The following is a 70,623-nucleotide window of genomic DNA, read 5'->3' on the forward strand; positions in this document are numbered from 1 at the left end:
TGAAATTTCCCTCTAAAAAAGATATTATATGTATTATATATATATAATTGAAGGTCCAAAACTTATTTTCAAAGTGGTCTTCTTGGGCAACTTTTCTCATTTTATTACGAGCCAATTTTATTTAGTAGGTCTTTTGATGTTCTATTCTCATCACACAACTTTAATTTTTGTGTATTTAATTTTAGGTAAATCCTGATAGAATGAAATTAAATGGTATTTTTAAAAACAAAATATCATTTGGGCCCAAAAATCCTTCAATCGGATCTGGCCCATTAAAATCCGAACCCACCCTACAGAACTCGGTGCACCTGACCCGAAACATGTATGAACCCAAAAATTGAGAAACCAGGTTTGGTTAGGCATTTTAAACACCCGACACCCGAAAACCCGAACCCAGCCACCCGAAAACCTAAAAATCCGACCCATGTGCAGCCTTAACCACAAGAGGAGCCAAATCCTTAATTGAAACAAAACTGTGTAAACGCCCATTTACATAGCTTATGAGCAAGCAAGTTACGAGAGCGAGGAATCCAAACTAAATCCACGTCAGATAGAGAATCAAGCACCTCCATGGACCTCCAAAACAAGCCTGTCATGAACCAATCAGGGGCCTTCCGAGCTTGAACACCAAGCACCAATGCTTGATAGTCCGAAGCAATCAACACCTGAATCCAGCCACGAGAACGACAAAGATTCACCGCATGGAATAGGGCACAAGTCTCTGCTTCCAACAACTGACTCGAATCAAAACTCACAGCCAACACCTCAATCACAATACTTTCCAACTTAGTCACCGCGATCTCAACAGAGGCACACAAATCCTTACAAGCTGCATCCACTAAAATAACCATTCTTCCAGCATAAAGCTCCACGTTATCGACATGCAACAAGGAAGTGCTATTCAGGGACTCCCACACATCAGCAAGGCAAGAAGCAACTGTTTTGACTCTTGCAAGGACTCCACTACATGTGGGGCTAATTTGGTTATAAAAAGCACGATTCCTTGCAGACTACAACTCGTCACACAGACATATACCAAATCGATTAAACTCACCAAGATCATCCACAATAGCTCATCTCGAGAACTCTGGGACTAAGAGCCATTCAATTATATCCCTAAGAGTGTTGAAAATTAGAGACTCACTTCTACTCGACCAACGACTAGTAAACCACACAGCCTTGCCCAGAGCACAATTGTAGAACAGATGATGTAAATTATCGAGAACACTATTTTTTTTTTGTCAAATTTCAAACAATTGTGCAACGTAATATATACAGGGACAATAAACAAACATTTTTGTTAATTTAAACATATATATATATTTTTTATTAAAATGTATTTAAATTAACAACTCTAAACATTTATATTCTTTAAGAAAATATAGTTTCATAGTATGAATAACCATAAAAAATTCAATTTAAATCAGCTCATCTCAAAAATAAAAGATTTAATAAGCACAACTCATGTCCAAATCAAATCAAACAACAAAGACATTACAAAATATTAAATCAACACACATACATATCGTTCACAAAATTTTATCTGGGGAAAAAAATACAAAGGAAGAACAAAAAATCCTTTGATGAACCACCTCAACAACCCATTCATCAAACCTAAAGCCCCAGACAACCTTTCAAGTTCACAATCCTTTGATGAACCCACCTGCATTTGAAAGTGTTAAATCCAAAAGTCTTTCACGACGAAGCCATACACTTTTGAAGTGATGAACCCAAGAAGAATCCTGCTATTCATCCTGAGTATCTCGACCACCCCGATCCATGTGGCAAATACGGATTGGTTGACAGGTCTGCATTTAGACTTGCTGACCAACCGCACCCCCCATGTGGATGGGGTAGTCAGGATACTCGAGATGAACAACTTTATTGACCCAAAACATCACTAATGAACGTACATAAACCTTCTACTTGCATCTTCACATATTTGGACAACAATGAGTAATTTTAACAGTTTACATCATTCAAGGGAAAGAAATATTTTTGTCATAATATTTAATAAAGTCGTACGTTATAAAAAGAAATTTATTGAGTTTTGAAATTAATTTAATTTATTCATATCGTGGAGACAAAATTAATTAATTTCCATGTATGTATATTTCGCGCGATTATTTGTTACCATTACAGTTACAAACCTACTTAACTAATTTTCAAATTAACGTACATAACTAAAATTCAAAATTCAAAATTCAAATTTTAAATTTTTTTAACGCTGAAGAAACACGCATCTAAAATAGCAATATTTACTCCTAAAACATAATTAAATTAAATTTTAGTTCTCAATGGTATTAAAAGATAATAGATTAGCTCTGTAAATTGTTCTATCCATCATTATATATATTTTAATTTTAATTTATATGATCTAATCTAAGGTTTTTTTTTAATTAAATCTTACCCTACCTTTACTACTTTTCTCCCCTATTGTTTACATTATTACCAATTTTATCTAGTAATAATATTTAACAAATTAATATAATAACATAGGAAAATCTCAACATACTTTCGATCAATTTATTTTTAACATGATCAAAATATACATTACAATTTAAATAATATTAAAAAATAATTAATTTGACCTGATATATATGACCATATTTATATATTACTAAACCTTTTAACAGGTGAAATTAATTTTAATTTTTTCTAAATAAATAAATAAAAAATTATGAAAAGAGTGTTAGGTGAATACCAATACTAATCTCTAATAAAATGTAAGGATCTTAGTTATAGGTAATAATCAAAGATTAAAAGACCTTAATTTTGGGTTTATATAAATATATAATAGCAATAAGAGTGAGAGATATTTACATTACAACACCATTTTTTTTTTGCCTTTTTTCTTACCCATTTTCATGCTCCCGCTTTTCCGATTCGGTCTCAGGGTTTCAGGCAGAACTACTGTGCTCATCATCAGATCCGCCCATCTCTGGTAAATTATCTATCTTTTCCCTCAAATTTCATTGCATCACTTCATGTTTAACTTTTACAGCTTCAGCTACATGGTGGTTTTACTCAGTAACGGTCCTTTGTTTCTCCCTTATTCCCCAAGATACCTTGATAATGATTCTAGAATTTGTATTGGTTTTGTTTAAATGTTTTCAGAAAAGGGTATTGTTTTGCTTTGCTTGTACGCCGATTACTCACATGTGGGTCTCTTTGTAATTTATCGTTTTGTGTCAATCGGTGTTGTGTTGTGCTTGCTCGTATCTGAGTTCATAATTCACATAATTTTGTTGCGAATTTTCAGCTGATATTTTTCTTGTTTAATATTAGCATTGTACTTTTTTTTTTTTGTGGGTTGAGGCGTTTGAATTGCCGGGGTTTTATAGAAAAGTGTACTGTAACATCATTAGTTTTCAAAGTTTGATTTTTTTTGGCTGATATTGCAAACTAAGCTTATATATCAAAGACATTAATAAGCTCTGGTGATTTTGATGTATTATTTTGTAAGAAGATTTATTTTAATAGGTATACCTATGGCCTGCCTATTATGAATCATTACTTCACTGTTCAAATTGAGTTTATAGATTTTCTTATGATTTATGGTTAATCCATTCAATGTCCCCCATACAGTACTTGGATCATAATTTGCTTGCTCTAATATATTTCTTTTTTCATTCTTCATATGATACAGAACATGAGTAGTTTGGTTGAGAGGCTTCGTGTTAGATCAGAGAGACGGCCTATATATAATCTTGATGATTCAGATGATGAGATTGATGTTGTGCGTGGGAAAGGTGGGACAGCTCAAGAGAAGTTTGAAAAGATAATTAGGAGTGACGCGGTTTGTTTCTACTCTTAGTTTTATTATGTTCTTATTCTTTGGCCTGAAAAATAGTGGATATTGTTTTATGCATAAGGGAAAACACTCTTTTTCATTTAGTTCAAATTCATTTTTGTTGGAATATTTGTGTACCTCTTATTAATTCTATAAAGTTGTGCTTTAACTTTTGTAAAATATTTGGTATTCAGTTTTGTGTATATGTTTATATGCTTATGTATCACCTCTGCCCTGCAAATAGAAAGAGGATTCATGCCAAGCTTGTGGAGAAAATGGGACTCTACTGGGATGTGAAACATGTAATTATGCGTATCATTCAAAGTGCTTGCTTCCGCCACTTAAAACTCCCGCTCCTGGAAACTGGAGATGCCCTGAATGTGTACAGTTTCTTATCTGAATCACTTTTTCCTTCCTTTCAAATGATTTTTGCAAGTGGCATGCTTTGGTGATAATAGAGATTTTAAATAATTATGTTTGCAGGTTAGCCCTCTTAATGATATTGATAAGATATTGGATTGTGAAATGCGCCCTACTGTTGCGGATGATAGTGATGCTTCGAAGCTTGGGTCAAAGCAAATTTTTGTGAAGCAATATCTTGTTAAGTGGAAGGGATTATCTTATTTACATTGCACATGGTAATTTTACCATCGATGTTCTGCAATTGTTTTATAGACAATTCTAGTTTTCTTGGGTATCAAAGTCAGTGGAAGCATAAGGACTTGTATTAAATACTCTTAACACTGTAAATATTTTCAGAAACTATAATTATTTATTTTTGTGAACTCTTTTTAAAATGTCTAAATCTTATTTTGTTATTATTAGATATTATTTATTGTTATCACTTCTTTATGTCTGAAACTTGTAATTTACATATGGATAACAATCTTTTGTACAGGGTGCCGGAGAAAGAGTTCCTCAAAGCTTTTAAGACACATCCTCGTCTAAGAACTAAAGTAAGCCATTTCCATCGTCAAATGACTTTGAATAACAACTCTGAGGATGAATTTGTTGCAATAAGACCTGAGTGGACGACTGTTGATCGGGTTATCGCTTGCAGGTTTATATTTTGGAAAATTTTCTTTGTTGTTTTATTATCATTTACCCCCACTCTTGACATCTTTAATTTATACAAGCTGTGCTGCTTTCAAATTTAAGGATATTTAGTCTAGCGATATGTGAAGTCAAAGTTAGTTTTCTGTCAAATGGAAATTACTAGAAAGTGATCTATAATACTAGTTGGCTCAAAATGTACACACATACATTTGGAGCGTGGATTGGTCTAATGAAATAAACAGTTTCTTTTTTTTTTTTTGGGGGGGGGGGGGGGGGGGGGTTGAAAACTACTAACTAGGGTAACTTGCTGGCTGCTATGTAATTGAGAAGGTTGAAATGTTGTTAGGTTTGACTGGTAGTATGATATAAATGTTGCAGGGGAGATGACGATGAGAAAGAATATCTTGTAAAGTGGAAAGAACTTCCTTATGATGAATGCTATTGGGAATTTGAATCAGACATATCTGCATTTCAACCAGAGATTGAGAAATTCAATAGAATCCAGTCTAAGTATAAGCAGTCTTGTAATAAGAACAAAAACATTGTTAAAGATGCTGCTGAATTAAAAAAGAAGCAAAAAGAATTTCAACAGTTTGAACACAGTCCTGATTTCCTTACTGGAGGTAATAACTTTCTCTAGCATGTTCATATGGTTTCACATTTTTATATGTTGTTAGTCACTTTATTGTAAATTTCTAAGTGCATTTGTGTGTGATTAAAGGTACCCTACATCCTTATCAGCTCGAAGGGTTAAACTTCCTGCGTTTTTCTTGGTCCAAACAAACTCATGTTATACTTGCTGATGAGATGGGACTTGGTGAGTTTTCTTATATACATACATACATATATATATTTTGTTTCTTTCTTTCTCTTTAATAGATTGTATATTGGTTTGGACTTTGTCAATCTTTTGATCTTTGTTGTTTTCAGGCAAAACTATACAGAGTATTGCGTTTTTAGCGTCTCTTTTTGAAGATAACATTGGTCCACATTTGGTGGTTGCTCCACTATCGACATTGCGAAACTGGGAGCGTGAATTTGCAACATGGGCACCTCAAATGAATGTTGTATGTATATGGTGGGATTTTTCTATTAGCAACATGGTCGGTTTGTTAGTACCATCCTAAGTGGAAATTTATTTGCTGCAGGTTATGTATGTTGGGTCTGCCCAAGCACGTGCTGTGATACGTGAATATGAATTTTATTTTCCTAAAAATCATAAGAAGCTGAAGAAAAAGAAATTCAGTGCAGTTAGTGAAAACAAGCAAGACCGCATCAAATTTGATGTTCTCTTAACTTCATATGAGATGATCAACTTAGACACGACATCACTAAAACCAATTAAGTGGGAGTGCATGGTAACATCCTGTGGCTCCTTGTTTAGTTTCTAGCTTAAGGTCTGACTTCCTGTTTAACGTTGAGTTCATATGTAGATTGTTGATGAAGGTCACCGTCTGAAGAATAAGGACTCAAAATTGTTTTCATCAATGAAGCAATATTCAACTAATCATCGTACCCTTCTGACTGGAACTCCTCTTCAGGTCTATTGTTGAATTGTGCTATTTTTCACACACAACACACACACACACACATATCTATTTATGGATATTACTTAATTCATTACAGTTAATCAAATCAGATTAAGTTGTTAGAAGACTGCTATTCTTTTTAAGCAATAGTATGGTTATATACTTTTATTATCTCTACAAAATCTCAAATTTACTTATTTTCCATTGGTCTATTATGCTTTCAGAACAATCTCGATGAACTATTTATGCTCATGCACTTCCTTGATGCTGGGAAGGTTAGTATAAGAACATCCAAGTAACTGAATATATTCTGGTAAATTTTAAAGTGGTTTGAATTGATTTATAGAGCTCTTTTGTTTCGTTTTTCTTGTTTATTTAATTGCAGTTTGGAAGTCTGGAGGAGTTTCAGGAAGAATTTAAGGACATCAATCAAGAAGAACAGATCTCAAGGCTCCATAAAATGTTGGCACCCCATCTTCTCAGAAGTACCTATCTCAAACTTTTCTACTTATAAGAAATTATTGATAATTTTCATGTTAGGTAGTTTTCAAACAAGCATTAGGTGTCTGATGATTACACTGCATCTCATGATGAAACATTAGAGGTTAAATTTTGTTTTACATTTTAACTTGTGATGTTCAAGCATGTTTTCAAGAAAAATAGTTTTCATTACTCTCTTTATTACATAATGATTATAAGGATCCAACAATGATTAAGAATGGCATTGGTTTGTTATTATAAGTACTTGTGCACTCTTGTCTCATAGGTTAGTTTTTTGGGAGTGAGTTCTACCCAAGTGGTTGTACCATTATAATGCAAATAAGTGGGTATGGTTACATAAGCATTGGATCTTTAAGTACCATTCTTGCTGTTTATTCTTTAAATAATTTTATTTTATGTAATTCCCTTCCAATCGATTTCGGTATTTTTCTACGCTGCTGTAGCTGGGACAAATCTTTCATTATTTATGCATATGTATTCATAACATTTTGAGAATTATTTGCATACAAGCTGTTGAAAAATATGGTCGCCTGAAATCTGTTTACATTCATGTTTAAATGTCAATACTCTTTTCTAAAAATGTGTGAATTCCATTGATGTTCTCCAGGAGTGAAAAAAGATGTTATGAAAGAATTGCCTCCTAAAAAGGAACTTATTTTGCGCGTTGAGTTGAGCAGCAAGCAGAAAGAGTATTACAAAGCAATTCTCACCCGTAATTATCAAATACTAACCCGACGTGGTGGTGCACAGGTAAGGGGTGTCTATTGCTGGAACAAAGATTTTTTTCTTATTGCATTCTGATCTAACATATCATTGCGGTTCAACTCCAGATATCATTGATCAACGTGGTTATGGAACTACGCAAGCTCTGTTGTCATCCTTACATGTTAGAGGGAGTTGAGCCAGATATACAAGATTCAAATGAATCTTTCAAGTAATTTATGAGATTCTTTTTAAGTTTGTCTGTGATAAGTAATATATGTTATTTGAAGTGTTCTTGTATTATGAACTAGAGTTTTTATTTTTCTGTTGCTGTTTTGTTTTCTCTTACATGGGATAGACAACTAGTAGAGTCTTCTGGGAAATTACAATTATTGGACAAAATGATGGTGAAACTTAGAGAGCAAGGGCATCGAGTACTTATATATTCGCAATTTCAGCACATGTTGGACTTGCTAGAGGATTACTGTACATACAAGGTATACAAATTATTTTGTTCAAAGTTTGAGAATATTGTTGAATTTACTAGTGTTGATAGCTGATGTATCTTCATGCTATGGATGTGTGATTTTATTTTCAGAAATGGCAGTATGAAAGGATAGATGGGAAGGTTGGTGGAGCTGAAAGACAAATAAGAATTGATCGGTTTAATGCCAAAAACTCTTCTAGATTTTGCTTTTTGCTTTCTACCAGAGCTGGAGGATTGGGAATAAACCTTGCAACGGCTGATACAGTCATTATATACGATAGGTGAACTGTTGGCCGACAAGTATCCTTTTAGTTTCTTGATTCTGTTGGTGATCATATTTATTTGTGTTAAGGTGTTCTTACTTAATGTGTTCTGGCACTTTCATTATCGTAGTGACTGGAACCCTCATGCGGATCTACAAGCTATGGCTAGAGCCCACAGGCTTGGACAAACAAATAAGGTTGTCATTTTATCCACCATTCTCCACTCCCCAACACCAAAAAAAAGAAAAAAGCCACTGTAATTAGTGGAGGTTTCTAATGGTGGACTGTTGTTGTTGGGATGTAGGTTATGATTTTCAGGCTCATAACACGTGGATCCATTGAAGAAAGGATGATGCAAATGACTAAGAAGAAAATGGTTTTAGAGCATTTAGTTGTTGGAAGGTTGAAGGCTCAAAATATTAACCAGGTAACCATTTTTAGCCGTGGACTTCTGGATGTAGAGTGAATTTGAAAATGTTTCATATCCAATTAAATTGGCATGAAAATGTTAGAAAACCTCTTGATATTTGGTATTTAAATCTTAAAATGATTCCTGTTAACTTATATTTGTTCATGGAGTTCTTTGAATCTTCTACAGAGTATTTATTTTGTTAAATCTATAACCTTCTTGCTTTGCATTTTGCATGTGATGTGCTTTGAGGCAGTATCTAATTGGGTAATTTATAAGAAAACTTTATAAAATAAACACTAAATCTTAATGATTTCTGTTCGTTATAGGAAGAGTTGGACGACATCATAAGGTATGGCTCAAAGGAATTATTTGCAGATGAAAATGATGAAGCTGGAAAATCAAGACAAATTCATTATGATGATGCTGCAATAGATAGGTAAATGTTATGATACTTGAGCTTTATTTCACTATATTGATGGCGTTCAATATAATATTGATGACATTATTGAGTGTCTGTCTTCACTAGATTACTGGACCGAGAACAAGCTGGAGATGAAGAATCAACCGTGGATGACGAAGAAGAAGATGGATTTCTCAAGGCCTTCAAGGTTTATTTCTTCTCACTTGAATATTGTCATTAAGTGAATCACATCACATATGTCATATTTTTTTTTTTGAAATTTTGTTACATGAGCCAAGTTTTAATAGTTTCCCCTCCTATAGATTCATTGTATAGATCTGATTTTTTTTTTCAATGGTTAGATTTTGAAACATGTCAAAGACTTTTCTTTTTGGGTCATATACATTTATGATTTTTTTTTTGGTTAAATATGTCAAGTTGTGGTGCATTCTTAACCAGACTAGGAAAGATACTAAATGAGATTTTTTATTTTTTTCTTTTCATCACTTCACTGCAAAATTGCACCACTAATTTTCTTTTTTATCTTTTTTGGTGAATGTCCTGCAAGCCAGAGGAACAATTTTTATTTACTTGAACCACACTGGCACATAGCATATTATAGCATTGATTACATATTTTTTTTAAGATGGTCACCACTTAGACCTTTTGATCTTGAAAATGTAATGTAATTGTTTTGTTTTATTATTTTATTTTTAACTGCCTTGATAATTTACTTCTTATGGATTTCCCTAGTATCCCATTTACAAGAATTAACCAATCAGGTAGGAGGGGAAATCATGGGAAGTAATTTAGTTCTGTAGTATTAGTATACAAGTAAAGAAGAAAATCCTGTAATTACTTTTTTTTTTTTATAAAAACAAATCCTGTAATTAGTTACTTGCCTTAGATGGGAGGATTTTGGATATCTCAGTTAATAAACCTAAAATGTAATATTTTTGTAAGAATTTACGGTCTAAACATATGTTGGTAACCGAAAAGGGTATGTATTGTCTTTTCCTTGTTTTTGTTTTCAATTATTTATATTTTTCTATTAGGTTTTTATTTTAAATAATAACATCAGCGAATCGTATTGTAGGTAGCAAATTTTGAATATATTGAAGAAACAGAAGTGGTGGAAGAGGAAGCGCAAAAGCCTGCTATGGAAAATAAATCAGCAGTCAACAGCACAGAGAGGTCGACGTTCTGGGAGGAGTTGCTGAGAGACAAATACGAAGTTCACAAAGTTGAAGAGTTTAACGCGTTGGGCAAAGGAAAAAGAAGCCGAAAGCAGGTGTAGCTTTATTATCCTTTGTGTGTTTTTCTTGAGGAATGGTCTCCTGATACTAAGTATTTCTTATAGACGAGTTTTGGGAGCTCTTTCTCCTTGTGATAATTATTCTATTTACTCCATATTAGGTTTAAGTGTATGTTGCTGAGGATCCAGATCTTGCTTTTAGGTTCCAGATCTTGTTAAACTGAAGATTGATTTCATTTTTTTTTCTTAAATATCAAAGAAAATTATTTCTTCATAAATGAAAATATAATTAATCTGTGCCCTTGCCCCTTGGAATTTGTTTAGATGGTGTCGGTTGAAGAGGACGACCTTGCTGGTTTGGAAGATGTTAGCTCTGATAACGAGGATGACAACTATGAAGCAGACATGACCGATGGTGAAACAGCATCATCAGGAAATGCTTCTCTGAAGAAGACTAACAGAAAGAAAGCTCGTGGTATGTTTTACTTGTCATACAATTGCGATAATAAGCTTATGATTTTATCAAAGAAAATAATAAGCTAATGGTTGAATGAAGCGTAATCAATTATGTTCACAGACTCTTAACTTCAAAATAAATTCTTTTGCAGTGGATAGCTCAGATCCCATACCATTAATGGAGGGTGAAGGAAGATCATTCCGAGTACTGGGTTTCAATCAGAATCAAAGGGCTGCATTTGTGCAGATTTTGATGAGGTCTCCTAAACTTAGATTATTTTATTTTATTTTATTTTTAAATTATTCTGTTTCTCATTGGATACTCAATGCTTTGTATTTACCACTCACTTCTGTGTGTGTGTGTGATCAATTAATGAGTCTATGTTTACAATTTTATGAATATTTGGTTATGGATCTCTCTCTTTCTCCTTCTTCTTCCCCTTTTTTGTGGGAGAGTTGGTGTTTGTTTGAATTCCTAGACTTCTGTGTTTACTGGTCTTCTTACCCTGGAGAACAATGAACATTGCAGGTTTGGTGTTGGGGATTTTGACTGGAAGGATTTTTCATTTCGGATGAAGCAGAAGACTTATGAGGAAATAAGAGAGTAAGATATTTCTTTCATTCGATCCTCTGTGTGTGTGTGTGTATTTATAGGTCCTGCTGAATCCTGTAATTAAAATCTACTACTGGTTATTGTGTGTGTTTGTATTGCAACTCTTTAATGTATTTTACATCATGTTAATCTCTAGATAGAATAAGATGGCGTTTGTGCACTGCAGATGTTCTGGTGGCATCTGACTGAAAATATAATCTCATTAATGTCTTTATTTAATTAGACAGTGAATTGCAATAGTGATATTACTTTGATGTGAATGACACATCAAATACTACATAAGGTGCACAATCTATTAACCTTCGCATAAACTGCACATGGACATAAAAATGGTGTTTTTGCAACATTGATGAGGTTCTTGAACATTTTGAATGTTCCAGCCAAAATTTAAAAGGAGAAAAAAAAAATATTTGTATGACACATGCCTTTTCTTGTTTACTCAGTTATGGGACTCTTTTCTTGACTCACATCACTGAAGAAATTACCGATTCCCCTACCTTTGCAGGTGAAAATCCTCGAGTGCTGACCTTCTTACTTTTTCAAAATTATTTGTAATGCTTCCCTCTTCCATTTGCTTTAGTTCTAATATTCTATGCTATATAATTTTTGTCTGTAGATGGTGTTCCAAAAGATGGACTCAGGATACAGGATGTCCTTGTTAGGATTGCAGTTCTGATGCTTGTAAGAGAAAAAGTAAGTGTAATAGCAAAGCTTGATCTTTGTTCTTACCTGTCCTTGAGATAGAGACTTGGGAAACATTTGATTAACCCTTAGTTTAATGGGGATTTCTTTCTTTCTTTCAACTGTTAGTATAAATCTTATGAAGAATATCTTTTTATGATCTTTATTCCTCTTCGGTTGAATGTTAGGTGAAGTTTGCTTTAGAAAATCCTGGAGTTCCACTTTTTACCGATGACATTCACATGCGCTACCCAGGATTGAAGGGTGGAAAGTTTTGGAAGGAGGAGCATGATTCATTATTACTGCGTGCTGTTCTAAAGTATGTATCATCATGAGTAGCATAATAATGGTGACAGTTTTTTTAGCCTCACAAGTGACTGCGTTTGAAAAAAAAAATCAACTCTTTTATTATTATTGATGAAAAAGATACAAATGGGATAGAGTGAAAAATACTATAATATGTTGCATCTTTTGAAGTCAATTACATTCAGCTTCACACACATAACATACACAACAGGGCTATTTAAAGTAGGTTATAAATGATTAAACTTTTCATTAATTTCCTGGCCAATTTTTAATGAAGTTTTAGTTATACTATGCTTGGTAATTTAGAGTGCTAATGTTAGTTGCATGAAACTTTTGTTATACAGATTAGCACAAATTTGGTTGTAGTTGTAGGTGGAGCAGTTTTTCTTTTTTCTATGTATGGTTGCTGTTAGTTTATGTTGTATAACCTGTGTACGTGTACAGTTCCAGTGGTGAAGTGTGTAACATAGTCAGATGTGCTCTAATATGGTTTAGTTGAGTTTTCAGGTGATAGGCTTGTGTATGCCATCTTAATTGGAATATACTTGTAGCTGTAATTTCTTTTATTTGACGATTTAACCAATTTTATTTTGGCACTGCGGATATATGGCACTGCGGATATATGGCTGTTTCATCATATGCGTTGTTTGATATATGTGCTTGATGGGGCTTCAAGGGTCTCAAGGGATTTTACTATAGTATCAGTGTGAATCTTTTTGATGTGTGTGTGAGCTTGCTAGCATATAATGGCCATGTTAAAAATGACACATGTTCCTTATCATATACCTGTTTGAATGTTCAAGGCATGGATATGGAAGATGGCAAGCTATTGTTGATGACAAGGAGTTGAAGATCCAAGAAATTATCTGTCAAGAGTTGAATCTACCCTTTATCAATTTACCTGTCGCCAATCAAGCTGGTTCTCAAGCACAAGGTGTTGCTAATGTTGCTACTACAGTTGCACCTGCAAATCCTCCGAAGGAAAATGGTGGGGAGACTGTTGTGACAGCTGATGTTACGAAGGGAACTACAGATGCTGCAAATCATGCACATTTATACCAAGATGGCACCATATTGTATCATTTTAGAGATATGCAGCGAAGACAAGTTGAGTTTATCAAGAAAAGGGTGCTTCTCTTGGAAAAAGGGCTCAATGCGGAGTACCAGAAGGAATACTTTGTAAGTTGCTGCTTTATTTTACCTGTGAATAATATTCATTACCTTGATCACGTATCTGGCTTGTGCAGTTGTCTTCTATCTAATCTCTTTATATTTCTATGTTCTCAGGGTGGTGAAATGAAGTCAAATGAGGTTACAGGTGTTGAGCCAGATAATGAACCCAAGTTCACAAATATCCCAAATGTGCCAAGCTCTCTGTCTGTTGAGATTGATGCATCCGTGTCTGAACAGTTACCTCAAATGGAACCCATTGGTAGGTCTCTATTGTCGTTTTTAATGCTCTGCTGTTGAAGAAGCACAGGCATGGTTTCATATGTGTTCAGCTAAGTGGTTTTTTTTTTGGGAACCATCAGATTCTTCAACATTCTTTTTAGCTCTTTGTTGTCACCTTTCCTAGTACATTTTAGGGCCCTAGTTGTCGGGGAACGTCCCAGAAAATTATTTTTGATGTTCTCAAAATGGTGGACTTTTTCACTATTATTATTATCATTAGTAATCTACCTAATGAAGGCTAGCTATCAGGGTGCATATTCTTTACAAAATTTGTAGTGTGTCATAAAATTGAAGTTAGATGTTGAAGGGCCATTTGCCCATGATTTTGGTTTACAATTTAGACATATTACGCTACCCTGGAGATTTGCTTGCCTACTTATTGTGTGCTTTCGTATTACATAGTATCTCGATTGGCTTGAGGTGAGTAAGATTCTGGTCGTCTGTGCAGGTCCTGAAGTAACAGCTGCTGCTGCTTGTGATGATAATTCAGATCGCCTGCAACTGCCTCAGCTTTATAACGAGGTAACCCTTGTGATTATATTATATGCATAGATTCCAAAAGAACCCTAAAATGAATGAGAAAAGGCTTTGCTGTCTTCCTGATGTGTATTTTTGCCTGGAATAATAGAATATCATTTGACCTTCTTACTGGCAGATGTGCAAGGTTGTCGAGGAAACCACCACCGAATCAGTTCAGGGATCTTTGGCCAACAAACCGGCTGGTCTGAACTTGGAGAAGAACCTTGCTGCAATTGAAACCCTTTGTAATGATGTAAACCGGATTCTCTCTACTCAACAAAACCCAGATGCAAAGGTTGAGCCAAACGTCGTCAATGCAGTGCTCGCCAAATCATCTTCTGAAGATGACACCAAGCTGGTAACCAAATTTGAACCTGAAGAAGGAACTATACTGATGCCATGCGGATCACTGCTTCAGAAGGGACGCTCGAGCTCACCAGAAAACACTGGAAATGATGTGGTGACCAAAGCAGAGAAGAGTGACTGAGCTGGTTATGAAAGCAGAGAAGAGTGATGGAGGTGCTTCTAGTATTGAATAAATATTTAAAAGCCTAGGTAGAATATTTATGAGGCTAATTTTACATTGGACCTTTTGTTTAAACTTTTTGTTAAGTCACTGAAACTGAGTTCTTGTTATTTTAATCTTAGGATATATGAATTTGCTTATGGAAATTGTGCTCTCATGCATTTGGGGCGAATTGATTTAGAAAGACAACAAGATTATTTAAATTTTATTATAAGTATTTAAAAAATTATTGAACAAATAAATAAAAAGTTGAAAAAGTTTTAAATTTATATAAATAACTAGGCAATCTAGAGTGTATAATAACAAAAAAAAATTATTTATTACTATAATAAATAATAACTTAACCTTATAAAATAATAATAATAATAATAATGATTTAAATAAATTATTCTAATATATAATAATATTGTAATTACTTATTTTTGAATATTTTTTTCAAATTTTTTTAAATACGTATATAAAGATTTTTTTATTATTAATATTTTAATAATATAACTATAATAAATGAAGAGTTTGAATATAAATATTTTTTATTTAATTAATTAACATTTATAAGCTGAATATTTATTTATTTATTTATTTTTAAATAAGAAAATAAAAAAGGTAGATAAAAATACAATATTGACAAAACAAACAACACATTCAATATTCTTTTTGTATGAAAAATTAAGTTTAAAGATCACTAAATAAATATCTCTATATCATAGAGTTATTACACCCAAACTTAAAATATTACCCATCCTTGAGTAATAAAAGAAAGAAAGAAAAATTAAAATAGTGAAGATAATAGGCTTTCTATTTTGGAGGGTTTGAATTTGTACCCTAATGACCTAAAAAAGAAAGTGTACTAGCCACATAAGAAAGGGAGACATTAGTTGCTATCATTCTTGGAGAGAAAAAATAATTGCAGAAGAAAAAAGTACAGAAGGAGTAGCAAAAAGAAGAAATTCACATTAAAGAAGGCGAAGGACAAAATAAAGGGCTCCATTAATTTTTTTATCTTCTTCCTCTCATTTCTACTCTTTATCTTTCAACAACTTTTATAAAAACTAAACTAATAGTCATGGATTTACACACTTTATTTTGGATGATGGTTATTAAATTAATTATGGGCTAATCTTTTTGTGACTTGAATAGATATTACTCCTATGTCTTGCTATGTTAATTTTGAATGCAATTGATTTGTGAAATTGCCAGCAATAAAGAGGGAGAAGGACAAAAGATTGATTGTTATTGTTTGGCCAGCAATAACAATTTATAAAGCTAGATTTAGTACTTAAGGACTAAATCTAGTAGTTACAAGTTGGATGATGCAATAGAATAAATAGTTTTAGGTTATTCTTAGTAAGTAAAATAAGAATATGTTACTACTTTGCATAACTTTAAGAATTGATGCTTAAATTATGTTCTTGAATCCTATTTTAATATAGGAATATATTGGATTAGATAATAGAATTATTTCATAAGTTTTGGAAAAATCTCATGAGCTTGTAAGAAATTTTAATTAATAGCAATCTGGGCAGTTTAGACAGGATGTTATTCCATTGATATTTTTTCTTGCAGTTAATTTTCTAGTGTTTGCAATCGTATTTTAAACATATTTTAATTTCTTCCATTTTAATTTAGTTTCATTACTCAACCAATTAATTTTTTATTAAAAATTTCAAGTTGTTAAATAGTTGATTTTATATCAAATTTGGTTTGCAATCTTACTTATCATTGTATTACTTGTATGACTGCGTATACTTGCGTATAATAATTTTCACAACACCGACCAGATACGAAAGACTTACATAGGCCTTGCACCTCACCCTGCACCGAGCAACATTAACGATTTGAGATAGGCGATGGTCCGACCAGAGGACCTCACTAAAGGATATTTTGAGATATTTTCCTTAACTGCTTCCACAATTATAGTTCAATTAAATTCTTATTTCTGTGGGATTGGCTCGCCAGATTGAGAAATTCGTGAGATTTTATATTAGAATTCCTACGCCACTTTATTCCCTTTGATATCGAGATTCACATTTATTGTTGTCGATTATTTAGCAAACAATTTATTTTATTACTCATATAAATAGTGAGGCCATCTCACTATGAAAGACGCCTTCTTTTTGCATTACTCTGCAAAAATATTTGTACACTTTCCAAGAGCTATTGAGAAACTCACATTGGCAGACCTTGTGATCTTGATAGTTTTTCATAGTAATACAACTAAAATGAGAGTAGACTATTACCATTATAAGGGGTCGAACTTCTATAAATATTGTGTGTTGTTCATTATTCTTATTTCATCATTAATTTCTCTACAATTACTATCGCTTTGAATGACCTATTGTCGTTGGCCAAAAGTGAGGTCAACAATATAGATTTATTAGCTTTTGACTGAATTTGGATTTAAAACTTTAGTTTCAGTAAAATTGTGGTGTGATAATCAAGCTACTCTTCATATTACCTCAAATTTAGTGTTCCATAGGCATCATAAACATTTATGCTCAAACTCAAGGGAGTGTTTTAATATATATTATTAAGTTTTCAATTTCTTTAAAGTTTCCTATTTAATCTGCTTAATCTTGTATATAAATACTAACTATTCTATTGAATAATATACAACTAATTCACTATTTTGTACAAAGTACAAACAAAATTATTAAATCAGGTAGCTGCAGACTAATGCTGATAATCCCAAACTTAGAGATTATTATTGTAATTTTTTAAAATTAAGAACTTATCTACATTAAAGTAAATTTTTTTGAAGAAATGTCACAGTTTAGAATTAACATGTGGTATTTTTAAGAGTAACTATCGATCGGATCTATTAAAATTAAGACCAACTTACAAAATTCTCAAACGTATTATCCTAATTTTTTAAGATTAAATACCTATATGCATCAAAGTGAACTTATTATAATTTTGTCCAGCCTCATAATTAGATGTTGGGGTGGGGTTGGTGCGGTTGGAGAGTCCGTACGTACATATATACATATGTAAGTATAACTATACATATATTGTAAAGTGTACGAGTAGTACTTTTCATGTTTGTTTATTTTTGTTCGAATATATTGTGTGGGTCCAGTAGTAGTTGTAGTTGATATAATAATTCAGAATAACGTTACATGAGGTGTAATTTAATACTTTGTTTTATATTATTATAATTTCATCATATATATTAGTTTAGGAATTTTCTTTTAGTAGGAGCATGTATCTTCCAATGGACTCTCTCTTTTATTCTGCACATAATAATGTTAATTATAATAATTAGATGCATTTGGCCATAATTATAAAAAAAAATTAAGAATTTTGAGAAGAATAATGTTGTGTTCTAACTTAAAAATAGATATTTTTTTGTAATTTATCTCATTTTATCTTTTTCTTGATCACTGTCTCATATTATTTTTTTCTCGTCACTTTCTCTTTCTTTATTTTCTCTCTCACCACTTTCTATCTCATCGCTCCTTGCCTTCCATATCATTTTTTCAGGTCAATGTCTCAAGATTGGGTTAAAGTCTAGGCCCTTGGTTTGGGTTCGGATTCAAGTCTGGGGTCAGGGATGGGGTCCAAGTCCAGGGTTGTGGCTGGGGTTCAGGATTGGGTTCGAGGTTTGCATCTGAGCCCGGGGCCGAGGCCAAGGTAGGAGACGGGTCCGGAGTCTGGGTCCAGGTCCAAGATTCGAGGTTCGAGTTTGAGTCCGGATGGGGGGTCGAGGTTTGGGTCCGAGTCTGAGTTCGGAGTCTAGGGTCTGAGATCGGGTTTGGAGTCCGCACTTGAGGTTTGAGTCTTGGTTTAGGGTCGGATCAGTGTCGGGGTCGGGTTGAAGTTACTGGTTGGGGTCTGGTCGAGTTCGTGGGGTCTCAAAGTATTGAAGTTTTTCTTCTTTAAAAAAAAAATCTAAAACTAATTTTAAAAAATATTAACTAAACATGTTGTGTATTTTGAAAACTTTAAAAATTGTTCTTTTGTTCTCTTTTTTGAAAATACAATTTTTTTTTTTTTTTAAAAAAAACAATGCAAAATAACTCATATTGTTTTCTATTTTAATTGATTTTGAAATGAAGAAGAGTGGGAACAAATTAATAATATCTAACATGCTATAAATATTCTTAATGTAACTGAATGCGTTGGTTTGATATATTTTATTTTCTACAACTCTAGAAAAAGAAACAACTACATTGTCAATCATTTTAATTAAAAAATAATAGCAGTGACCAACATTTTAATATGTGGAAAACATATATATTATATTATTATAATTAAAAAAGAAATCGGTTATAAAAAAAAAAGAGAAAATTAGTTCCTAAAACATTGAAACATAAATTAAAAATAGAACTAGTTCCACAATAAAGTGAGTAAAAACAAATAACATATAATACCTCATAAACCGGCTATAATAAAAAAAAGTGGGAATCAATTTAAAAAAAAATGGAGACATAAATCTAAACAGAACTGGTTCCATAACAACATAAGTAAAACAAATAACGCATACTAACTCAAAATATAATATAAAGAAATCGATTATATTTCTCAACTAATTAATAATATGAGACAAAGAAATTTGTTGTGTAAAGCAACTAAGATAAAAACTCATACAAAAATCAATTAAATAAAATAAATAAATCAAAAAATCAATTTCTTAAATTAACTAAACCAAAAATCAGTTCCCGAAATATTAAATTAAAAATCAGTTCCTTGAATTAATTAAATCAAAAACCTATTTCTGAAATAAATAATTCAAGAACCGTTTTTTAAAATGACTAAATAAAAAACTAGCTGAGACATAAATTAAAATAGAACCGGTTTCACAACAAAATGACTAAAAACAAATAAGACACGATAACTTAGAAACATATTATAATTAAAAAAATAAAAATAAGAGGGAATCAATTTCAAAAACATTGATACATAAATTAAAACAGATAGTTTCATAACAAAATGAGTAAAAATAAATAACACACAAAAATTCGAAACCTATTTTAATTAAAAGAAAAAAAAAAGAATCAATTCCAAAAACACTAACACATAAGGAAATTGTTTTAAAAAACACCAAATATAACTCAATATGGATATTTGCAAATATTTGTATAATTTTAGGGGAATTTTTGCAACCAAAAAAGTAAATAAATAATGGACAAAACTCTATAATGGTCTTATGTTAGGGAAAAATTCCCATTTGTTATAAATTCTAATAATCATAATCATTAACCCGTAATTGAGTTTTGTGTTGTGATTAATTCTGGTTCTGAGATTAAAGGACCAAAGCAATGGAGTAAGGAAGAAAGCACAGGTGTGCTTGCAGTTTGCATCGCTGTGAACACTCAGAACAAAGTGACGCCACCACTGCGAGCGGCTGGCTTCAGTGGCAACGTATACACGCTTGCCTCGGTGGCATTGTCGGCACGAGAATTGGAAATGATTAGCCACAAAGCCATTGGTGAGAAGAGAAGAGAAAACAAAGACTAAGTCAAGAATGCCATTTGACAACATCCAATTCTTCCCCACCAAATAATTAGCTTATATTTCCCTCTTCTTTCCTCCATTTCAAGTAGAATCCCAAAGATGATCGCGCCATTGCCTCACCTGCCCAAAAATCTAGACGCCTTCTTCTCCTGCTTCCTCGCCTCAATCGACATTGCTCGGTGAAAATAGAAGCAAAGACCATTCAATTCAATATTGACTAGTACTTAATATTAAGAGAATCAAAGAGAGTGATCATTGTTGTTTTACTTTCTAAGGTTGAAAAAGATCTAAACTTGAATAATTTAGATGATCTGCTGACAATGATTTCTTGATCATTATGAGTTGTCTTTAGTTATAATATTATTGCTAGCTAGCTATGATCCACATGAGTTTTTTATCTTTGGTCAACCAGTGGCAAAAATTTAATGCCGTTAATGAATTAGTGGAGGGGTCCTACAGTGATTTCAATCTAATAATAATAATAATAATAATAATAATAATAATAGTACATACATTATGATAATGATATGAACAAAAGAAATGCAAAAACCTCAGAACATGTGTAATTACTCTCAACAACAGATCATTTAACCCCATAATGAGTTGCGGCTTTGGGCCCCACCCACCAACTATAGACAACCTTGTCATTCATTATTATTATTATTATCAATTATTAAACATATTTATAATATATATAGAGAAAAGCCTTTATTTAAGATATTCCTCAAAACAAATGGTGAAGAAAAAACTAACTAGTCCTTCTGCTGCTCTTTAACACTAAAGAAAAAACATAATTGAAAAGCTCTAAACTGGTTGTTCTACTAGTACTAGTTATAGTGAAAATAAGGCAAACAGTAGAGTAGTAGACATGGATGCAGTACTCAAAATGCTGTAAATTTACAGGGAAGTAAATCATTATATTGCTAAGGAGAAGAAAAAGCTCCATCTTCCTCTTGCTCCTCAACAACTAACTGTATTTTTATAGCCTTATTATATTGATGTACCGAGGGAATAAGCGTCGAAATCTCCTTCAACCCTACCATCTTGTTCCTGCAACACCAAAACAATTACATTATTATTAAAGCTCTGATTTGAGGTACAAACAGAACATGTAGATCAGAGATGTGAACAATAATTGTTATGATGAGAAATTCGAGATGTGATTCTATAACACTAATTAGAGTAGAGATGTGAACTTGTAGATTTCAATAACTGAAGGCCAAAGGTGTAACAATTCCTAGAATACCTTTTCAGATGAGCTCACTCAATGAAAAGTATTATAAAAAAGTTTAAAACAGATATCATAAGAGTAATACTCTTGACCAGAAAAAAAAACACTCAAGTATATGTTATATCACCTGTTTCATAATAGCACTTACAACATCTCCCAAGGGGCCATAGTTGGTAGACATATTATAGCCGCCATGTGATCTCTGTTGGCTCATGAGATACTCATGTTTGAATTTCAATGTTTCCATGGTTGACTTTTCAACCTCTTCATACTTAGCAATCAAAGGATCAACATAATTTGTCTGTCCCAGAGAATTGAAATCAGTGTTTCTGTGATAGATCTGGTTCTTTAAGTCCAAACTCTGATCCAAAGGACCACCAGCACCACCATTAACAGGCATCAAAGAATTCATTGAGCTAGACATAATATTTGGTCTGTAAGAAGGATCATGCTTATGGTTATCCCAGCTCGGAATTAAGGCACCGTTGTTCATTGCAGAAGTTTGGCACTGTGCATCTGTAAGCGAGTCATGGGATCGAATCGAGACTGATGGAAAGGATGAAACATCAAATTGGCTGCCTCCAATTTGTGGGGCCATAATAGGCATATTGTTGTCCCTCGAGATACCAGGATGCATTGTAGCCTGTTTGTAACGATCATTCAATGGAAAAGATGTCGATTGGAACCCAGATGTCTGAGCAGAGCTTGACCAGTCAGTAGTACATCTACCAGGATCTGGCAAAGGGGGACAAAATTCTGATTTTAAAGAGGTTAATGAAACAGAGGATTGATTCCCGAATTCTCTTCCACCTTGGGGATCATGAGAGTGTCCTAACATCATCATGTTGTTTGCAACACCAAGAGCATTGCTAGAATTATTACTAGTAGTTAGTTTTGCATCCGAAAGGGGAAACAATGTCGAATCATCAAGACCAGTGGAAAGATCTCCAATGTGAGGAACACCCTTAATGTGCTGTTGATTGATTTCAAATGGCATGGGCATTCCATGAAGTACATTCCCGTCATGGTTCCCAGCAGGAAGGGTCGACTGATGAAACTTCATTTGATCATGGGAGCTGTTTGGATTTTGAGTATGGCTGAGTTGAACCATACCCGAAGATGGAAGACCACGCAGACCCATAGCAGATGGAGTGTTCAATCTACCAACAATCCCACCTGGTGGGAAGGATCTAAAAGCGGGATTTTGAAACTGCATTGATCCATTTAAAGCATTAAAGTTTCCAAGTCCATTCATTGAACCCATGCGCAGATAGGAAGAATCTGAACTGCGTAAGGCTGCTTCCATATTAGCGTGTTGGTTTGCATGGCAACTGATTCTTTTGAGGTAAAGCCTGTATTTCTGAAATTCAAACAAAGCAAATATAACAGTAAGCTTCTTAAAATAGGTAGAAAACATATCATAGTGAAGTAAAGAAAGACACAACAGGCATCTGTACCTGAAGATGGCTAGCAACATTTTCTCTTGTAAGCTTATCAACATTCATCAGATCAAGAATCTTTTTAGGTACAGCCTCTGCATTGGAAAACAAATTAACATTTGAATAGGACAATATGAACATTGATAAAGAATGAAGATCACTTACTGTCTATGCCAAGATGATTAACAGCTGTGACAAATTTTCGATGCAGCTCTACAGACCAAACAACTCGAGGCTTCTTTTGTGCTGATGGGTCATCGCTGTCTCCATTATCGTCATTCTCATCTTCATCATCATCAAACTGATCCTTACGTTTCTTATTGATTTTCTGATCTGAATTTCCTGTCCCTCCACACCCAGATTCTCCTTCTACATTAGATTTGTCCTGATTTGAACAATTCCTTTGGCTCTTTGTATCTTTCTTTTTCCTCCTTATTACATGTTGCCAGATATTTTTCAGCTCCTCGATTCGAACAGGTTTAAGTAAATAATCACAAGCTCCATGAGTGATTCCTTTCATCACAAGTTTAGGATCCCCATTTCCAGACAGCACTAAGAGAAAAACATATATAACATTTTAGAAATCAAACATAAACTTCAAAAATGATTTCTCATGCTAGAAACAAATCAGATGTCAAATTTTCTTTGAGATTCAAAAACTATAATACAGAATTCTTTAAGGGGTTTTTCAGAATTAGCTAGCTATAAAAGAAAAGTTTCATTCAAACATGGAAAACAAAAAAAAAGTATTGTTTCATTGAAAACTGACAAAAAGATAACTTAAAGTAATAATGATGATCATGTAATAATGAATATTTTGTGGCTTACTAATGACAGGGAGGTCCATCTCCAACCCCACAAGCTCAAGTAACTTAAATCCATCCATGTCTGGCATTTGCACATCACTGATAACCAGGTCAAAGTTATTCCTGTTTTCTCTTAACATATTCAATGCTGCCACTGCCTCACTGCTCGTAGTAACTGCAAAAACCCATAATAGATTCACAAACCAATAATGAGAATTTTATCTGACAAGTACACAAATCTAAGATTTCATTATCGTACAAACAAAAAAAAAAAAAACAAGATCGATTTTTTAACAACCCCCCCAAAAAAAACACAGATGGGAAATCTAAACCAGTTAAGAAAATTTTGCATCCAATAAAAGAAACAATATTAACTGAAAAGCAACAAAAAACCCAAAAATAAAAATAAAAATGAATCTTTATGTATACACTTAAAAAAATGAATCTTGATATAAAAAACAAAGACCCAGAGAGGAACCATGATATTGGCATCGACGGAGCAGAGCTTCGAGAAGTCTGAGACAAAGGGGGTCATCATCTACAGCAAGAACTCGCATTCCAATAGGAAACTGGTCTCTGGGGTCGTCAACTGTCATTTTCTCAAACCAAAGGCCTTCTTAATTCCAAAAAACACAAGAGAGAGAGAGAGAGAGAGAGAGAGAGAGAGAGAGAGAGAGAGAGAGAGAGAGAGAGAGAGAGAGAGAGAGAGAGAGAGAGTTGAGAACAGAACACAGGTTATGAAGTTGGAAATTCCTTCACTGTTGTATGGCTTCTTATTAGAACAAAAGCCAAGGAATCCAAAAAAGGAAAATTAATAAAGATAAAAGAAGAGATATGGGGTTTTAATTGGCAAAGGATTTGACTGAAGAAGGAGATTAACTATTACAGAAGGACAGAGTTGATCAAGGACTATGATTGGATTGGATTGGGAAGACTAAGAAGATTTATATTAAATGTTACTAACTAATCTCTTTCTCTTGTTTATTTCTGAATCTAATGTAATCTACAAATGGACAACTGACAAAGTTGGAGAAGAAGAATGAGAGAAGAGAATTGTATAGAGAGAGAGAGACTTTCCCTGAAAATTGACCTTTTCCTTTCTTTGTGGGTTTTTAGCAGAATGAGATACCAAAATGGAACTTTGTTTATTGGTTAGTGCTGGATTCCAGCGCGTGCTTCTCACGCGGCATTGCTCCATTGATGTAACAATGCACCCCTTAAAAGGGATGTACTCATACACTCTAAAAAAAATTTTAGTCTAATTTTTTTTTTCATATGTACGTTATAGCTGTTTAAAATAACTTACAAAATTTTGAGAAATTCCGAATAATTTATAATATAGAAAACAATGTTCAAACAGTCTATTTTACACGCGTATAAAATAAAATAGTCACGCGTGCAATACACTGATTGAACGTAGTTTTCGGCTTGTTAAACTTTTCCAAATTTTTTAAAATTTTGCAGGATGTCTTAAATAACTATAACGTACATGACCATGAGAAAAAATTTGACTAAAAAATTATTTCGAGGGCTAAAATAGATAAGGGTGCATCAATATATCCATTTTAAGGGAGTGCATTGTAGAATTTTCCCTTCATTTTTTTCCCTTATAATTATTATTTTAAAATAAAACAGTTATTTTATATACTATTTTTTTAATTTTTTTTTTATTTTTATAGTTTAGATTGTAAAATGGTGGTTGCTATATAGATTTAAGTTGTAATTTAAGTTGTTTTATTGATTGCTATGTAAATTTAGGTTGCGATTTAAGTTACTTTATTGTTAGTTGTTATGTAAATTTCTCTAAAACTATAAAAAATATTTACTTTAAAATGTAAAAATAAAATAAAAAAAATCCTAAATCCAATATTTAATTAGGCAATTAATAATATATTATAGATTCGTTTGATACACCGTATTACACCATATTATATTCTATACTATTACATTTTTTTATAAAGTATAGTATTATTTTGTACTATTTTAAAAAAAAAATATGGTACAATATATCATTAATTAGTAACTTTTGTAAAACACAAAATCTAAAATAATATTAACCCATTACTAATTAAAAAAAAAGTCAATTTACTAAATTTATCATTAAGCTTTCTACTAATCAAAATCCCAAACAGTTATTATTTTATTTTTATCCTTCTAATTTTAATTTTGGAAAGTGAATATTACTCTTCTTTCATTAATTAAAATTGAACTGTACTCATCAAGCTATCAACAACCGAAAGCTACTCACCACATTTTTTCACACAATTAGACTAGTGTGGTATTAGATACTATTATATATGCATTGTTTTTTTCTCAATTTTAATTTGTGTCTAGTGATTAATTACAAATTAAAAAAAAAGTCAAACTTACTAAATTTACCATTAACCTTTATGTTTTCATGATTATGGAATTATTCTTCTACTAATGAAAATTATTCTTAATTTTGTAAAGTCAATAAATATTACTATTCTTTTATTTTTATTAAATTTGTAGTCTTTTATCAGCAACCGAAAGCTACTGACCACATTTTTTCACGCAATTAGGCATGATTTGTTATTATATCATATCTTTATATATTTATATATATTCACAATGTTTTTCTATTTTATTTAATTTCTTTGTATTTCTTGCAACCTAAAATTCAGTGTTACGTCTATATAACGATATATCTTCTTGAACTTAGAAGATAAAACTATTTAAATGGTAACAAAAAATTTGTAGAGTTAAACTAAATAATTTCTTTCTATATAGAAATAAACACGTTTATTTATGTAGTTGATTGAGATTTTCTAAAGTCAATGAGTTTTTGGGTTGAAGAAGAAAATTAATAAGAATTTAGGCATTAATTAATTAATTAATTATAATTAATAGATAGACAAAATGTAATGGTTGTAGTTTGATTTTGATATGATATAGAGTTTGAAAATGGTGTTAAGTGTCAGAATAAGCGTGGTTCGTGGCTGATGCAGCTTCGTACAAAACAAAACCCAAAACCAAATCTCAAAACTCTATTGTTTTTTTTTTTGTTTTTAATTAATTCACCTTTTCTTTTCTTCCAATTTATTATTTATTTATTTTATTGTTTTGGCTCCACTTTTGAGGTTTAAAGCTATATACCTCATCACCTAAAAATTATATTAAATTTCTAGAATCTTTATTTTATTTTTATTTTTTTGAAAATGTCAAGAACCTTTATTTTAAATTTTATTAATATGTTATAATATTATTTATTTTTCATGTTAATCTCATAAATATTAAATAGTAAAAATTCTTATTATTATTTTAATGAAAATTGTGCTTCCATCAAGGCCTGCCTATTTTAATATTAAGTAATAATTCTTTAGAATTTAAGACACAACAAAATGAATTCTAAATATTTTTTTCTTCTTCTTCTTATTCCTCATGTATTATAAATTCGAAGAAAAACAATTCATGAAAAAAATTAAATTAAATATAATATAATTTTCATTATCTTGAAAAACATTAAAAAAAATTATTCAATCCAATATTAAGAAAAATATTTTCTTCTATATACATATTTATTAAAAAATAATAATTTAGTGTTTCAAACATTACATTTATTTCATCGTATCAAAAAAAAATATATATATATATATATATTTTCTATATACATATATTTTTTAAAAAAATAATAATTTAGTAATTCCACTCCAATATACTCTAAGTGAAACAATATACTAGCTATCATCCAAAGTTGATATCTTGAAGAGGATACATAACTATCTTGACATTTTTGGAGGCTGATCTCGAAAGAAGGATAACACAACACATATAACTTCTAACTCTGAGTTTATAGTGTAACCTTTTTTCTTTGAGGATTAAGCTAAAGGAACCTCAAATAACATAACCTCTTTGAGGAGATAACCTCTTTGAGGAGATTTGAGGGGCCTTCCTAGTTACCTCTTGAATGGGGCTCTATTGACATCTAAGTTATCGCTGGATGTCAATAGAGCAGAAGTAAAATTACGCTCCGTGTCCATTTATAATATTTAATAAAATTTATCTAGTAATGTATATGGCAAGTTAAATTGTTTACAAAGCAAATTTTAATTACCAATTTAGGACTTTTTGGGAGGAAGGAGGATTTAGGGTTTCCTTAAGAGAATTACAACACTCCATACTTAATACATTCTTCTTTTAAATTAATAAAGGTGTCATGACCATTACTGTTAAGTACCAGTGGTACCTAATATTACTAACAAAGTTAGTACTTAACAACCTGCTTAATAAATTTGAATAATAATTATAAAATTATAATATACAAGGTCTAATTTTCAATTGTATCGATTAATTACAATATATTATAATTATTAGGTTAAATATTATTTTGTACCTTATATTTTGTAAGAGTTATTAATTAGACCATTTGTTTTGTTAAATGATAAAATGAACCCTGTATTTTTCAAAATTGTACAAATAGAACCTTGAGCTTAATTTTTAACAATTTTATTTTTTAACATAACCAACTTTAAAATAATTTTTAACACGAACAGATACAAGAAATATAACTAAGTTTGTCATAACATCTCTAGATTAGATTATTATTAAATTTTATTTTGACAAAAAATCAGTTCAAGTTCCTATTTGTATAATTTTGAAAAATACAAGATCTATTTTGTCATTTAACAAAATAGAGAGTCAAATTACTAACTTTTGTAAAATACAAGGTGTAAAATATAGTATTTACCCTTATTATTATTATTATTATTATTATTATTATTATTATTATTATTATTATTATTATTTATTTATGGTGGTGTTGTTGTTGTACTTTACTTTAAGATGAATACAATTGATGATGATAATGAAATACGTAGGAGACCCCATATATATATTATGCAATATTGGCGATGTCATGTACATATGTATTGTGTGTTTTTTTCTTTCAAAAGGCATATGTTTACTGTTTATAAGAAGTAGTACTTTATAAAGTTGGATATTTATCTAACCAAATATCCAACCAATGGTTAGCTACGAGTGATGATAATCATGTATTATGTAAGGTAAAATTATAGTGGGGACACTATTTTTGTTTGTGTAGTTACAAATAATTTTATTATTGGCACGTAAACAATTATAATTTAAACTAGATGAGAGTTACGTGGCGAGCCACGTAAATATTAGTTTTATATGAGTTTTAGTGGTTTTTGTTTAAGAATCCAGTAACTGAGCAACGACAACAATAATGGTAGATAGATCTATTTAAGTTTTTCATATTTGTAAAGATTATAAATCTAAACTTTTAATTTTCTTGATTTGAGATTTTGAATTGTTCTGATTTATTTGTTTATGAATTTATTGAAATACTTGAATATTTATTGGTTTTGATTTTGAATTGTTCTGATGTATTCATACTTGAATATTTATATTAATGAAATTAGTCTGTAGCTTTATGGATTTAGGAAAAAAAAAGATATTTTTTAATATAGAATTTAAATTTTATATTGATGATTGTTAATGAAATTAGACTGTAACTTTATGTTTTTAGAAAAAAAAATGTATTATTTTATATGGTTTGTTAGAGAGATATGTGGCTAAGATGATTTTTTTTTTAATTTAAAAAAAGATTGTTTAATTTTTTGATTTTTTTTTAATTTAAAAAAAGATTGTTTAATTTTTTGATTTTTTTTTAATTTAAAAAAAGATTGTTTAATTTTTTGGTTTAATTATTGGGTTTATTTGTTAACGGGAGATGAAACCTATTAACATCGTTAAATTTAACAGAATATTCTTTTATTTTTAAGGTATATTCTGTTAAACCAAGAAATGCCGTTAGATAGACACTTTTAATATATAAAGATATTATTTATTTTTATGGTATATAAAAAATAAAATTATAATAATATATATTTATTTACAATCACTTACTACGTATATATATAAAAAAGAATTGCATGTACAACACAATATGTAAATTTTATTTTCGATATTATAAATTATTCAGAATTTTCTAAAAATTTACAGGTAATTTTAAATAATTATAACATACACGATCATAAAAAAAAAATTAAATTAATTTTTTTTTTTATGTGAAAATAAATAAAGAATGTATCAAAACACCTCTTTACGATCCTGTAATGTAGACCTACCCTATTTTTATTATATGAGTACAAGTGATTATTTTGAAGAATGGTGTACTAGTTGAGACAAAAGTGAGAGCATCATATTTTAAGTGACAACACCTCTTTTAACCTTACACATGAAGACATTTATTTAGTATCGATTTAATTGAATCGGCTACATTTGATTTTTGTATTTTATGATATTTTATTGTATATTCACGTGCATTTTGTTTCCTTCTATCATGTTGCAGTTTTAACTGCCCATTCTTCTCATATTTTATTATATTTATACCTCCGTTTTTTTGGTAACTATTATTTTAAATATTGTGTTTTTCAAAAATCACTAATTGGATTATTTATTTGGTAAATAATAAATTGAACTATGTATTTTCAAAATCATACAAAATAATACCTTAAGTTTAATTTTTGTTATTTTCTGAATATATAACCAACCTAAAATTATTTTCTAGTACAAATATATATAAAAATTGTATTTTTCAAAATTATACAAAATAATACCTTCAATTTAATTTTTATAAAACACAGAATCTATAATGTCATTTACCACTCATTTCCCACCTTCCATTAAGTACTACATATTCATATCACTTTTGTAAGGTTTCCATGATATTTTATTAATGCGGTTGGAAACAACTTTTGTAAGTAAAATTTAGTGTAATTAATTTAGAATGATTATTATGTTTGAAGTATTTATTCAATCAGGTAATTAAATAGTTATTATATATGTAGTTAGAGGCAGCTGAAATTTGAAAAGTCTAAGTTACACTCTTCATGTAATATTCTGAAAATAAGATATGGATTAGCAATTCTAAATAATGTGGGATTATATTATCATATAATCCAATATGTGACGTTATATGTAAATATTTGAGTTTAAGATCTCATTTATATATTATGTCTGTGACAAGTATCACAAATATGAAGCAACAGGAACGAGAAAGCTTGCAAAGATACATCCAGTGCTTTAACACTAAAGTTGCTAAAGTAAGGAGGATGTTTGACGATAAACTTAAATTCGCCATAGTTGTTGGAGTATGTCCTGAAAGTAGACTATGAGGGAACATGCTGAAAGAGAATTGGATGTCATAGAAGACTTCTATGAGAGAGCGAAAAATTCATTCATGTCGAAGAGGGAAATCGAATCTCGAAAATAGATACAAGTGAGTATTCTTCGAGAAGCTCGTCAGAGATCCCTACATCGTCTATTAGACAATACCCCAACACTCACAAGCCAATGAATCCAAGTGAAACATCTGCTCTAAAATCCATAAAAATTAAATATCTAAGGTGTTCCTCAAAGTGATGTCCTATTGTACGTACGGGAAAGTGTCCCTAGTGATGGAAAGTTCATTTTTAGTACGTTGTACTGAACTAAAGAGGGCACAAAGATAGGCTTCCAAATGTAGCAAATGTATTCGGGCAACTACATGTTCGAATTATCAACAAAATGTTTAGTTTTTACTTTACATATGACATTCATCATTCTCCACACACTTGTTCGACTCGCTCACTATACTTGTCAATTGAAAATGTCAAAGTGATTGATGCAAAAAAAAAAAAAAAAAAAAGGAAAAGAAAGGGAAAATAGTATGATTATGAGAGAGACGCCTCTCTAAAAAGAATACCTATTTTCTCGCATTCAAAACGCACTTTAAGTGCCACGAATGCATTGTAAGAGGTCGAGCACCACCTAAGGGCTAAAACTCCCTCAAGAAAATCTGATAACTTGAGAAAGGCTGAGCGCGACCCAAGAGGCTAAAAAGCTCCCTTAACATCCAATAAGTAGCCGATAAGAGGTCGAGACTGCTCAAAGAGTCGATACTCCCTTTATAATAAGGTTACATCAAAAAAGAGGTGGAGAGAGCCCAAACGAAAAAAAACTCCCTCAAACCAAAGAGTAACACTAAGAGTCACTCAGCCAAAGAGTAACCCTAAGAGTCACTCAGTCAAGATCAGTTTTAAAATTTACTCTTGAGTGACTAAAAGTCACTCAGTCATGTTTGTAAATGTTCGGCCGAAGAGTAACCCTAAGAGTCACTCGACCATGAGTGTTTATAAATGTCACTCAACCTAAGACTAACCCTAAGAGTCACTCAGCCAAGATCAATTTTAAAATTCACTTGGTCTAATGACTAAAAGTCATTCAGCCATGCACAATTTCAAATGTCACTCGCTCCCCCCCCCCTAAAATATATATTTGCATTTGAACTTAAGATCTCTTGAAAATAAGGCTTGAAGTTCACCACAAAGTCAAGGAGGAAATTGTGAAGAGAAGTTGAAAGAAAGAGGCCTCCTATATATACTAAGTATTTTTTTTGAATGCCTGCCAAGGGAAAAGCTTACAATTCATTTAAAGGACATCAGAGTAACTAGTCCGCAAGAACACTTAAAAAATTTCTTACAGACTAGGGGGCAAGTGTTAACCCCGAAAATTAGCGTTGCTAATCTTGAGGTTAGATGGTTAATAATCGAGGGATTAACAAGAGCGTACTCGACAAGGTCACTTGGCATAAACGTCGAGAAGGTCACTTGGCGTGGACCTCAAGCATGTCACTCAGCATGCACCATGCCAAAGTCACCTGACATGGACATTGGCGAGTTACTCGGTATGCACCGTGTCAAAGTCACTCGGCATGCATATTGTCGAGTCACTTAATTAGCATGCACCATGCCAAAGTCACTCAGCATGCACATTGTCGAGTCACTAGGCATGGACCTCTCTTGGATCACTCGACATGCACTCCTCTAGGGTCACTCGACATGTACATTATAGTAGTGGTGATTCCCTCTCATCTGGCACCAAGTTACTGGTGGATGGTCTTTTCTACGATGGTAACATGTGTGCAACCAACTTAGTGGACAACAATATGTGAACTGAAAATATGTACAAAAATATTACACATAGTGATGCGTGGTACTTAGTTTAGGTAAATAATAGTTGTTAAAAAAATTAACATTATGTCCTTGTGTGTAATTTTTTGGTGCACAATATTATTTTTGATAATATAGATTATTAAATTTGAATTATATTATTATTTATATTGTGTTTTAGAAAAGAAAAAAAATATTCATTTCCAACCATAAAATATAATAATGTTAAATTATTACACTTCATGTCCAACAATATGAAAAAATTTCGATTGTGCGATCCTTAAAACCGGACATGATTGTGGAACTTTTTCATGTCTCCGTATATCATGTTCAACACAAAAGGGACATGGTAGACTTACCATGTCCAACTTTGATAGCAATGAAAGGAGTTTTGTTGTGAAAATTATATACGCAAGTATACGCAGTCAAACAAGTAATAAAGTGATAAGTAAGATCGTCTCCACAGGGATTGCAAACAAAGTTTGATGTAAAATCAACTAATTACAACTTAAAGTAAGAGGAAATAACATGCAAATGGTTGAGTAATGATCTAAATTAAAAATGACATGAATTAAACTTGCTAAAATTAAAACTACTGCTACTAGAAAAATTACTTGCAAGATAAAAAAATGTAATATGGTAAAAATGGCTTGAATAGCTAATTCCTTCTAGTCAGGTTTTTTTCCAGGTGTTACAGCATCGGTTCAGCATTACTCTAGCATTTTGCACAAAGATAACAAAAAAAATTCCTCTAGGTTTGTGAGAATTTTCCAACACTCACAAATTTGATTCTACCATTTAGCTCAATATATTCCTATATCAAACCAGCAAGCTGAACACTATTCAAACATTAATTTTATAAGTTATGCAAGGTAAATGAAATATTCCTATTCCACTTACAAAGAAAAGCCTAAATCTAGGTTTTCACTTGCTCTATTCAAGTTGAACTACTAGATCTAGCCCTTCCGGAACAAGATCTAGCTTAGCAAATTGTTATTAATGGCCAAGAAACAACAATCAAATAAAAATAAAACCCACTTGAATGAACAAAGGCAAAAATACTAAAGTAAGCTTAAAAATTAATCATACTCAACATAGAAGTTCATAGCCATCCAAGCCTCAAAAGTCTAGCTTATATTCAAATCAAAAAATAACATCCAAATTCGAAATAGTTCAATCATGGCTGCTGCCTCTTTTTAGTTCAACAAGTTTCTTCTAATTGCTAAGTACAAACACAAAGAAAAGAGAAGAGAAAGAACAATATTAAGAGAAAGTAAAAGAAAATTCAAACGCAAAAGGTTGGTCCCCCTCTCTTCTTTCTTCTGCTGTGTACTTGCTGCAATTACTCCTCTTCAAGAAAAATGGCAGCTGCCCGTCCTTGAGGATGATGGAAGATGGATATGTACTTTCCTTTCTCTTCTTTTAGTTGTTGGGTTTTTAGGGTACAAAATTCATACCCCAAAATAGAAGCCCAATCTTTTTCCACTTTGGCCCACTAGATTTAGTCCTCTTCCTTCCACAGCAGCCAGCATGTATTTTGAGTGATTGGGACGAATTTGCTTATGTGGATAAGTGAAACTCGTGTTTCCACGTCACTGCCAGAATGCTGAATTCGCTTCAGCATTGCAGCAATCTGCCTCAATTTCAGCTTATGTTCCACTTCTTCCTTGCTTCCTTTTCTTTTCCTATCAATTTAATTCTTCATTTTTCAACACAAACAAGCACAATTAATTGGAGGAACACACCCAACAATACCAATTTTTACACGACTTAAAAGTTAGCTTACCAAATAGAAAATAAAGCTAAAACTAACTAAAGTTAAGCAAACAAACACAATTTTCACTACTCTTCTCACAATACTTTTAGTTTAAAAGCATAAAAAATAACTCTATGCCATAGAGTTATCAAGTTTTTTGTAGTAGTGGTGGTTCCCTCTCATCTAGCACTATTGGAGAACATTATCTCATATGGATTAAATGTAAGAGTATTGAGCCATATATAAGAACATGGCTACTCCACTCATCACCAATTGGTTTTGAGATGGAACCTCACGATTCTTGTCATGGTATCGGGGTCATATTCCTAGCGGGCTTTCGATTCAAACCTATCCAGATGATTAGCTAGCTGCGCGAGATTCAGATGGTGCAAAAACGCTTGAGATTCGAACAAAAATAAGCGAGCAAATGAGATGACTTGTGATAAGGTAATTCAAGATTGGTGAGCAAAAATAACCACTATCTTGAGGGGGAATATTTGAGAATATTATTTCACATGGATTAAATGTAAAAATATTAAGCCATATATAAAAATATGAGATTCCATCTCAAAACCAATTTTTGAATAATTTCTTTTCCAGGATGGTAACATGTGCGCATCCAATTTTGCAGACAACAATATGTGAACCAAAAATATATACTAAAATATTACATATAGTGATGTATGCATGGTACTTAGTTTAGGTAAATATGAGCTCCTTAAAAATTATTATTATTATGTCCTGGTGTGTAATTTTTTGGTGCACAATCTCATTTTTTATAATAAAGATGTAACAATATTTATAATGAGGTGTCAAATTTTGATACACATGACCAAAATAAATAAATTAATTTACAAATAAAGAAAAACTGATTTCACTACCACAAGGGATGATACACTCCACAAAGCCAGTAACTTTTTGAGGCTTGGTGGAGAAAGTGACATAGTGACTATTAGAGAACCAATTTAATGTCAAAAAAACAAAACAAAAAATAAAATAATTAGAATATAAAAAACATAAAAGGCAGCAAATCATCTCAAAGTTGAATGCCCACTATTTACAGTGTTATGATTTTAGTGGAGAAAACCTTTAATTATGTGTGTTTTTGGATAGACATGTTTATGAAAGTTAATTATATCATTAGAGGATGTGACTTAACTTTTCTATGTTAAGCCATTTCTACATATTAATTACTCTTTTTAATAATAAGTTTCTTGCCCAAGTTTTAATTACTTCAATTTCTGACAGGGCACGAGTTCATAATTATTATCTTAATACAACTCATCTCCTTTATTTGCTGACTAATAAAGTTGACCAACAACTATAGATAATGACTTCCAAGCACAAAAAAAAAAAAAAAAAAAAGAAAAGAAAAAAGAACTTGATATTAAGATAAAGATTAAGCCCTTTATTACATATATATGTATTTTCTTTTAAAGCATGCTTTAGAAGAATAATCAGTTCAGTCCTAGCTAGTTGCATGTAAATATTAATGCTGGGTTTATTACAAAATTCAATAAAAGGGTTTGACATGATAAATCAACACATGTACGTTTATTAATAAGTACATACTTTTTAGTGGGTTTTTTGTTTTGTTTTTAATTTAGAAGAAATAAACCATAATTGTGAGTGGGATAGTGCTTATGATCAGAAGTTGTAATCAAGTGTATATATATATCTCAATAAAGAAGTTATTTTGAATTAATTTTGTAAAAAAGTAAGTAGATAGCTAGTTTAATTAGTTTGGTTTGGAGTTGGTTGTAGAGGCAGATGTTGGAGAATGAAGCAACTATCATGTGGATGATATCCTAACAAGAAACCCAATAATGAATTAGTTGTTTATGATTATCCAAGCACCATAATTTGACTACCCATTAACAATCAAGTGGGCATGATTAACAAATGCCTCTTTATTATCTTTCTCTCTCTCCACACACTATATTATATATATGTATAATAAAACACAAGGGGAAAGATTCATGTTGGGTGCAAAATCTTGAGATTCCTTTCTTCTTTTTTTCCACCTTTTGAAGTCACATGAGTTTCAGCTTGGCATGATTTAAGGAAATGGAAAGGAAATTAAAGAGAACATCCAATTATATAAATATATATATATATATATGTATATGGCAATTGGCAAGTTAATTAATTTTTTTGATAACAAATGGCAAGTTAATTAAGTTTTTAATGGTGTCTTCCTTCAAGGGAAATAAGGGATATTTGTAGTAAAAGTAACTAAGTTATATTCTATTTGTAGCATGTTATAAAAAAAAAAAACATAATAATAGTATTTAAACATAATAAGTACTTGGTGTTATAAAAAAAATAGTATTTAGTGTTACAAACATAATAATTGAAATATCTCACCAGAAAAAAAAAATAGTTACATACAAGGCTTTCATACGATAAAGAATACTTATAAGTTGTAGCAATGTTCTAAAGGGCGATGGAATACTGATTCGAATTTTGGGTTCTGGCGACACTACTATAAATTAAAGTCGTACATAAATTTTTGTAAACCATCCAATCCCAATAACTCGCTCAAATCAAACTGAGATAACCTGGCAAAAAATACAAATTAAAAATCCCGACGAAAATATAAAGATTGGGCGGGTTAAAAATAATACCAATCTGTCCAATCAACCCAAACTAACCCGACCAACCTAATTAATAGATTTACATATATATATATATTTATGATATATAGTTTACATATAATATAATTTATATACACATATTTATATAAAAAAACGTTCAAACTACTATATTTTTTCCATGGTGGTTGATTTGAATTTTGAATTTAATTTATATATTTGTCTCATTATAGTAATTAACTAAAATATAACAATTGAATGAAAAAAAATAAACATTAGTGCTCGATTTAGGTAGGTTAACCTGACCAATTCATTGGGCGGGTTGAAATTTTTTTCTTTCGTAATTGAGTGGGTTGCACTTCAATTTTTGTAACCCGATCTTTATATGTTGGGTTGAATAAAATGTAACGTAAACCGACCGACGTATACTCTTACTACACTTTTGGTATCAGTTTTAAACTGACACTTATACTTATGGTGTCGGTTCTTCCACAATGACAAAAAATTAAAGTTTAGTGTCAATTATAAACCGAGACTAATAAGTGTTAGTATTGTTTTAAAACTATTACTTAAAGTGTGCATATATATAGTGTTGGATTATAACCAAGATTAAAGGCTTTTTTAGAAATTTTTAGTAATGAATCAAATATTATTTAGTTCATTTTATAAATTAATCATCTTCTTTAGTAATTATTCTAAAAGTGCCAAACTTTTAATTTTTATAAAATTTTAGCATTATAACAACTGTTAAGTAAACGCTTCCCATTTTTAAAAACCCAATAAAAAACATAAAAAATATTCCAACAATTCAGTATAATTTTCACAATCATCGGCTGTTGAGTAAACTGCTAGCAAAATAAAAGAGGAACGATATTACCGAATGAAGAATTCTGGGTTGAGTCGCGGACTAAGTCGCTCTCTTTAAGACGTTCGCGGCACTGCCCAGGAGTGTGCGCGGATCGGAAATTGCGGTCGTCCCCGGGATAAAAACGACCCGATCGTTGTCTTGTATCGGAACCCCAACCTTGCCGTAGAGCACCGTCGAATACACCCAAAAATTTGATATCGCAGATGGAATTTTAATTTTATGAAAAACTGTATTTTTCTGATACGAAAAAGAGATGTTCTCTTCCCATCAGTTCAATCGCATTATATAGGCGAATGGATTGAATAAACATAACGGGAAGAATAACGTTTTCTGAAGTGGGGTGAGTTGGTCCTTAAGTAATCAGTTTAATTAAACACGTTTCTTAATTAAATTAATAAATAAAAAATAATTATTTTATTAAATAATTTTTCTGTAAAAAATAATATTGTGTCACACCAACCCAACCCAACCCCGGATCGGACGGACGGCGCGCGCGCGTGTGTGGTGGGTCAAGTGTGTGTGTCCTCACCCATTCGCACAAAACTGGGTACCCCTTGGGGCCCAAACCCAAATGCCAAAGTTGCACTCTTTATACCCTTGTCAATGAGGGTTCATATCCCATGTGGGACTCTTTCCAACTCACACACACTAAGACACTTATATATTTTGTTAAAATATTCACAATATTTCCAACATCGGCCAAAGCCACGCCGAAGCTCCAACGACAGACAGTGGCAGAGCCACCATCTGACGGTGGTTTTTGAGAGAGTTGAGCTATTGGTTTTAAAGCTCATGACAAATGGAGAAAGGATATAGAATTCATTTGTCTTGAAGGATTTAGGATTTGCTCAGATCTAAGCTGAGATATCTCGACTCTAGCGAGTTATTCCATCATGGTGAAGGGGGAGGAATAAAATTCTTTTTTTCTTTTTTAGAATTTTTATGGTATATATTTCTAAAAGAAGGAGGAGTAAAAAAACATAGACAATACAATGAACAATGTGATATATATGTGTCTTTGTTCGGCTCTCCTCAGAATATTATGGCGCAAGTCTATGGCCACTTTGGTCCTTGCTCCGCTGGCTAGCTAGCTAGCTACATGTTCTAGAAGAAGAAGACTTTATTATTATAGGAGAGAGATTAGTTAATATATTAACTGCAGATCTGCTACTTATTAATTAGATTTATTGGCCTACATTTAATATTTTTAGGTTTATTTAGATCTGATTTAATTAGATGTTAAATTTTACCATTCGATTCTATTCAATTAATTTCAGTCATTCAATCGATCTAATATTCATTGAATATTAGATTAGATCGGTTTATCTAATGTTTTAGATTTTATAGATATATCTAATATTTTAAGTCCAGTATGTATTGAATTAGATTGGATCTATCAATCCAAGAATAAAAGAGTAAATTTTAATGTTAATTTTCATATATACATATAGATTTTACGTATAACAATATAAAATCTAATTACTCATTCAAATAAAATAAAAATACTAATTAGTTCGATTAGATATTAGATGTATTAGACTTTTGAATACTCCATTCACCATTAAATATTTAAAAATAACATCTAATCTAATCCAATCACAATTGAATATCTAATATTTAACAGTTGATTGTAATTCGATGTATCGGTTCTTATTCAATTGAATTGATTTATTCAAGCCAATGCCATACTGTACATACAGCAATATTAGTGCTTAATTCTTCAGTCATTACACTGAATTAATAGGATTATATAAATATATAATGATGCCGTACATTTCTTGTGGTCGTGTATTAGCATGGAGAATTATTTGAGGTATTATGCCAATCAATACCATATATTTATTTTCTATTGCCAACGTTAGTCATTATCAGTGACGAAGCCAGAAATTTAGTTGAGTGAGGGCTTGAATAAATATTAAGTCAAAATTAATAAAAATAACTGATAAATGTATCTTTCAAATTTTCATCTTGAACAAAATAAAATAATACTATTGACAAAATAAAATATTGTCAATAGTATTATTTTATTTTTTAATAAAGTTATTATTTTTTTTTATTATTTGTATTGGACTACTTTTAAAATGGGCTTGATTAGAATAAGAGTAGGCTCATGAATCATGATTAAGATATTGAGTGAGGGCTTTTGTGAATTGGGCTTTAATAAATTGAGCAAAATAAATTAATATATGTATATATCTACATATAAAAAATTTGAGGTATATATTTGAGTGAGGGCTTTAGCCTACATATCGGCTAAAGTCCCTCCGTCGCTGATTGTTATTATAAACTTCTTTTTTCTTTTTTGTTAAGGAAAGAACAACTGATTTATGAGGTTTATTAATGGTCCACTAAAAACTTGACCTTTAATAATAGTTTATATATAGCGTTGATCTGCGATAAAATTTGATAAAAACTTTGACTACATCAATAATATTTAACTCTTTTTTTTGATAAACTACAATATTTAATTTAATGCCAGTTTCAAATGATTATTTATTCTTTTCGAATTTCAGTATAACTATCAAGATCTATAAATTGATTAAGATTGTATAGAACCTAAACTTAAGTTAGAGTGTATATAGAATATATATATTGTTTTTTTTTTAAAAAAAAAAATATTTATGTTTAATGCTACTCAAAATAAACACATAAATAATGAAAATATGTGCTTTACCAAAGTTTGTTTTTACAAATTTCATCGCAAACCATCGTAGACTATCTCTAAATTCTGTCGTTAAGCATTGATTTGACATTGTTTTTTGCCTAAAAAATCATACTTTCATAATATCATCGCTATAATATTGTTAAAGTACCATCAATTACTAATTTAACATCAAATTTTATATCAAAAATCAAGTTTTCAGAAGACCATTGCTAGGTAATGCCTCATTAAGTAATGCGTAATGATAGTATCATGAAAACTTTTTTCGCAAACAAACAAATTTAAATTAATGCTTAATGATAATCTTGTGAAAATTTAATCTGGCAACAAGATACTAAATCGATGCATTAATAATGGTGCCACAAAAATTAGATTTTTTTAGCAAACAACGATGCTTAATGATGGACGGTGTGCAATAAAATTTGATAAAAGTTTTGGTAATACATACTTCAAACTTACCTATGCTTTCTCAATTTTTTTCCTTCTATTTTCATCGCAAATAATCGTAGAACTTGGAAATCATTGTTAAACATGTATTTGATATAATTTTACCTAAATAAAATCACACTTTTACGAGACAATGCAAGATCACGTTAAAAATGGATGAGATTTTTTGACACAACACAAAACTAGCATGGTTTATAAGAAAACGGGCTATTCTATAAAAAACAGTTGGGTTGGCCCGCACGACACAAATCTATGTACGTCACGAGAATCCTAAGACTATCCTATAAAATTGTTGACACGACACAAACCTTTATATTTTTATGACCTGACATGGCACGACTCGTATTGTCGTGGACTTTCCAAAATACCGGACACTGATGGCATTGGCATGCACATATATTTCCAGCTCAATTGTCGAGCATTGGTTTAGTATTATTCTTTGGAATAAAAGAACACAAAGTAATTAACGAAGCTTTTGATATTTTAATTGACCTTGAATAGCGTAACTCTATTACTTATACAAAGTAATTAATTAAAGAGAATACACAAAAGATTGAAGTTAATCTCCTCTTTTGTTTAGAGTATCCGTATTTCATTACAATAAAATATGATATTTATATATATTAAGAATAACATATGAATATTGGATATGATGGGTTGGCTTTAGGCTTACATATGAAATTTTGAATCACAGTACATGAAATTTCTTCCTTATTAATTAATGCAACTACCATTTTAGTGCATATAATTTAGCATAATATAAATTTCCTTGGGATAATCACCCTCTGTTCCAAGTATTTGAAGCTGCAAAACAACAAACAAACACATAAATTAGCTTTAAGTGAAAGAAGAAAAAAAACCAAAAATTATTAATAAATGTCAAAAAGATAAAAAGAGAAATAGATTACTAACCTTGACTAGAAATGGTCCAGTCCTTATCCTGGCCCAAGGCCCAAAAGAAATATCCACCCAAGCCCAAAGATCTTGCGAAACGGACCTTGATTCTAATAGAAAGTACATCCTCATATCCAATCCATGAATCTCCACTGTAAGAGTAAAACGACGCCGCTTCCTCATCTAACACAGGAACAACCTTGTTCCTCTTGTTAAACTCAACTATTTGAGAATACACCAAAACACCATCTCCTGGCCCAACTCCAATAGTCGGAGCCCCGACTCCATTCTCGTCCGGGTTTTCTAGCTTCCAAGTCCTCCCATACAATGGTAAGCCCATTACGATCTTATGGGCCGACATACCCGAGTTGATCCACGACCCGATTCCGAATGTTGTACTGATATTACTATTCCTGTCATTTAAAGAAGAATGTAACCCGGTAAAGTTTTCCCATGACCCGTGATAGTCAAAACACATCGGGTTGACCCAATCAAGAGTTTGACCCATTACTTTAACCGGGTACGATCTTAAATTATCGAACAGAAATCTCGAAGAGAAATATACAGCAGAGGTTAAAAGAAGCCTTGCCTTATTCCTATTCCTACCACTACCAGTTATGGAGTCTAAAATCAAAGCTCTTCGCCATTCTTTGTATAACAAAGCTAAATTCTCCATATCCTCATCGTTAGCTGGGAATTCCCAATCCAGATCAATACCGTCGAAGCCGTATCTCCGAGCTACTTTAATGGTGGACTTGATGAATGTTTTTCGGGTTCTTCTACTGCTAGCCATTTCTGAGAACACTTTTGGGTCATTCCCACCACCTCCGATTGAAAGGAGAGTTTTCACAGGTGGATATTTGTTTTGGAGAGATTTGATAAATTTTGGTATCTGTGTCATGTCTAAAGACGTGATTTTTAGCTTATATGTTTTCGGGTCGGGTAAGAGGAAAGCGTAGTAGATATGGCTGAAGTAGGTGGTGTCGACGGCGGATGCTGGAAATGACCCGAATGAAGGCCAATAAGCTGCTCTAATTCCTCTCCGTGGTCGATGAATAGGGTGGGAAACGCGTGGTTTATGAGGTGGTGGGAGATAATCCGGTCCCGGAACAGGGGATCCGACTTGAATTGGTGGCTCTGCTGGAGAAATGGGTTCCGAAGGGAATGACTCCGGAGCTGGTCCCGGTGAAAATTCTGGCAATGGAAATGACTCCGGAGCTGGTTCGGGTGATAATTCTGGCAAATATGACACCGGAGCTGGTCCCGGTGAAAATTCTGGCAAAAATGACCCCGGAGCTGGTCCAGGTGAAAAGTCTGGAAATGGAAATGACTCGGGAGCTGGTGCGGGAGAATATTCCGGCTGTGGGAGTGTATCCGCCGGAGCCGGAGATATTGGGTTGGGAAGTGTAGACGGAGAGGATGGTACTGATGGGTAAGGATAAGGATGATGACGTGGCATATGTGAATATGAACTAGTTGGGAAAGAAAACGACATTGAAATTGGAATAGTTGATTGAAAAACGACAATGATTAGACATGCTTGTATGATTAGTTTTGGACTAGAAGTAGTAGCCATTTTGGTATGAAAAGGGACTTTCATCAATGATATAGTTTGTTTTTAATATTTAAGATTTGAATTTGTACAATACATCAAATTGCATTATATATAGTTGTATTGTATCGATATAGGACAATAATGTCAACATTTTGATATTTAATGTTAACTTAGATTGTAATTATTTTGTGGTCAAAGTTTCCTAAGTGTATATTTGGAGATTGCCTAGAGCCAAAAATTAACTGCATTCAGCCAAATTAACTAATTGAATATATATGAGTAGAAATCAAGCCTACTTTTCATTTTTGCTGGAATATGATGGATTTTTTACCAAATTAATTTAATACACATTTATATATTAATAGAGTAAGGGATATCCCCTTGGTAGCCTACACTTTTTTGTCTTGAGATCAATAAAATTTTTCAGATATTATTATTTATGAACACATTTTTCCTATCAAAATTACTTGTTCTAGTGCGACCGGTGATGATTTTTTTTACCTACACTAATGTTTCTTACAGTGCTCCAATCAGGTGTCCTCATTAGTACTTCATGGGCTTCGGCATGATACGATACAATGGTGCACATTGGCACAACATGACATAAAAATATGGGCTTAAACATGACACAACACGACAAGCACGAATGTAAGTATGAATAGACTAGCCTGAAAAGCACGACATGCGACAAGCCAAAAAATACGACACGACATATTAAAAGTTTCAATAATTTAATATTAATAATAATAAATAGATATATATTTATCAATTATAAATAAGTTAAAATAATAATAAAATTTAAATATAATACTTATAGTATGATTCTATAATTAACACTATTGAAAAAAAAATTATAAAACTAAAATTATATATTAATTTATTTATAAAGTATGATATAAAAATTAAGTATTTATAAGTAAATATTCAAAATATAATAATTATATAATATTTTGTTTATATGATTATTTGTAAAATATTACTGAAAATTATATAAATATAATTGAAGTTGTTAAAAATACATTTATTTTAATAATTGGCTCATTAATTGTAAAAATAAATATGGAAAAATAAAACAGGAATTTGAGTTCGAGTATGAAAATGGGCTGGCCCGTTTTTCTTAGCAAAAAATGGTACGAATCCAAGTACGATACAGAAATATTGGGTTTACGAGCCGTGTCGTGCACTACAAGAATTTTGTATAGTACCGGCGGAGACATCCGCCGGTATTAATTGTCTCCTAAGCTATAGATAATAATTATTACGGCGTGAGAATCCACGATAATTATCGAGTCGGTATTAATTGGTCGCTATTAATGACTATTAGCGACCAAAAGGGACTTCCTAGGTAATAATATTAATACCGTGCGGATTAATAACGGTGGGGTGCCAGGTATTAGTGTCGGCTTACTTTTATACGGCGACACATTAATGAGCGGACCACATTTAGTATTCCGCCGGTATTAATATTTTTTATATAAAAAAAATTATTATTTTTAATATTTATATAATAAAATTAATTATAATTATATATAAGAATTATTTTATAAATATATTATTAATTAGAAATCAAACATTAAGAAATTAAACATTAATTTTAATTTGTCTATTACAATATAAACTATTAACTTAAATAAAATTAGGAAATTGTCTTCAAATAAATTTTAAAACATAAAAATTTACATAATTAAAAAAACCTAATTATCATTGTTCAAATCAGTAAATTCCAGAAATTCATTTGCATTCGAGCTAAGTCTTGAATCGTCGGGATTATCACAAGATTGAGGAGTCGGCGGGGTAGGGTAATAAGGTTGTCCAAGATCTCCATAAATTGTCGAGTCTGCGGGCGAACCAAAGTAGGTTCTTTGTTATTCTTGACTCGACGCCTTGAAAATACGACCATACATGAGTACATTTGTGGAGATCCTTCCATTTGACCATACACAAGTTTTTGCTGCACAATGCTATTTTATGCTAGTTAAGATATTTTATACTATTTTATGATATTTTTTTTAAAAAAAAAAATTATGCATTATTACTTATTTAGACAAATTATTATTCACCATGTAAAAATTATAATATTATTACTTTTATTTTCTACTATAATAAAATTTTATTATTAAAAAGATTATAACTTACACAATTATTTATAAATTATTATAATATTAACATTCATTATTAAATATATTTTTTATTTTTTATTTTAAAGAAATATTATTTAAAAATATTTTCCTATATTAAATTTTTATTTTTAAAAAAATATAATTAAAATCTTAAAAAATTATTTAATTCTTTACATCAAAATAATTTTTTTTGCTTTTAAAGTAATATTACAATAATTTTTTCATTTATTAATTTTTTTTATTTAAAAAAGATAAATTATTATTATTAATATTCATATTTTAATTATTTAAATGTTAAAATTTTATTATTTAATTAATTTTTTATATTTAATTATCAAGTGTTTATTTTATAAAAAAAAATCGTAACTTAAATTTTTATTATTAAAAAAATTATAATTTAGATTTTAAAATCTTATTTAATCATTTACATAAAAAGGTTTCTTTATTTTTATTTTTTATATACATAAAAAGCATTTATATATTACATTTATATAATTAATGTTAAGAAAATATTTTAATTACAAGTATTTTTTTCAATATTATAAATTTATTCTAATTTTTTTACTATTTTTTTTTAAAAATAATCAAACAATCAATTATATAACAATTTTATAATTTTGTACCTATTTACAAGTTGTAATTTTTTTTTTAATAAATGGCATAACATTTCTTAACAAAATTAAATAATAAACTCTATAAAATACATTTACTATTACATAATATATATAATAATATACTATATATATTGTATATGCAATAATATACTGTATATACAATGTACAATATATATAATATACTGTTATACAATATACTGTAAATAAAAACTTAAAATTAAACTTACCCATATTTCTAAATATTATATACGGTATAAATATTATATATATATATTATATATTATATATAAACATACAACACATATATTTACATTTTATATATATAAACAAAATTATACACTTATAATTTACACAATCAACTATACACACACATATATATAAATTCATATACCAATAATTACAAAAATTTTCAAAACACAAAAAATAAAATACCAACAGAAAATTAAAAACACCAACCTTTTAATTTCTGGTAGAAGATTTAATTCCTCCTCCGACGTCCCTAATCTCCGTTAGTATTGCAGTCGATTGTACCCAATACTTAAACCAAAGACAATAAAAAAATAATTACAAAACATATTTAAAACAAAGATAAATTATAACAAAAAAAATGATATTATAAAAGAAACAATACCTATGCAATGGTGGTTCACGGCGATGCAATCCCGGTAAAAAATAGAGAAATGGCCGGAGATAGAGGAGGAGAAGAGAAAGGGGCGGTGGAAATGGGAGCAATCGGGTGGGAAAAAATTTGGGGGAAAAATTTGGGGGGAGAAATGAAAAATGTTTTCAGAGTGAAGGGGGGTCTTTTATAAAGTTTTATTACCGGCGGGACCCACCGGTATTAATAGGGGTTCCGCCGGTAATAAAAAATCGGTCAGATTCCCCTACTAATACCGGCGGAACCCGCCGGTAATTATCCGCCGATAATAGTCTTTTTAAATTTTGAGCGGTAAAATTCCCGTCCAAGGAATTAGAGGCGGATTTTCTGCCGGTAATACTCCTATTCCGCCGGCATTAATATTTTTTATTAAATATTAATTTTTTTTTTTATTTTTAAAAAGTAATACCGACGGATTACCATTTCCGCCGGTAATAACCTAATTAATACCGGCGGTTTGGCTCCGCCGGTATTAATTCCGCCGGTATTGCTATATTTTCTTGTAGTGGTGCCTACCTTAGGACACGACCTATATTTTTTATGGCATGACTCTCATTTAAAAAAAGACGGTATAATATTGGTCGGGTCAGCACGACACAATACACACAAATTTACAACACTACTTGGGTCTTGGGCTTTAGGCTCAAAACTAGTTCAATAAATAATAATGTAATCACCCCATCAGTAGGCTAAACACTGTAAACAGTTAATGGCTCTAAATCAACCTGACCTGTATTACATAATGTCCTATAAGTAGGATTTCATCCCCTCCATGCAAAAGGTTCGCGATCTTCAAATTATAGAACAAAAGCTCTGCACGATAGTGTAAGAACAATTGTTATATCATCACCCAATATAATAATTCGTAAACTAAAATTTGTTAATGCCTAAAATATGTAAAAAAAATATATATATATATAAATATTTATTTTAATTATTTCTTTAACTTATAATTTTTCTTGTTTCTGAAAATCACGATAAATAATAATAATAAAAATATGATGAAATTCTAAAATTTAGTGCCCTATATAAAGTTTGAAGATTTGAACACTTACCTAACTTGGAATTAATTATGCACTATATGTACACTATATATATGAATATATATGATTAGTACAACTTTTGTGAAACATATAAGTTATTATACCAATACCATTTTCATTTATGATATACTATAATGCAATGCAACATATAATTTTCAACAGAGAAAATAATTTATTTTTTATTAAAAATTAAAAAATAAAACTCCTATTGAAGTATGAATTATGCATCAATTAACACTTTACTTACTTCATTCGTTTGTGGTGGTATTAATTAGTGGTGGGTGTGGAATATATAATTATAATTATATATATAATAATAATTGACTTGTACTACCTGTCTTTGTTGAGCAGACACTCTTCTTCCCCATACATATATATAATTATTTCATTAATATAATAGAGAAGAGAAGAGAATTAAGAGTACCACTTCAGTTTCAGAGATATGAAGGAAGGTCATCCCATGTGGTATCCACTCCAAATATGGTCATATCACTTGGATTGGCCAAATTTTCAAATGCTTTGAGCCTTTTACGTAATTGGTTGGTGCATGATATTATATAATATTTACAATATTACATTTTTTAATAACTTGCTATAACAGATTATTAATATTTAAAATTTTATTTTTAGACTCAAAATATAATTATAATTAATTATATAATTAAGATAAATTATTTTTTTAATTAAAATATTTAAGATAATTTTTTTTTTTAATTTTTACACTTCAAAATAGTTTTTTTTATATTAATTTTGCAGAATTTCACCTCAAAACTCATTTAGCAACTTAAATCGCAATCAAAATCCATATAACAACATACATAAAAACGATTAGTTTAACTCAAACTGTAAATTAAAAAAAAATAAAATAATATATGGAGTTTATAAATATTTTATTTTTTATTTATAAAGAAATAAATATATAAAATCAAATTAGTATAGATTACAGATAATTAATTACTTATTTTTATTAATTTTTAAAATTAATTACAACCGTTTAACAATATTCAATAACTATTTAATATTTAATATAATCATTGAATTTTTTATATATATATTTGATTACTTAATCCATAATCGTGGTTATATAAATAAGGGGATATGTATATATATCCCATATCCTAGCTAGTTCATTAATGCGTGTTGGGTTCAACTGGTCTATATATAGTGATTACTTACGGGTTACGAGAGATACGTATATATACACCACCACAATTTATGGGACTGATCTTATAAGTTCCAATAACTTTATTTGTTTGCTTCAAATCTATGAATATATATTAATTATAAGAAGTCAAATAATGAGCCAATTGAGTAGATAAGGATCCCTTAGTGCAGTTGCTGTTGAGAAGACATTCAGTTTTGCTGATCAGCTACATACAAGTTCAGTTGAATAAATCACTTTCTTGAGCTGCAACAATAACATTTCAATTAATATAAGAAAGAAATGTTTCAAAAATTTAGACCAAAAAAAACCCCTCTCAATCTTGTATATACAGTAGATGACTCCAAAGCCAACACAAAAGATAAAAACTTTGAGAAGATCCCTGTAATAGGTAGTTCAACATATTAGGCTCGTCTTAATTTTATCCTTCTATTTGAAAAATTACGTATTGATAAACCTGTAAAACAAACTACTAATTAGAAAATAGTCATTAATTCTGGATCCTTTTAATAAATTTTATGATATGGTTACTGTAAAAAAACAACTATTAGTGATAATTTTTTATTCACAATATATAATTTTTGTGACTAAATGTGATTTTTAGTCACAACAAAAACATAGTATTTAAATACAAATTGTTACTAATTTAGTTTTAGTCACAACAAATATTGTGACTAAAAATATATTTAGTCACAACAAATTATAATTTTTGTGATTAATAACTTTAATCACGGACTTTTTAATCAATCACAACATAAAAATGATAATTTATAATTGTAATTTTTTTTATATAAGGAGTAATTTTAAGAAAATGATCACGTATCCTTAACCAATTGAGTGAAGTAAAAAACACAATATGGTTAATTAGAAAATGTTGAAGACAAATCCAAAAGGAGAAATTGTTATATAGAGTCGATTAAATAATGCATTTTTATTAAAACTAAGGTCTTTTTTGTAAGACAACACGACCATTTATTTCTCCGAAACGTTTGTCCCTTCCTCGGACAAAACGACATGGCGTTTGTTTGAGAAAATAGACTGTTTTTTTATTGCTGAGTTCAATTAATTTCAGAATTACCATTACCATTTCAATTTCAAATAATGACTGTATTATCATTTTACTCGATCTCTAATTTAACTTACACAATAATAAAATAATCTCAATTATATAGAACAAAATCTCCATGTGAGTTAATAGACATGATAACAATCCTCATCTCTTTGAACTCTTTGAACTGGTCATGTAAACTACAGTATGGTCATGTAAACTAATAACTACAATCACAACTTGATCTTCTTCTTAATAGTTTTACTCATGTTATAAGGGCTAAGACAATTTTATTCCAATCATCAAGATTTTGTAGTTATATAAAGAAGTAGTATCATCCTTCTTAAAACTATATAAAACTTTCATTTTAAGAAAATTTTAATTGTTCTTAATTTAACACTCCAAATGTGTAGAAGTATCTTCTCTTTTATTAGAGCATCATTAATGAGCATAAATAAGCATAAAAAAAAGTATAAATTCAAACTATATATATAAATATAGAGAATACAAAGTTTATCCTGGTTCAACATAGCTTGGAATTAAGGCATAATCCAACTCTCTTTATAAGTTTTCCACTATAGTCAATGCAATTACAATTGTTCGGATCGTTGAACATTATTTATCTCTACATTAGTATGATATTGTTCACATTGAGTTTAAGCTCTCATAGTTTAGTTTTTGAGATATTGCATCATCATTAAGATCAATATATTACTATAAATATCAGAATTCACGACGGTCCTAAAAATAATTTTTTTTTGGGACCGTCGCTAAAAAATTAACTATTTAAAACCGTCGAGAAAAATTTAGTATTCCCGACGGTTTAAAATCGTAGTAAACATAATATGCGACATTTTTTTTTAATAAAATACGATTTTTTAATGGACCTGTATTGACAACGGTTTTAAACTGTCGCCTATGGTTTTAAACTGTCGTCTATAGTATAGGCGACAATTTAAACCGTAACCTATAAGGGTCCATTAAAACATCATCACTTACTTCTTGCCACATTTCCCACGTACCCATCTATTTTTTTTCTATTTCCCATGTCCACCTATTTCTTCTCTATTTCCCACACCCTAAAACGAAAATCTTAACTCTCCAAAATCCCACCCACGCCTTCGCACCATCGCCCTCCTCTCTCGCCGTCTTCTTCCCTCTCTCGATCTCCCTTTCTTCTTGTCTCTCTCATCCATCGATCTCCACCCACCCCTCCTCCCGTCGGTCTCCCTCTACTCTCCGTCGCATATGTCAGACCACTACCACCTCCCGTTGGTGTCCCTCTCATCTTCGTCTTATACGTCGAACCACCACCACCTCCCGCCTGTCTCCCTCTCTCTCCGAGCTCGGTATAAATATATTTATTTATTTATATATATTTTTTATTTATTATATATATTTATTTTGTTATTGTATAAATTTATTGTGTTTTAAAGTTAATTGTTATTGTAACAAAATTAATTAGTTGTTTTATTTTAATTTAGGTAATATTATAAAACTTAAAATTTGTATTTTTTTTTACATTCCCGACGGTTATAACAGAGTATAGGCGACGGTTTTAAACCGTGTCCTATACTATAGGCGACGGTTTAAACTGTGTCCTAAAACCATCGCCTATAGTATAGGGCACAATTATAAACCGTCACTTATACCCTGTTATAGGCGGTGGTTTTAAACCGTCAGGAAATCCACATTAGCGACGGTTTTGAATCGTCGCCTATTCTGTCCGTTTTACGACGGTCGTATAGGCAACGATTATAGAAACCAACGAAAATACTTTTAACGGCTGTCTAAAAACGTCAGAAAAACATATTTTTATAGCTTCTAGAAGTCGACATATCTAAGAATATATAAGAAACCAATTAAGATCTAATTTTTTTTGATTGTGTGATATATATGTGTTGTTAAATTTAGAAAATAGATGTTGGAAACACGCCAAGTTTCAATCTGTATTCATATGCACACACACACACAGGAACTCCAATAGAACATGCACGAAAGTATCTCACAGAACCAAGCACAACCATACAAAACAGAGTTGAATGAATTACTCTTTTATTGATTAATCTGTTAGTATTACAAGATGAGAAAAGTGTTCTTTTCTGTATATCACAAATGATCAAAAAGCTAAGGCTATTTATAGAAGACTTAAGTGCTAAAATGCTAAAGGCTACCAACTGTCATAACTGTCAAGAAGGCAGTTATGACAGTTGGATATACAAGCGAGACACCAGGAACAAGAATACCTAACTAACTGATCCACATATTAGGACATAACTTCTAACAATTCTCCACCTTGAACTAATATGGTGGAACAAATAGTAGGCTAAGATTCAGAAATCTTTAGGATGTCAAGACAATGTTCGAACTTTGTTGTAGGTAAAGACTTGGTGAGCATGTCTGCTGCATTATCTTCTGTGCTGACTTTGGTAATTTGAACTTTGCCAGTAGACAGAACATCTCGAATGAAGTGAAGTCTTACATCAATGTGCTTTGTTCTCTCATGAAAGACTTGGTTCTTACTGAGATGCAAAGCACTTTGACTATCACAATGAATGATGACAGTATGTTGATCGATTCCTAGTTCCCTTGTTATTCCCTTTAGCCACAGGGCTTCTTTGACAGCTTTTGTATAGGCTATATATTCTGCTTCTGTAGTGGAAAGAGCCACAACAGCTTGGAGATTGGATTTCCAGCTTATTGCACGCTGATTCAGCAGAAACACATAACCCGATTGAGACCTCCTAGTGTCAAGGTCACCACCATAGTCTGAATCCACATATCCAACTACATTTGAGGTAGTTGAACATGCCCCATAAATGAGACCAACCTCAGATGTTTTCTTTAGATACCGAAGTATCCATTTGGTAGCTTTCCAATGTTCTACACCAGGTTGTCCCATGAATTTGCTCACCTTACTCACTGCATAACTAAGATCTGGCCTTGTACAGATCATAAGGTACATTAAACTGCCTACAATGCTAGTATAAGGTACCTTTTTCATGTAGTTGATATCTTCTTCATTGGTTGGAGCCTGAGAAGAAGATAACTTGAACAGCTGAGTAGAAGGTGTGCAAACAGGTTTCACATCATTGAAACCAAATTTAGATAGAATTTTAGAGATGTAGCCACTTTGAGAGAGCTTTAAGCTTCTCAATTTTCTATTTCTTGTAATCTCAATCCCTAAAATTCTCTTAGCTGAGCCAAGGTCTTTCATTTCGAATTCCTTGCTCAAAAGTTTCTTGACTTTGTTTATCTCTTCCATATGTTTTCCAGCAACTAACATATCATCTACATATAAGAGGAGATAAATGATGCAGCTTGAGTGTCTAACATACACACAAGTATCATAGGCACTTCTCTTGAAACCAATTCTTAGCACATATTCATCGAATCTTTTGTACCATTGCCTAGGGGACTGTTTTAGGCCATATAGTGATCTTTTCAATAAACAAACATGATCTTCCTTTCCCTCTTCTTCAAAACCTTTTGGCTGTCTCATGTAGATTTCTTCTTCTAAATCTCCATGAAGAAAAGCTGTTTTTACATCAAGTTGTTCCAACTCAAGATTCTCTGTAGCAACAATACTTAAGAGAAGCCTGATTGAGGTGTGTTTCACAACAGGGGAAAAAAACTTCATTGTAATCAATTCCCTCCCTCTGTGTGAAACCCCTAGCTACAAGTCTTGCCTTGAATCTTGCTTCCTCGATTCCAGGTATGCCTTCTTTGTACTTGTATACCCATTTACAACTTATCACCTTACACCCTACTGGTTTCTTAACAACTACCCAAGTGCCATTCTTCCTGAATGATACCATTTCTTGCTGCATTGCTGAATTCCATTCCAGCTTGTAAATGGACACCATAGCTTCTTCATAGGAGCCAGGTTCCTCACCATCAAGTTCAGAGATATTAAGGGCATAGAAAATCAGATCAGCATACCCAAACCTGCTTGGTGGTCTGATATTTCTTCTCTCTCTATCTTGGGTTAACTGATAATTCTGTTGCCCATCATCATTTCCAGGTTCTTCATCAGTTTGCTCTTCAAGTTCTTGTTCAACCTTCTGTTCAACAGGAGCATCTGTTATCTGCATTTTCCCAGTTTGCTCCACCTTAATCTGAACTTTCTCCTTGAAATTCTCATTTGCTGTGTGTGAATTCTTTGCCAGATCCTTGTACATGGTGTTTTCATCAAACAACAACATCCCTACTGATGAAATTTCTTTGATGATTTCCTTCCTCTATGCTCCACATCTTATATCCTTTCACCCCTTCAGGATATCCTAGAAAAATACATTTTCTAGCTCTAGGATCAAGTTTTCCCTGTTTGATGTGTGCATAGGCCACACAGCCAAAAATCTTCAAGTGTTCATAACTGGTAACATGGCCACACCACATTTCAGTTGGAGTTTTGAAATTGATTGCAAATGAAGGACACCTATTGATTAAGTAGCATGCTGTGACAGCAGCCTCAACCCAAAAATTCTTAGGCAAACCAGAGTATATCAGCATGCACCTAACCCTTTCAAGAATAGTTCTATTCATTCTCTCAGCAAGGCCATTTTGCTGAGGATTTCTTGGAACTGTTAAGTGCCTTCCAATGCCAAACTTCCTGCAATAATCATTAAACAAATCTGCACAAAACTCCAGACCATTATCAGTTCTAAGCTTCTTAATTTTCCTACCAGTTTGAGTCTCAAGCATGGCTCTAAGTTCCTTGAACTTGCTAAAGGCATCATTTTTATTTTTCAGAATACTAATCCACACATATCTGGTATAGTCATCTATAATAGTTAGAAAATACCTTGCTCCACCTCTTGAAATAGTCCTTGAAGGTCCCCACAGATCTGAATGAAGATAGTCCAGTTTGTTGCTTGAAACATGCTTTCCTGTCCCAAACTTGACCTTTGTTGATTTTCCAAGCACACATTGTTCACACAAATCCATGTGAGTGATCTGATCCTTCCCAAATACCCCTTTCTTACTCAGATATTTCAATCCACCAAGGCTGATATGACCAAGCCTTATGTGCCAAACCATGGTTGGTCGATTGTTATCTGAAGTGGTGGCATTGACATGGTTCTTTGCTGAAGATCCATTCAATATGTAGATACCATTCCTACTTATTCCAGTCATGACTGTCATAGATCCTTTGATTACCTTTAATGTCCCATTTTCAACCTTGACTGAGCAACCATCTTGATCCATCATAGCAACTGAAATCAAATTCCTTTTGATGTCTGGAACATGTCGAACTTGCTTTAATTCAGTAACATTTCCCCCTTCTAGATTTAACATGACAGTGCCAATTCCCAAGACTGGACAAGATCGATTATCTCCAAGTTTTACAGTACCAGTTTTGACTGTGGCATAGCTAGAAAACTGGTTTCTGTCTGGACAAATATGGAAAGAACAGCCTGAATCGATTATCCAGGCACCATCTGAACCATTCTTGGAAATTGTCAAGACACTAGCACTGTCATATCCATCAGTACCTTCTCCATCCGAAACTACATCAGCATCACCATCTTTCTTGAAGTTGTAGTTCTTTAGGACAGGGCAATCTTTCCTTAGATGAGTAGTTTTGTTACAAACAAAGCATCTCTTCTTGAACTTTGAATTATGGTTGCCTTTACTAGAATTGTTCTGACCCTTACTTTCCTTCTTTGGAGTTTTACCTCTGATCAACAACCCATCTCCAGCACCTTCTTCTTGCTGTTCTGTCCTTCTCTTTAATTCCTTTGACATTAATGCATTTTGTACTTCCTCTAATGTCAGGGAATCCTTACCATACATCATGGTATCCACAAAATGTTCATAACTTTCTGTGGGAAGAGAATTTAGCACAATGATTGCCTGATCTTCATCCTCGATTGTGATTCCTATATTCTCCAAATCGAGTATCACCTTATTGAAATCATCAAGATGATCTTCAATGTTCTTTCCTGCTGCCATCTTGAATGAATACAACTTCTGCTTCAAGAACAACCTGTTGGCCAATGATTTTGTCATGTATAATCTCTCTAGTTTCAACCATACCCCAGCTGCAGATTCTTCTTTTGACACTTCTCTAAGGACTTTGTCTCCAAGACTCAAAATAAGAGTACTGTGAGCCTTCTCAAGGATGTTTATCCTTTCTTTTGGAGTTAATTCGTCTGGTAAATTTCTTTCTCCAAGAAGTGCAGCTTGCATACCTTGTTGAACAAGTAGAGCCCTCATCTTAACACGCCATATCCCAAAATCATTTTTCCCAGTAAATTTCTCGATGTCGAACTTGGTGTTTCCCATTGCTTCTTGGATCGATCTTCAAGAATCTTGATCTTCAAGTTCTTGATCTCCAAGCTCTGATACCACCTGTTGGAAACACGCCAAGTTTCAATCTGTATTCATATGCACACACACACACACAGGAACTCCAATAGAACATGCACAAAAGTATCTCACAGAACCAAGCACAACCATACAAAACAGAGTTGAATGAATTACTCTTTTATTGATTAATCTGTTAGTATTACAAGATGAGAAAAGTGTTCTTTTCTGTATATCACAAATGATCAAAAAGCTAAGGCTATTTATAGAAGACTTAAGTGCTAAAATGCTAAAGGCTACCAACTGTCATAACTGTCAAGAAGGCAGTTATGACAGTTGGATATACAAGCGAGACACCAGGAACAAGAATACCTGACTAACTGATCCACATATTAGGACATAACTTCTAACAATAGAGGCAATGTGTAATTTAGTAACATATGTATATATGTAATGATCATAACATAGCTTCTATATATATATACTAGCTATATATATATATTATGTGTGTGCGAATACATTTTTAAATAGATGAAACAAATATATTAATATTGAAATATATCACGTAACGTGTAAAAAAGCAGGTCGTGAGTTAGAAAAGAAATAGAAGTTGGTGGGTGGTGGTGGTGGGTTTGCATAAAGGAAAAAGCTAATTAAAAAGCAAGTCGAAAAATGTTTGGAGAAAAAGAAAGAGAAGAACTATAGAGCAAAAAAGATTCGTGTTACTAAAGCCCTGACTTAAGAACATAATAATCACTTTATTAAATAAACTTAATAATTGATTGTGTTGGATATATCATAGTTTTGAGTCATGTAGCTATAGCTATATTAGTTTTGAGATAGTAGTTGTAGTAGTAGTTCTACCCTTTGTCTATATTACATTTTCATAATATCTCTTCAAAAAGATATATATATATATATATATATATATATCAAAAGTATAGAGATTAGGATGGAAGGAGATAGAAGTAGTGTGGTAGTGGAACTTTATGCCTTTTCTTAAAAAAAATAAAGAAAAAGAAAAATAGAAAGACTAGTTATTTTTTTCTTCTTCAAAGTTTGGGAATTGGGAGTAGTTTAGAGAGACAAAGAGATCTGATAAAGAGATTTGGTCCAAGTTGATTGAAAGAGTAATGTTGGATAGAATCATATGGGATGTTTGTTTTTGCAATATAAGCCAATTAAAAGTATCAAATGTCAAAAGTCCACTTCAGTACACTACTACTGCTCATAATAATTATTAATTTTTATAATTGTGGGGTTAGAGTTGGGTTCAAAAGAAATCGTCTAAAAATGACTTTTATTATATATATATATATCCTCCCACTCTCCTAATTATTAATTATTTAAGATTAAGATTATGCTTTTATTTATCTGAGCAGGTTAGTTCTTTTTTGGGGATTCAAATTCGTTTTAAACAAATTATATTACATCAATATGCCACTATCATAGCCATGAGGGTCTCCCACATTAGCTTCTTCTTTTACATTGTCGGCCATTTTCTAGGGTCCCACTAAATAATTACATAATATATACATATATATATATATTGCTAGCTAGCTTCTTAGGTGTATAATTGTAATAGCCTATAGCCTATATACACATATATATAAATACCTTAGTTATTGGGATTATTATAATTATACTTTAGTGTACTTATATTGATTCGTGTCAATAAATTACATAAAGAACAACGCACTCACAGTTACATACGTATAATAATATTCTAGGGTTATGATCATACTTCGTGAAATACGAAACACAAAAAGAAAATGTTCACATTATTATTAATTATTTAAATTTTCAGTAAGATTGAATTATAATATATAAATTGGCATATTATATGTACAAAATTGCTAAAAATTAGGTACTTAACATATATACTTAGTATAATTAAATATTAAATTCTATATAACTTAAAAAAAATATAATTTTAAAAAAATATTATATCACTATTAGTCTATTTATTAAAAAAGTAGGTGCATATAATTTTGGGTTGATCGTATTTATATATATATAGGGACATGATTTTGTTCTGTAATGTATTTTTACGGAATGTATTCTATAGTACATTAGATGGATATCAGGTACAGGTGTCAGAGTACGTTACCATTTTTTAACCCTAATTATCTCTAATTATCTCTAGATCAATCCCAACCCTCAGATTAAATAACGTTCTCATCTAACAACTGTCTTACATCACAAAATACATATAGTGAAAGGATGGACAAAAAACTTGTGATAATATATATAGATGATAAGATACAAAAACAAGTACAGGCAAAAAAGATGACTTGGAAACAAGTACATTGGCACTGCTTTTGTCAAATACTGGTCTTTAATTTCAAGCTGTAGGTCCTTTTATATATACACTACAAATGAATCGGTATCATCGAATTTTGATATATATTATTAATATATGTTATCTATATATACATATGGAACATATATATATCGTCCTTAACAATAATTCTCAATCAATAGTGGTGTTTCAAAAGTGATCATCGTATATATATTATGTATAATCTACTTTTTTTCAAACTCAAACCTCAATTGTAAAAAAGCCAAGAATATTAATTTAGTCAAAAAAATCAGAAAATACTCTTATCAATATATATCGGTGGCTTTGTCAGCAATTTTTTTCAATTAATTAATCATAAATAATATAATATTTCCACTAATCAACGTCTATAATAAAACTTTTATTAAATAAATGAGTTATAATAATAGTATATCTGTATCCACTAATTTCACATGATACACAACACGGTACTATAACCCAGTGATATATACACAGTTCACATCATAATCATCATATATATATATTTATATATTTATTTAATTAAATCATCAGGAACAAGCCCCGCAGGTTTGATCTGCCATTGCATTACATATTATATATTTATATTTATATAAATATATATAGGTTTCATTAATCCAAGTACTATAATTAATTAAACCCCCCAACACTTGTGCTTGTGTTCTCTTATTATTAGGACAGTACTGATCAAGTGTGATTGAGAGTACTACTGCATCTATTCTTATCCATAATATAAATATATATATACTTATATATAACACAACCCCCCAACACTACAACTTCCCCTCATATCATCACAAAACTTTTTCATTTATTTTTTTCTTAGTGATGGATATTGAAGCTGCAACAACAACAACAATTTATTCAAGGAGTAGTAATAATGATCATCAGGCCATTTCTTCATGTCAAAACACTACAAAGTTGGAGTTATTAGATCATCATGATCATAAATTTTCTTTAGATCTAAATCTCACATCTACTAATAATGATGATGATGATTATGATCAAGAGCTAAACCTAATAGATTCGTTGGCGGTGGCGGGTGGCGGGGCGGCCGGGGTGGCGGAGGAGAGAGTTGTGGTGGGGGATCAACCTGGACGTGTGTTCTCATGTAACTATTGTCAAAGGAAATTCTACAGCTCACAAGCTTTAGGAGGTCACCAAAATGCTCACAAGAGAGAAAGAACTCTTGCCAAAAAATCAGGACAACAACAAAGGGTATTTCTTGGAAATAATAATAATAATAACAATTATTATTATTACAATGATCATCATCATCATCATCATCATCATAATCAACATCCTTTCTTCAATCGTATGTCATCTATGGCTTCATCTATTCCTCTTAATAATAATAATAATAATGGATTATACACGATGAGTAACAGATCTCTTGGGATTCAGGCTCATTCAATGATTCACAAGCCCAATAGTACTAGTAATGGTATGCAATCGTATTATGGGCATTTTGGTCATTTCGATCACCATCACCAACCAGCAACAACTACAAATGGATTGTCATCCAAGGGTAGTGCCGGTAGATTTGATCATCATCATCATCATCAGAGACTACTTATGAATAATAATGGATCAAGATATACTCTTCAAGATCATCATCATCATCAGAATAATACTAATAATGAGGAGATTAAAAAGCTTGATTTGTCTCTCAAACTTTAATTAATTATATGTATGTATCAATTACTAGTAGTGGTACTCTATAAATATATATACAGTCTATACAAATTAAATTGTTATTATTCCTTCATCTTTGATTAGGCTATAATTAATTATTTCCCAGTATAGTCTTGTTAAGACTCTTCAATTAATTTGTTTTTTTTTCTTCTAATTTTTTGTTAAATTCTGATTTTTTTTTCTCCCCTCTTCTCTGCAATAATATTGATTAATGAGATTTATGTATATTAGACAAATTAACTTGTATATGTGATCTTCTTTTTCTTCATCATCATCACCTCAATTTTGTAAGTTTACTATATAGTTTGGTTTAGAAAATTATAGATATAATATTTCATTATTAATTAAACAATTGAGATTTTCTTAATAATAATCAAATTAAACTTTATCTTTCATGTTAATGAAAATGTGACTTTCATATTCATAACAGTTATTTAGTATTTGAACCATTAATTATGATTAATCGAAGTACTCTCTTTAATTAAGTTGAGGAAATAATAGTATTCAACCAATTAATCAAATTATTTTCCCTATTATCATTAGTTTTGGAAGTGAAAAAGAGGAAACAATTAAGCAAATTTTAATAATTCAATATGTCAACTTTAAAATCATAGAAACTACTTTCGGTCACTCCTCTAAATAATTTTTTAATGTTAATAATTCATAATGTTAATGCCCTCTTAAATACATTATGTTTATGATTGTATAAATATATATATATATATATATATATTATTAGAATCCATTGGATGCTGAGTAAGCACCTCATCATTGTATAAAATTTAGTCATATAATTAACCCCAAAGATACAACGAAAGATTTTTATGTTCATTTTTTCACATTTCTGATAAGGACTTGTAGTACTTGTCTTATTTTAATTGGTTGACTGGGAAAATAGCCAACTGACTCAAAATTAAATAATTGCTGGTTAATTAGCAATGAGAAATTATGAATAAAATAAATATAAAAAAATATTTATAGAGATTCAGTCCCTTATATGTGAGTAATAATCTATTCCCCTTTTAGTTGTATTACTTATGAGATAATACCGGACAGATCACGAAGGAAGACAAAGTAAGTTCTAGCTACGACTCCCAAAGTGTTTATAGAGAATATCTTTCAACAAAGTGCTCTTAGATGTAGAGTGCAAATTTGGCTCTTCTTTTAAGTTCTTGCACTCATTAGTGTCGTGGTCAAAATCTTTATAGAATTGGCAGAACTTGGTTGGATCCCTCTTGCTGATGTCTTTCTTCATCGGAGGGGCTTCTTGCACAGAACAAAGGCCTGTGTGGCCATTAGGATGGCCTCTTGGGTGTTCTTCAGGATGGAGAAGCATGTGAACTTCTCCTCCTTTTCCCGAGGGTGCTGCTGTGCAGGGGGATTATTGAATTTCCTCTTCTTGCCATTGCCTTGGCCAAAACTATTATTATTCTATTTCATTCCATTATTGTTGTTAGTTTGGAGCTAGGTGATATTGTTGGCCCTAGCTGTGGCAGGTGTGTTGCTGGTAGCAGCTGTTTTTTGTCCGTCAACTTGTACCTGCTGGACAACTTCTTCAAGTTTTATAAAATTGTTAGCTTAGTCTAAACACTTTTTCATATTGTTGGCTGACCTTTTCCAGATGTCCTCCAAAGGTCACTTAGAGGTAAGATATTTCCTATTATAGTTGTATACCGCCCTTCTTTCATCAGGCCCTTGACCTTCGTGGTTTCGCTCATGAACCTTTGGATGCAGACTTTCAAAGACTCTTAAGGCCTTTGTTTTATTTCAAGCAAGTCTTCTAGTTGGGATGTTATTTATTTGGAGAACGAAAATTGTGTGTAGAACTCAACAATGAATGCGTCTTAAGAATCGAACCTTCCTCGGGGTGTAGCTTGAAGTAACATTGCTGTACAGTTTCAGATAACGTTGCTGAAAAAATCCTACAATGGGTATTGTCTATCACATTTTGCAAATCGTCTAGATTTCAAAATATTTGATATGGGCCAGCGGATCTTTTTTTCTTGTGTACATTTTCCAAGCTGGCATCTTGGACTTGGTTAGCAGGGGAAATGTATTAATACGTGTAGAGAAAGGCGATCCTCAAGTCCTGTCAAGTTCCAAGTTCGATATCTTTGGGTCGGACATGCCTTGTATCATGTTCTTGAGTTGATCCAACTGTGATTGCATAGTAGGGTCTACTCCATCTAGCCTTTGTCTGGCCAGCCTTTTTGGCAGGTTGACAGGATGCTGGTTACTTTGGGGTAGATTATTTCCGTCTTGATTTTCTCTCCTTCGATTTAAGTCATTTCAAAGGTCTCCACCCACTCTAGGACCCACTCTATCAAACACTGAATCCCTGGGCATGCGGTCAGAACGGGTTTGGAAGTTCCGGGGAGGAACTTCGTTGTTGCACCCAGTATAATTAGGAGTTTTTTAATTTGTGCGCTCACCACTGGGGTGACTAGTGGCGTTGTCCTCATTGAGATTGAGATAAAACTACCCACTATGAAACCTACTTCGACCTTGTCTCAGTGGGATATCTTCCTTCCTCTCTTCATCTCTGGTCAGAGCTTGAAATTGGTCAGTCCTTCCATATGCCCTTTCGAGCAAGATTTGATCATCATTGGGCTGATGGTTAGTCGGCGTTGTTTGGGATGCAGTTGGCTCCACTGGCTGTGAGGTTTGCCCGCAATCCCTAGGGCGTTGAGTTTCCTCTGGGACATAAGGGTCTTTTCCTCTATTTCAGAGGTTTAGCTCCGCCTGATGGGCTTGTAGGATCGCAGCCTGTCGATCCATCTATTCTTGGAATTCGTGTCTTTACTGGGTGAAAGCATCACTCACAACAGTGCGTGTTTTTTCTTGTTCATGATGAATGATGTTTGTGTGACCCTAAACCTGCCCTATGACTTCTCTCAGCCTAGCCAGTTCAGAATCATTTGCCAAGTCTACATGGGGCTCGTTGATGCCAGGTTGGCCAACCCCTGGCCTAGTTTCTCTAGCATATACCTAGTGGGTAAGCCTTGTCATGGGAACTCCCGTAGTACTTTGGGCAAGCTGTCCAACATTGACCAATACTTGTCCGACACCTGTAGGATCCTGCCCAACATTGACTGGACCCTCGGGTCTTGACACTGCAGGTGGAGCTGCCTGAGGTGGTCAGGCAGGGTTGGCCGGGTTGTCACCAGTTGGTGGAACCTGGACATTAAGGTCCACAGGCATCGAATCTTGAGGCTCTGTGGTCTAGCTCCTCCTTGTTAAGACCATGATGTTCCAGGTGAAAAGAGATGAGACGATCTTCCTAAGAAAGTTGAAGATCTCAATGAAAGCACTAAAATGTCAACCGAGAAAATAGCCAACTCACTTGAAGCCAAATAATTGATGGTTAATCACCAATGAGGAGTTAGGATTAATATGTAAATAAAAAGAACACACAAAATTTATAGAGGTCCAGCTCCCTTATATGTGGATAATGACTTACTCATCTTTTAGTTGTATTACTTATGAGATATAATACCAGGCAGATCACTAAGGAAGATAAAGTGAGTTCTAGCTACGACTCTCAAAGTGTTTACAGAGAATATCTTTTAGCAAAGTACTCTTAGATGTATGAGTACGAATTCAGCCCTGCTTTCCCCCCTTGTGAATTCATTTACTATTTATAAGGAGAAAGTTGTTACATTTTAGGGGTGTTCATAAAATAGCCGATCCAATCCAATCCAATCCGCACGATCCAATCTAATCCAATCTGCAAAGTACGGATATCTGCACTTTGCGGATTGGATTGGAAAATTTAAAATCCGCACTTATGCGGATTGGATGTTAATTGACATGTAAAAGTAACTGATCCAATCCAATCCATGCATATTTATAAAAAAAATTATATATACAAATAATATTTTAATGTAAAGAAAATATTAATTTAAAAATCTAATACATATAATACAATTAAGCTTAATAGATCAAATATATATATATTCTATTCTCATATATAAATATTTTTCTACATATAATTAAATATTTATTTATACATACAATTTTTTTTCTTCTTTTGAATTTTTTATTTCCTATTTTATTTATTTTAATGTGTTGTTGGAGACATAAAAAAACTATAATTTATTTTATTTTGTTGCTAGTTATTTAAAAAAAAATATAAATATTAAATAATTTAATATTAAAAAATAACCAATCTAAAATAACCGATCTAATCCGCACTTTTGCGGATTGGATTTGAGCTATTGTGCAGATTGAATTGGATCCAAAAAATGAAATCCAAAATAGTGCGGATTGAATTGGATGAACACCCCTATTACATTTTGCTCTGTAAAAGGAGTAAACAAAGAATAAATATCCCTATATTTTAGGGTGCAGTTACGATCTGTTGAAGCTCTTTTATTATCGGATAGATTTGTTGGATTCAAGTTTGTAGGATTTAGTTTGAGATATTTGCGAAAGCTTGTAAACGAGAAAATTAAGGCTCGTGTAGCTTTGACCGGTACTCGTGGCAGCATTTATTTTGGTCGGCAAGTTGATCACCCGTCTAGGCCTTTCTCGAGACTTGTCTTCTTTATGAGTTTACTTGTGGAATCCCCTTAGCAAGGTATAACTTTTATCATCTCTAGCCGGCAAGTTAGTAATTTGTCAAGTGCTTCACAAATCCACAGCTTATGACTGTCACCCCTATATGGACCTGTCAGGCACATTTCTACCCAGAAGTTCTCTATTAGGTTAAAGAGTTAACTGAATTATACCACGTGTAAGTACCACGTCATATATCCAAACTTTAAAATAACACAATTCTCTTATTAGTAGTATATAAATTAGATAAACACCAAAAAAAAAAAAAAACAAAGAAAATTATTTATTTACTTTTACATAGGAAAACTTACAAAAATATTAGAATTTGAGTGAATTTTTACAAAAATACTGTCACACGGAATTTTTTTCAAAAATACTGCGTTTTTATTAAACACCAGTAAAACACAAAGCAGAACAACTTAAAACAACAGTAGAACAACTAAAAAACACCAGTAGAACACCAATGAAACTTAACACAGTATACTGCAGTATGAAACTTATAAAAAAAAACACTAGTAAAAAAGTAAAAATTTCTACCTAACAGTATTTTTGTGAAAAAAATAGCAAAAGTTAATATACCATGTAAATTTCCCTTTATATATAAACAATGAGTTAGATAACTTAACGTATATGTTATTATGTTGTGTTGTGACTAATAATAATAATAATAATAATAATAATAATAATAATAATAATAATAGATTATTGAGTTTGTCCACAAATGAATGAGTGTGTTTTTTATTATATAATTAAGGCCTCAAAATTGAAGTGTTAATCTACTTTTAAGTACTAATATCTTTTGTCCTCTTCCGAGGAGCGTGCACTGTGTCACTGTCATCAAGTGATCTTAAGATCTATTTAAAGATTCTGTGGGTTGATATAATTTAACATACAATGCATCACATTTTTTATATTATATATATATGTAGAAAAAAAATTAATTAAAGTTCAATAGCACATGTCAACCAAAGGGTTTTTTTCATAAGAAGAAAAACAGACAAGAAAAAGGAAATTTGGTGACCATTTTATAGCTTTGCCTTGGTCGAAATTGCCAAAAAAGAATATTAAAAGAAAAATAGATAAACTTTGGAAATATCGCAGGAATAATAAAAAGTTTGTGGTAAAAAAACAAACAATTATTATTATTATTATTATTATTGTGAAAACTGAAACATAAATTGGAAAGGTAAAGGTTCGATATATGACTCTTCAACCCCCACAAAAGGTGTGGAATAGAATAAAGTTAAGACCCTACAATTTTATAAGGGAACTTATTTGACTAGTTTTTGTTAAATAATTATTTAGGATTAATATTAATTTTTTTTGTTTATTTTAATATTTTATGTTAGTTATTTATATAAAGTTTTCTTATTAGATATATTATTTTACTTTTGATTTTATAATTGAATGAAATTCTAATATCTCTCTATTTTTTTTTTATTCTTTATTGGTTATTCTTCTCTTCACAAATAATTATCATAGTATAAAAATAATGTTTATGAGAGTAAATTTCTTAAGCGTAATTACAACTTTTGCAGATTAATTTTTTCGAGTTTTTTCTTGATTCACATTGCATTTTTGGGTATTGATTTTGCAGTATAATTTTGAATTTTCATCAGCTTTGTATTTAGAAATTTTTACAATTTGTTCTTTTTTTTTTTTTACAGTAGCTACCAATAAAGATGATTCTCTTCAAGCGATCAGCATGAGATTACATGGAAAAAATTATTCGTATTGGAATTATATTATGAAAAAAGATGTGGGGTTATATTTCTGAAACAAAGAGGAAACTAGCAGATGGTAATGCAGATCTGTTAGAAAATTGGGTACATGCTTTTGCATAGTATATTGCTCGTAGAGAGGAATAAAGATTGGTTCAATTTTTAATGGCTCTTCGTAGTGATTTTGAGGAACTTCGTGGTTCTATATATATTACATCGTTCTCTGCTTCCTTCGGTTGATTTAGTAGTCAGTGAATTGTTAGCAGATGAAATTCGTCTCAAGTCTCAGTCAGGGAAATACATTCTCTCAATGCCCAATTCTTTTATTTTGGCAATTCCTCCTACTGTAATGTTTCCTCCACAAGAGAACAAACCTTGCACAAAGGTTGATATTGATATGTGTGGCTTTCGTAAACAGAAGGGTCATTGTAAAGCTCAATGTCCTAAGCTTGTGGATCGTGCTCTGCAACAACAGATATATCAGTCCAAGCCTCCTCATATGGGTAACCAACCACAGTGTAACAACTAAATTCGACCTCCACAATTTAGTACTGCTGCAACTGTTCCTTCACCTGGCTCTTACGATATTGTTGCTTTATCAGAACAGTTTCAAAAGTTCCTTGCTACTCAACCTAATGTCATGTCTGTCTCTACTTTGGTAGGTCAAACACCCACCGGCACATCAGGTATGTCACCTTTTACAAGGATTTTGGACTCTGGTGTTTCACACCATATGTCTTCGCATTCTACATTTTTTTATTTCTTTGAGTCCTACGTCATCTATGCTTGTGATGACTGCAGATGGTACTCCCATACCATTAGCTGGTATTGGTTTTATTTTCAGTTCAAATTTGTTACTTTCTAATGTTTATCATATTCTTAATCATTCATTGAATCTTGCATATGTTAGTCAATTGTGTGATTCTGATTATTCGGTATCTTTTTCTTCTACTTCATGTCATGTGTAAGATCCACAGTCTCAGAAGCTGATTTGGACCGGTCGTAGGCGAGGGGGATTATATATTTTGGATGAACTGAGATTACTAGTATATGCAGCTCCCAGTGTTGATTTGTCTTCTTTTTATTTGTCTCCTTCGTCTTCTAACTTTTATTTGTCGCACTCTCACCTTGGTCATGTTTCAGAGTCTCGTTTAAAAATTCTAGCTTTTATAAGAACCTTAAAAAATTTGCAACCTCATGATATTTTTGATTGTAGTGAATGTAAACTTACAAAATTTCTGCTTTACCTTTCAATAAAAGTACTACTTATTCTGTTGCACCCTTTGATTTATTACACTCTGATGTGTGGTAAATCTCTTGTCGACAAATCTAAAGGTAAACAATCCATTGTTTGAAAATGATGATTTAGACTTTGTTCTGCCTACCCAAAAAAGTGATTGTCGCCATGTTAAGAAGAAGTCGAAGTTTAATGTTGCTGATAATATTTCCCTCCCTAAAGTTTAGAAATGGAAGGACCAAATTGATGAGAGTCTGAATGTTTCTTTTAGTTTTTTTATCGTTTTGTCCTAATTTTTCTTATTACTAGTTTTTTTAGGAGGCAAAAATCATATTTCTTATATTTATAAATATCTTTAAGGATTATAAGTTTTATATATATATACAAAAATATTGATTATTTTTTATTATTTAAATGACTGATTAATTTGTAAATCCGAGTGTGTGGTGTAGTTGGCTAGAATATTTTGCATAAGGTTCCTCATTTGGTTGTTCTTCAGAGTTCGAGTCCTCATGGTAACACTTATCTTGGGCATTAAAAATTGCTCTATTTTAGAAATAAAAAACTTTTGAAGATTCAACAGAATAGTCAATGTAATAAGAAATTTTTTGGAACTCGTATAACCAATGAGTTGCTCATTGCAAAGAAGGAGGTGTTGTTAGTTGTTGTTGTGTTGTTGACCATGTTCACACAATGGATACCTTGTGAAGTAAGGTTCTTTTAATTTTAGTTGTATGTAGAAGAATAGGCTTGGATCATCATTTATCTTCAATGGTTGGTATTCTTCTTTCACTTGGTATTTCAGTTGCAGCTGAGTATTTTCTTAGTTGCATTCCAGCACCTATTTCAGCTTGTGTACTAATTCTTCATATTTACAATCGATTGAGATGTATTTCAGTAGCTTCGTAATTTACACAATTAGTTTCTTGATCAAACTGTCCATTGCAAAATATGAGAAACAAATTTGCGTATTTTTCCTCACAATTTGAAAATTTAAGCATTGTAAGTCAATTATGAGATAACTGTCATCAAACTGTAATGCGACAATTATATTTGCTGTGAGGCAACTAATATTAAACTTTAAAATAACTAATAATGCCCTATATAATATAAACAATACTTACCACAATCGAGTTTTCTCTGTACGAGTCATGTATTGTTAATTTCGAGCCCTATTTTTCTTTTTAAATAATAATATTGTAGTATCACAACTATTATTCAACTAATATACAACTTAAATATAACTAGAAACAAAAACTTTGAATGGGCATCGTCATGAGAATATTTGTCAGTGTTTTTTTTTACACTGATCAACAATCAATTGTACCTTAATAATATTATGTGAAGAAACAACTGTTAGAATTCTGTAAACTAACTTTATAATAACCAAATGAATATATTAATAAAACTATCTATGTTATAATTTTTTAAAAGAGCTTTGTGTTGGATTTTCGATATGAAATACCTGCAAATATCATAAAAACCATTGTATCATTATTAGTTTGTAATCATCGATATGTCTATTTTCAAAGTGTAGTAAAATGTTAATGCAACAACAATGCAACTACGCAGAAACTTAAAAACTAGAACAATGTTTCTATGTACGTGGCTCTAGATGAATTCAAATTTTCTTTGTTATTCGTGATTTGATATGAATAAATCCACTATTAAAAATCTAGAAAATGATGTTAATGCAACGGGAGAAACATTAGCTAGTGTATTGATACATTTTTTTTTGTTTATACCTGATTTAGATTGATCAGGAACTCCAGATCTATTTCAGACAGGTCTACATTTTATGAATCTGAAAATTGATGTTAGGAAGATTAATTTTCTACGAATTAAATCATAATTTTAGGTTGAATTTTAGTTTCGAACCAATTTTTCTGCACTTTTTTTTCATCAATACGAAACAACATGTGTTTGGATTGATTTTGGTCTTCTTCTCAAGTGAAATCACCGGAATTAATGGTGGTTCTCTCCCTGATTTGGTTTCGTTTCGGTTGGCTTGCTGGGTTGATCGATCGAAGCTTGCGTAGGTGAGTTTTTTTTACTTCGTACGGCTGAAGGTTTAGAAGAAAAGGTATTATTAATATTTAGTTTGTGGGATGTATAAATATTTAAAGGGCCGACCCACTGTATTTTGGCAATATAGTTGCTTTTTTTGTATATACATGAAAAAAAATCTAAAAATTAAGCTTCAATTTGGGCCAGTTATATAAATAAGAATAACCACTAAATTATAATTAGTTATACATTTTCAAAATCACGTATTGAAAAAGTATACCTCATATAAGAATAATAATATCTTAATAAAATATATATAATTTATAAATTCATTTATGTAAAATTAATAATTTTATTTCAAATTATAATACATGTATAAATACTATATTTACTCAAAAATATTTTATTATGATATAGTATAAAGGACTGTTTATTGTTATCGTTATTACACTGATATTTTGTTTTAATTTTTTTTTTCTAATGCAATTCTATTTAGTTAT

General features: G+C 31.5%; 4 protein-coding genes across 6 annotated transcripts; 2 read left to right on the forward strand and 2 right to left on the reverse strand.

Annotated features, from left to right (window-relative positions):
- Window positions 1–2,711: 2,711 nt before the first annotated feature.
- LOC133031708 (CHD3-type chromatin-remodeling factor PICKLE) lies at window positions 2,712–15,159 on the forward strand. Its single transcript, XM_061105266.1, has 31 exons — window positions 2,712–2,944; window positions 3,650–3,799; window positions 4,038–4,175; window positions 4,277–4,431; window positions 4,692–4,853; window positions 5,228–5,472; window positions 5,571–5,666; window positions 5,780–5,916; window positions 5,998–6,207; window positions 6,283–6,390; window positions 6,603–6,653; window positions 6,764–6,863; window positions 7,487–7,629; window positions 7,710–7,813; window positions 7,940–8,078; window positions 8,180–8,349; window positions 8,462–8,528; window positions 8,636–8,758; window positions 9,070–9,179; window positions 9,270–9,351; window positions 10,240–10,434; window positions 10,723–10,873; window positions 11,007–11,112; window positions 11,384–11,458; window positions 11,911–11,972; window positions 12,084–12,160; window positions 12,337–12,467; window positions 13,258–13,633; window positions 13,742–13,886; window positions 14,355–14,428; window positions 14,562–15,159. Exons 2-31 carry the CDS (start codon window positions 3,653–3,655, stop codon window positions 14,910–14,912), a joined length of 4,230 nt encoding a protein of 1,409 aa, XP_060961249.1. The 5' UTR covers window positions 2,712–2,944; window positions 3,650–3,652; the 3' UTR covers window positions 14,913–15,159.
- Window positions 15,160–21,096: 5,937 nt separating this feature from the next.
- LOC133031709 (two-component response regulator ARR12) lies at window positions 21,097–25,003 on the reverse strand. Of its 2 annotated transcripts, XM_061105267.1 has the most exons (7): window positions 24,581–25,003; window positions 24,360–24,516; window positions 23,904–24,056; window positions 23,241–23,627; window positions 23,094–23,170; window positions 21,764–22,996; window positions 21,097–21,455 (listed from the first exon to the last, which is right to left on the reverse strand). In XM_061105267.1, the coding sequence occupies exons 2-7, from the start codon at window positions 24,475–24,477 to the stop codon at window positions 21,396–21,398; spliced, it is 2,028 nt and encodes a 675-aa protein (XP_060961250.1). In that variant the 5' UTR covers window positions 24,478–24,516; window positions 24,581–25,003; the 3' UTR covers window positions 21,097–21,395. The 2 variants fall into 2 exon arrangements, with proteins under 2 accessions (XP_060961250.1, XP_060961251.1); XM_061105268.1 differs by having other exon boundaries at window positions 21,785–22,996; window positions 24,360–25,003.
- Window positions 25,004–41,651: 16,648 nt separating this feature from the next.
- Window positions 41,652–43,823, reverse strand: LOC133032577 (class V chitinase CHIT5a-like). Of its 2 annotated transcripts, XM_061106569.1 has the most exons (3): window positions 43,383–43,763; window positions 42,096–43,343; window positions 41,652–41,987 (listed from the first exon to the last, which is right to left on the reverse strand). In XM_061106569.1, exons 1-3 carry the CDS (start codon window positions 43,675–43,677, stop codon window positions 41,962–41,964), a joined length of 1,569 nt encoding a protein of 522 aa, XP_060962552.1. In that variant the 5' UTR covers window positions 43,678–43,763; the 3' UTR covers window positions 41,652–41,961. The 2 variants fall into 2 exon arrangements, with proteins under 2 accessions (XP_060962552.1, XP_060962551.1); XM_061106568.1 differs by having other exon boundaries at window positions 42,096–43,823.
- Window positions 43,824–59,364: 15,541 nt separating this feature from the next.
- Window positions 59,365–60,751, forward strand: LOC115696407 (zinc finger protein 1-like). Its single transcript, XM_030623311.2, has one exon. The coding sequence runs from the start codon at window positions 59,735–59,737 to the stop codon at window positions 60,584–60,586; it is 852 nt and encodes a 283-aa protein (XP_030479171.2). The 5' UTR covers window positions 59,365–59,734; the 3' UTR covers window positions 60,587–60,751.
- Window positions 60,752–70,623: the final 9,872 nt, after the last annotated feature.

This window comes from Cannabis sativa, chromosome X (genome assembly GCF_029168945.1).
Source record: "Cannabis sativa cultivar Pink pepper isolate KNU-18-1 chromosome X, ASM2916894v1, whole genome shotgun sequence".
Lineage (NCBI taxonomy): Eukaryota > Viridiplantae > Streptophyta > Magnoliopsida > Rosales > Cannabaceae > Cannabis > Cannabis sativa.

Bases quoted from the DNA above. Each gene is read 5' to 3' on its own strand.
- LOC133031708 (XM_061105266.1), top strand. From the start codon at position 3,653: ATGAGTAGTTTGGTTGAGAGGCTTCGTGTTAGATCAGAGAGACGGCCT. The intron at 5,473-5,570 runs GTAATAACTTTC...GTGTGATTAAAG, and splicing joins TCCTGATTTCCTTACTGGAG to GTACCCTACATCCTTATCAG. The intron at 11,113-11,383 runs GTCTCCTAAACT...TGAACATTGCAG, and splicing joins TTTGTGCAGATTTTGATGAG to GTTTGGTGTTGGGGATTTTG.
- LOC133031709 (XM_061105267.1), bottom strand. From the start codon at position 24,477: ATGACAGTTGACGACCCCAGAGACCAGTTTCCTATTGGAATGCGAGTT. The intron at 24,057-24,359 runs GTTCCTCTCTGG...GGGTTTTTGCAG, and splicing joins CCGTCGATGCCAATATCATG to TTACTACGAGCAGTGAGGCA. The intron at 22,997-23,093 runs GTACAGATGCCT...TTTGAATTTCAG, and splicing joins ATGTTGCTAGCCATCTTCAG to AAATACAGGCTTTACCTCAA.
- LOC133032577 (XM_061106568.1), bottom strand. From the start codon at position 43,677: ATGAAAGTCCCTTTTCATACCAAAATGGCTACTACTTCTAGTCCAAAA. The intron at 41,988-42,095 runs GTTAGTAATCTA...GTTGTTTTGCAG, and splicing joins CTGGACCATTTCTAGTCAAG to CTTCAAATACTTGGAACAGA.
- LOC115696407 (XM_030623311.2), top strand. From the start codon at position 59,735: ATGGATATTGAAGCTGCAACAACAACAACAATTTATTCAAGGAGTAGT.